Source organism: Pleuronectes platessa, chromosome 7 (genome assembly GCF_947347685.1).
Source record: "Pleuronectes platessa chromosome 7, fPlePla1.1, whole genome shotgun sequence".
In the NCBI taxonomy this organism is placed as follows: domain Eukaryota; kingdom Metazoa; phylum Chordata; class Actinopteri; order Pleuronectiformes; family Pleuronectidae; genus Pleuronectes; species Pleuronectes platessa.
Window position 1 is genome coordinate 17,614,953 of NC_070632.1, and position 72,089 is coordinate 17,687,041.

The window sequence follows — 72,089 nt, forward strand, 5'->3', positions numbered from 1 at the left end:
GTTGGTCATAGGACATCGACCAATTGATTTGTCAGGAATCGATCTGAATGGGCGGGGCTTGGAACTCAGCGGGGGTTCCAAGGCGCTCCCAGAACATTTTCCACCACCAGGGGGAGATTCTTGAGCCTGCAGGAGGATGTTTTCCCGCCGAAAGTTTAACAACCCTTTGTTCCTCTCGGCTCCAGTGTCTGGTGGTCAGTCTCTGGGCTCTGGCCCAACAATTATTATGTTCAGTGTCTCATATTGTGTTAAAAACTGCAGATCAGTCATTAGCAATGAAATACACTACACTACATGAACTTATATTAGGCTAATCATTTGGCTGCCTCCCATGCCCTGAAACGGGAACGATGTGAATGCCTACACCATCGTTGTCAGACAGTTGGACAAGACAATGTCAATGTGTATGTTGTTATCTGGAATTTATCACGATAAGTGGTGGCTTTACAACGTGCACGTCTTTCATGTTCATGCTCATGCTCAGGGGTCTCGGTTAGCAAGAATTGAGGATTATGAATTGTGACGGATGTAGAAATAGAAAACCTTATGTCAATCAGTTTTAATGTCAGTGTGTTAAATTAACACCACATCGGTTTACATACTGATGGAAATATTTTCTTTCTTCACAGATGAAAAATCCAACTAAAGTGATTGAATTCAATCCATCTGTGACCCGCAAGCAAACCGCAAATCTGCCAGCAGCCACCTCAAGCAAGCAGGTCAAAATAAATCCTGGAATTTCAATGGGTGGCCACATACGTGTGGCACAGGGAGAGATTAATAAGCTCCTGGTTATTTTCATTTGTGAGGGTCTTCATCCATTTTCTTTGGTTGAACAGCCTGCATTGAAAAAAGGTATATCAACCCTCAACCCCCAATGTAAGGTCCTTTCCAGACCCACGCTTATGAAGAGAATAGAGGGAGCTGTCAGCCACATGAAGATGAACTTGATATCTCACCTAAGTAAAGTCAGTTATGTTGCCACCACCACAGATTGTTGGTCTGCGCACCGCAAAGTTACATAGGGTTTACATGTCATTGGATTGATGAGGAGACATTGGAGAGGAGATCCGCTGCACTTGCATGCAAGAGGTTAAGAGAGTGACACACCTTTGATGTTATTGCAGTTGCCCTGGATGGAATACACTGCCATTATCGAATACGGGAAAAGGATGTAAGAACCACCACAGATATTGGCTCAAACTTCATCAAGGTATTATTGGTGAGCAGAGCCAGTCTGAGGATGCAGAATCAGATAAAGACCAAGATTCTTCAGCTGAATCCAGTGACGACTACCTAGACACATTCAGCATCCTAGAGCAGGATAATGGCTTTGAGTACCGGCTTCCCACACACCAAAGATATGCATGCCACTTGCCATGACAGATGCTGACATTGCAGAAGAGAAGAATGACAGCTACATGAGGCTGTCACGTGCAGCCTTTGGGAAATGTCAAGACATGTGGAATAAGTCAGGTCGCTCATTCAAGGCAGCAGAAATTGTGGAAGATAAATGCAGTCTCCAGCTCATCCGACCCAATCACGAGCGATGGAACTCAACATACATGGCCGTGGAGAGAATCATACGGATCATTCAAGAAAAAGGGGAGGACGCCATCAGGAATGTCTGTGAATAATTGAAACTGAAAATGTGAGTTTTAATTTGTATTCCAAAAGTATGAAATGTTATTAAAAAAATTAATATTTCATGACAAATATATATATATATATATATGGCTCCAGGTAGGATTACACCTACCTGGAATTTGCTCTGGTTATTGGCGCATACAATGAACATAAAAACATAAAAACACAATAAATATAACACACATAAGAAAAACAATATATAAAATAAAAATATATAAAAGATAAAAGATATAAAAAATGCACTTCTACTCAGCTACACATTTCAAACCTTCCTTGTCGGAAATGTATTAACAGTTTTATGTATTTGACTTGTGTTGTACAGGTTGTGTCCAGCGGAAGTGGCTTTTCTGACCGAGTACTACTCTGTGATGAAACCTTTGGTAAAGGCCTTAAACATTCTTCAGTCAGAGACGACACACACTTGGGATGGCTTCTCCCAGTGATCTTTGAGCTACAGGCAAAACTCAGCAGGCAGGAGACATCCTCCAAGATGTGCCTGCCACTCATCAGAGCGATTCGGCATGGTGTCCAAAAGCGCTTTGGAGAGATGATGGAAGACCCAGAGCTGATCACAGCAGCAATCCTTCTACCAAAGTTCAAAACTGGCTGGACTGAGAGGACTGATATCATAGAAGCAGGTATTATTTCATTGTTTAATATCGTAGTGCAACCAATTGTTTACTGCAGTTCTCGCCATTTGTTTTCAGCCAATACAATGTTATCAATTCTATAATTCTGTAAATACTGTAGGTCTGTCATCTCAATGAACAGGTCTAGTCTATGTCAGAAAACACCTTGACCGGATGGTAGAGGCTGGTGTGGAGCAAGTTGGACAACATTCATCCGCTGAAGATGATTCTTTGCCTTAATGAAGTCCAGAAGGTCAGAAGGTAGAGGGGAGTTAGAAGGGTACCTGGCCTGTGTCTCAGTCAATAAGGATCTGCTGAGATGCGAGCGACTCTTCAGCTGTGCTGGATTGCTGTTCACTGCAAAGCGAGCCCGGATCAGCTCTACTCACCTTGAAAATCAGCTGCGGCTCAAACTCAACAAGAAGTTTGTAGACTAGTGCTCTAAAGGTGGACCAAAGTTTAACCACAGCGGCATTTTAACTTTTTATTTTAGCTGTCATGTGGTTCATGTCTTGACATGTCCTCCAAAAAGTTCTAAAAGTTGTAATGACATGTCAAATGTTTAATGTTTGACATGTTTAATGTCATTGCACTTCTCATTGCGCTTCTCCTTTGATTAAAAATAACTGTTTTTGGATTTGATTAATGACCCCTTGACCCTTTTGCACTGTATAGGAGCGGCCCCCATCAAGTTATTGGAAGTAACTAAGTAACTTTTACTTAAAGTACATTTTAAATTAACTACTTTTTACTTTGACTTTAGATGCAATGTGTCCAACGCACCACGGTTTACAGTTGAACATTATGAACTTGAAAATGTGCCTAATGTCTCCTTGTAAAGTGTGACTTGTGTAGAATAAATGACGAGTGACAGATTGCAGCACATCTCCTGGTTTGTATTTAACAAGCCGTCTCCCTCTGTCCATCTCCTCTCTTCACAGTCTTCATACAACCCGGGACAAAATGCTGACTCCCCCTCTCTAGTGGACTCTCCCCAGACACAGCCAATAAATGCACAGCCAGAGAGTCGCCCGGTGAGTGTCCCTCCAGTGTTTAATTTACAGCTCACCCACCTCAGAGCAACCAGCTGTTGTGATTGTTATGATTACCGTTGTTGAGAGTTGGGACTTTGGGTTTCTGTGCTGGCTGTAGATATTTTATATGTACTAAGTTATAAATTTGATTTGTAATGTGAATCTCATATAGTTCGATCAGTGTAGTCTAAGTTAAGATGGGTAGTACTAGTAACACATTAAGACCTTTTGTGCAAAATCTCCCAAAGCGACAAGCATAGTAAGAAGTATCCAAATATGATATTTTCCAACATTCTTTGTTTAATTACACTTAATATGATTGGTTCCTTTCAATCAAGAGAGCAAGACTAACCGGACCTGAGTCAGAACATTCACTCATGCAGGATATCTTTTTTAAACATGTTGTGTTTATCACTTATGACAATTTGGAATTCTAAACATTGTCCAAGGGCTTAGTGATATATCAAGAATTATCACGATAAATGTCACATCAGCTTTTTTTTTAAGATTATAGGCAGATTTTTGCTCCTGAGTGATGATCCATGTCATTAAAGTCCTTTTCCTATGTTGTTAATTCAATTTAAAGGGAGATTTTAAATCTGCCTTTAAAGGAAGTCACTAGAGTCCTTTTCCTTTGTTGAACTGTCTTTATCACTCAGTAATGTCAGCGTCACTCTGGACCTCTCCTCACATCCAACCAGTTTGCTACAGGCCCTTGACTGACCCATATTCAGGTAATTTACCCAACTGCACATTCCCATCGCTTCTGTTCTTTCACCATCATCATCATATCAGTTTGCTGGTGGTACCTGCATGCAAAAAAAAAGATCACGAATTATTCCCTGGTTATTGGTAAAACTTAATAAAATTCCTCACTGTGAGGGATGGTGAAGTCGTCTGAAAAACTGAACTTGTTTGTACTTTAGATTAAAGCATGGCAGCATGCAGAAATGAATCGGCTTTCTCTGGGATCCTACGTAATGTCTTCTGTTTTTCTCTCCCATCTTACCTACAGTTATTCCAGAGGACTCAGATAAAGACTGGTAGGCTCTACATCGTGACAAACACGCCCTCCAGACAGCCTGTCTCACAGATTCCTACATCCGTCAACCCAACTAATATGCCAGCCAGAAAGCCCAGGGCACCCAAGCCTGCACCCCAGCAGGCTGCACAGTGTGACGTCCCACAGGTGAAACAAAACACACTGACCTGTTTACAGTTAATGTTTGCTCACATTCAGGGGTAGGGGAACCTTTTTTCCACGTTATCACGATATTGCATATTAGGATCAGTAGCATGTACTCAAATATGTTCTGCAGATGGCTCACATTAAACAGAGGCAACGTATTAACATGAATTTCCCACGGGATTAATAAAGTATCCATCTATCTATCTATCTCTCTAATAGTGGAATGTGTGGGAAATGTGCTTAAATTAAATGCATACAATTTAATTTGCATGTTATAAGATAAAATCATAGCACTGATTGTAAAAGTTCACCATTTCTGTTCAATGTTTGTATTTCCCTCCCTTTTTTTTTGTTGATAATAAGTTTCTCCTTCTCCTCTGAACTTGCAGTATCGCCACAGGCAACCCTATGTGAGGCCTCCTCAGCAGAATCATGACCATCGCACCTACGAACCTCGTCCTGGGCCAGAGGGGAGGCACCCTGACTGCCCAGAAAAGCCTGTGTACTCCGGTGCGAAGAGAATGGTGAGTATCTTAGAAGTTCCTGTTGGGCGCTCCAGGAACTACATCCCTGAGTTCAGTTCAGTTCAGTTCAGTCGTTGACTCGAGTCGAGTTGAATAGATTTGAATTGAGGTCAGTTGAGTCAAATGGTTCAGCTGAGCTCAATGGTTCATTTCAGTTGAGTTCAGATGTTAAGTTGAATAGATTTGGTTTAACTTTAAGATTGAATTGCTACAATATGTTATGAATACAATGCAAAAACTAAATTTTCTTACACAAAGCTATAGAATAACTAATTGCTTGCTTATGATGTCAGCTGATAAGAGCCTTTCATAGACATATCAGTATTGGTTTTATTTTACAGAATGAAAAATGTAAACAGATAATACAATCTCTCTATATTTTCTTGTATTTATGTTTTATTTCAATTTATAGTTCATGTCCACGGTTAGTGGATGTGATACATCATGTATAAGTTCTTAGCAGTGTGTAACACAGCTGACGGCTCACACACATTGTGTCATTGTACCTCCCAGATCCGTAACCGGTACCCTGATCAGCGTGGCAGGGATTTGACAGAGGAGACCATGGCAGAGGGTCGGAGGAGCAGGTATTCATCCCCTCCTGGAGGTCACCGCTCCTCTAACCTCAGCCCGGAACAGGTGAGGCTCTCTCTCTCTCTCTCTCTCTCTCTCTCTCTCTCTCTCTCTCTCTCACACGCTCACACTTGCCCAATCTCTCACCCGCAGTAGTTAGAGATAGTGTAGAGTTAGCGGCAGCTCATTTACCTGGATCTTTAGCTGAGGGATGGAGAGATTGTTGCCTGGTAGCAGTGTGAGCGCTCAGCTCTAATCCTTGATTCACAAAATCTGGATCCACACTAGATTTCACCTGTTTATGGAAATTACCACTCTAATCCTTTGAAAGTGAAACTGTCAAAATAAAACATAACCTCCTTTGTGGAGGAACTAATCAGCTGTCTGGTAAAAGGGGTGTGGATGCAAATTGGAATCTGAAAATGTTTGAGAACTCTGCAATTCATTTATCATCATGTTAACGTATTAACATGAATTTCCCACGGGATTAATAAAGTATCCATCTATCTATCTATCTCTCTTATAGTGGAACGTGTGGGAAATGTGCTTAAATTAAATGCATACAATTTAATTGGAATTAATAAGATCAAATCATAGCACTGATTGTAAAAGTTCACCATTTCTGTACAATGTTTGTATTTCCCTCCCTTTTTTTTTGTTGATAATAAGTTTCTCCTTCTCCTCTGAACTTGCAGTATCGCCACAGGCAACCCTATGTGAGGCCTCCTCAGCAGAATCATGACCATCACACCTATGAGGCTCGTCCTGGGCCAGAGGGGAGGCACCCTGACTGCCCAGAAAAGCCTGTGTACTCCGGTGCGAAGAGAATGGTGAGTATCTTAGAAGTTCCTGTTGGGCGCTCCAGGAACTACATCCCTGAGTTCAGTTCAGTTCAGTTCAGTCGTTGACTCGAGTCGAGTTGAATAGATTTGAATTGAGGTCAGTTGAGAAAAATGGTTCAGCTGAGCTCAATGGTTCATTTCAGTTGAGTTCAGATGTTAAGTTGAATAGATTTGGTTTAACTCTAAGATTGAATTGCTACAATATGTTATGAATACAACGCAAAAACTAAATTTTCTTACAAATAGCTATAGAATAATTTATTGATTTGCTCATGATGTCAGCTGATAAGAGCCTTTCATAGACATATCAGTATTGGTTTGATTTTACAGAATGAAAAATGTAAAAAAAGTTAATACAATTTCTCTATATTATCTTTTATTTATGTTTATTTCAATTTATAGTTCATGTCCACGGTTAGTGGATTTGATACATCATGTATAAGTTCTTAGCAGTGTGTAACACAGCTGACGGCTCACACACATTGTGTCATTGTCCTCCCAGATCCGTAACCGGTACCCTGATCAGCGTGGCAGGGATTTCACAGAGGAGACCATGGCAGAGGGTCGGAGGAGCAGGTACTCATCATCTCCTGGAGGTCACCGCTCCTCTAACCTCAGCCCAGAACAGGTGAGGCTCTCTCTCTCTCTCACACGCTCACACACTCAAGCTTGCCCAATCTCTCACCCGCAGTAGTTAGAGATAGTGTAGAGTTAGCGGCAGCTCATTTACCTGGATCTTTAGCTGAGGGATGGAGAGATTGTTGCCTGGTAGCAGTGTGAGCGCTCCGCTCTAATCCTTGATTCACAAAGTCTGGATCCACACTAGATTTCACCTGTTTATGGAAATTACCACTCTAATCCTTTGAAAGTGAAACTGTCAAAATAAAACATAACCTCCTTTGTTGAGGAACTAATCAGCTGTCTGGTAAAATGGGTGTGGATGCAAATTGGAAACTGAAAATGTTTGGGAACTCTGCAATTCATTTATCATCATGTTAACGTATTAACATGAATTTCCCACAGGATTAATAAAGTATCCATCTATCTATCTATCTCTCTAATAGTTGAATGTGTGGAAAATGTGCTTAAATTAAATGCATACAATTTAATTGGAATTAATAAGATAAAATCATAGCACTGATTGTAAAAGTTCACCATTTCTGTTCAATGTTTGTATTTCCCTCCCTTTTTTTTGGTTGATAATAAGTTTCTCCTTCTCCTCTGAACTTGCAGTATTGCCACAGGCAACCCTATGTGAGGCCTCCTCAGCAGAATCATGACCATCGCACCTACGAACCTCGTCCTGGGCCAGAGGGGAGGCACCCTGACTGCCCAGAAAAGCCTGTGTACTCCGGTGCGAAGAGAATGGTGAGTATCTTAGAAGTTCCTGTTGGGCGCTCCAGGAACTACATCCCTGAGTTCAGTTCAGTTCAGTTCAGTCGTTGACTCGAGTCGAGTTGAATAGATTTGAATTGAGGTCAGTTGAGTCAAATGGTTCAGCTGAGCTCAATGGTTCATTTCAGTTGAGTTCAGATGTTAAGTTGAATAGATTTGGTTTAACTTTAAGATTAAATTGCTACAATATGTTATGAATACAATGCAAAAACAAAATTTTCTTACACAAAGCTATAGAATAATTAATTGTTTGCTCATGATGTCAGCTGATAAGAGCCTTTCATTGACATATCAGTATTGGTTTGATTTTACAGAATGAAAATTGTAAAAAAGATAATACAATTTCTCTATATTATCTTTTATTTATGTTTATTTCAATTTATAGTTCATGTCCACGGTTAGTGGATTTGATACATCATGTATAAGTTCTTAGCAGTGTGTAACACAGCTGACGGCTCACACACATTGTGTCATTGTCCTCCCAGATCCGTAACCGGTACCCCGATCAGCGTGGCAGGGATTTCACAGAGGAGACCATGGCAGAGGGTCGGAGGAGCAGGTATTCGTCATCTCCTGGAGGTCACCGCTCCTCTAACCTCAGCCCAGAACAGGTGAGGCTCTCTCTCTCTCTCACACGCTCACACACTCAAGCTTGCCCAATCTCTCACCCGCAGTAATTAGAGATAGTGTAGAGTTAGCGGCAGCTCATTTACCTGGATCTTTAGCTGAGGGATGGAGAGATTGTTGCCTGGTAGCAGTGTGAGCGCTCCGCTCTAATCCTTGATTCACAAAATCTGGATCCACACTAGATTTCACCTGTTTATGGAAATTACCACTCTAATCCTTTGAAAGTGAAACTGTAACATTAAAACATAACCTCCTTTGTGGAGGAACTAATCAGCTGTCTGGTAAAATGGGTGTGGATGCAATTAAGAAACTGAAAATGTTTGGGAACTCTGCAATTCATTTATCATCATGTTAACGTATATAAACTTGTTAATAGTTGAATATGTGGGAAATGTGCTAAAATTAGATGCATACAATTTAATTAGCATGTTATAAGATAAAATCATAGCACTGATATAAAAGTTCACTATTTCTGTTCAATGTTTGTATTTCCCTCCCTTTTTTTGGGTTGATAATACGTTTCTCCTTCTCCTCTGAACTTGCAGTATCGCCACAGGCAACCCTATGTGAGGCCTCCTCAGCAGAATCATGACCATCACACCTACGAACCTCGTCCTGGGCCAGAGGGGAGGCACCCTGACTGCCCAGAAAAGCCTGTGTACTCCGGTGCGAAGAGAATGGTGAGTATCTTAGAAGTTCCTGTTGGGCGCTCCAGGAACTACATCCCTGAGTTCAGTTCAGTTCAGTCGTTGACTCGAGTCAATATTGAATAGAATTGAATTGAGGTCAGTTGAGTCAAATGGTTCAGCTGAGCTCAATGGTTCATTTCAGTTGAGTTCAGATGTTAAGTTGAATAGATTTGGTTTAACTTTAAGATTGAATTGCTACAATATTTTATGAATACAATGAAAAAAAAAAATGTCTTACAGATAGCTATAGAATAATTTATTGATTTGCTTACGATGTCAGCTGATAAGAGCCTTTCATAGACATATCAGTATTGGTTTGATTTTACAGAATGAAAAATGTAAAAAAGATAATACAATTGCTCTATATTTTCTTGTATTTAGGTTTTATTTCAATTTATAGTTCATGTCCATGGTTAGTGGATGTGATACATCATGTATAAGTTCTTAGCAGTGTGTAACACAGCTGACGGCTCACACGCATTGTGTCATTGTCCTCCCAGATCCGTAACCGGTACCCTGATCAGCGTGGCAGGGATTTCACAGAGGAGACCATGGCAGAGGGTCGGAGGAGCAGGTATTCATCCCCTCCTGGAGGTCACTGCTCCTCTAACCTCAGCCCAGAACAGGTGAGGCTCTCTCTCTCTCTCACACGCTCACACACTCAAGCTTGCCCAATCTCTCCTGTTTATGGAAATTACCACTCTAATCCTTTGAAAGTAAAACTGTCAAAATAAAACATAACCTCCTTTGTGGAGGAACTAATCAGCTGTCTGGTAAAATGGGTGTGGATGCCAATTGGAAACTGAAAATGTTTGGGAACACTGCAATTCATTTATCATCATGTTAACGTATTAACATGAATTTCCCGCGGGATTAATAAAGTATCCATCTATCTATCTATCTCTCTAATAGTGGAATGTGTGGGAAATGTGCTTAAATTAAATGCATACAATTTAATTGGAATTAATAAGATAAAATCATAGCACTGACTGTAAAAGTTCACCATCTGTACAATGTTTGTATTTCCCTCCCTTTTTTTTTGTTGATAATAAGTTTCTCCTTCTCCTCTGAACTTGCAGTATCGCCACAGGCAACCCTATGTGAGGCCTCCTCAGCAGAATCATGACCATCGCACCTACGAGGCTCGTCCTGGGCAAGAGGGGAGAAACCCTGACTGCCAAGAAAAGCCTGTGTACTCCGGTGCGAAGAGAATGGTGAGTATCTTAGAAGTTCCTGTTGGGCGCTCCAGGAACTGCGTGTAACACAGCTGACGGCTCACACACATTGTGTCATTGTCCTCCCAGATCCGTAACCGGTACCCCGATCAGCGTGGCAGGGATTTCACAGAGGAGACCATGGCAGAGGGTCGAGAGGGCAGGAATGCATCACCTCCTGGACGTCACCCCTCCTCTCCCCCCACCCCACGACAGGTGAGGCTTTCTCTCTCTCTCTCTCTCTCTCTCTCTCTCTCTCACACGCTCACACTTGCCCAATCTCTCACCCGCAGTAGTTAGAGGTAGTGCAGAGTTAGCTGCAGCTCATCAACCTGGATCTTTAGCTGAGGGATGGAGAGATTGTTGCTTGGTAGCAGTGTGAGCGCTCCGCTCTAATACTTTCTGGTCTCCACCATGTGTTTGACAGACAGGGCACAGCGCCTGTGTCATTTACACGTCTCACTTTCTCATAAGAAGATCACCATGACTCTACTGTTACATGTCTGTTGGCTGTCACTCAGGACATTATCTAATTAAAGACTTGCTGATAATAAGGTGTAGGTAGAGGCCATGACTTGTGAAAAAGCACTTCTCACATTATTTTCCTCATAGCTGTACAGTAAATTCAATGTACTGTTTTTCATTTTATACTTTCTTCCTTCCCGTCACTGTTTCTTATCACTCGCTGTCTCTTACAGTAGATTTCCTATGTACTGTGTGTATGCTTCTACAGAATCCACTCAGGTCCGCCATTCCCATTCACTTCTCTCCTTTAAACCTGCACTGTGGCTCTTTTTTCTCTTTTGTCTCAAGAACTCCAAACGGCCTGGTAAGCAGACTTCTAAAGCCGTCGACCCCACTACTCAGCCAATCGTGAGGAACAAAAAAGGGGCCTCCGACACCAAACCTAGGCCAGGTCTGACCCAACACTCTCACCATTCTTTTAAGTTATTTCCACAGATCCTAAGAGGAAGGAGTGCCACTCTTAACAATCTAACCGAGGCAGTTTTAACTCCAGAGCTTTTAACATGATATGAGAAACATTTCTCATGTTAATGGAGATATGACCAGTCAAAGTCAGAGAACCCCTAAATAATAAACGGTGAAAGACCATATCTCCCTTAATTATGATCTGTGATATGTCAAATTTGGCATATCACAGACCCAATTGTAAAATGTAACATTACACCCTCTAGAATAAGTTGAATTTTATTTTACTGCTGTGTCATTGCCTCCAATGCCATACCATGCAACTTTGGACCAGCCTAGTTTTTCCCAGAACTCGCTGCACACTGAACATTTTCACTTTTGGTTCACTAACAAAGTTTGATGTCACCAGGGCTCCTTGAACTTATGTGGAGCCTTTTTGTAGAACGTTGTGTTATCGGTCTTCCTGCGGCGGTTTCACATTCGCAACCTCCACAATGTTGCCTTGAAAAAAATGTCCCTGTCTGGCTTGTTGAACCTGTCACAAAATGTCACCGTTTTTAACAGATTTAAAAAAAAATTATCACATTACTTATATGTGTAGAACTATTAAGTGTAGTTTGTGGTACAAATATTACCTTTTGCTGATTGAATACTGAATACATGTATTCATTTGTACTTTTCCTTTTTCCAGATGATGCGCCAAAACTGCAGCCAGCTGCACAGAGGTCTTCCTCAGCTGGGCTTGTGCCACCTGATGTTCAGCCAAAGAAATCAGGGAATGCTTGCAAACCAGCTCTGAAGAGGGAAAGCCTCCCAGCGGAACCAGAGTCAGTTATAACACAGGTACGACCAAATATACACAAACTGAAATCCACAAAGCAGTGGGCATATATATAAATTACATATACAGACTTTTCTGATAATTAATGTTAGTCTATGTATTGAAAATTCCAGTACATATGATGTTTAAATCTGTAAATATAGATAGATCATTGTGAGTATTTAATTTCCGTATAACTAGTAGCTTTACAGCAAGACTAGTTTTTCCCGTGGAGCGAGAGAATGGTCTTTGTGCTTGAGGACCTCAGAGTTTAAATACCTTTTGTGAACTCTTCCCCTCAGGACCTGTTCGCGAAGGTTCGCAGTATCCTGAACTGGCAGACGCCTGAGAAGTTCCTCCAGCTGATGAAGCAGGTGAAGGACTCGCCCATCGACACAGAGGAGCGGCTCAAAGGAGTCGTGGACCTGCTCTTTGAGAAAGCCATGACTGAGACCAGCTTATTGGTGGCCTACGCAAAGATGTGCAGCTGCCTCGCCACGGTAAGCAGGTCGCTTACTTGAGCAGAGAAGTGTGTCGACTTTGGAACGAGAGTCTTGTGTTTGTAATGTAATTGTTTGTATTGGATTTGGAGTAGTACATAAATATAGCTTTTTCGTAAACTGTAAATTCATCAGATACAAAAAAACGATGGAGGAATTAAGTGTAATCTTTTAACCATCTATCGGAGGGGTGTGCACGAAGTGTGTCAATATGCAGTCAACAACTTGCTAAATGTTTATGCAGCAAATGGATCAATTGGTTCATATTCAGCTCCGCCTTGATGCAGAATAATGCTGTGAAAAGTAACACAATTCAGTACAGTGTGATGATGAGGTTTTATTGTTTTGATGCCTCTAGAGTCTACACCAGACGACACACACTATTTATTAAGGAGTTTGAAAATCAGTCACAAATAATGCTTTAAAATACAATTTATTAAACGTGCATATCCTTAATTATAGACTCTATTAACAAGAGTTCTAGAGAACCTATTACATTTTCGGTCAGCCATCATTTGATAACATAACCTTACATATATTAGTCATTAAATCTAAATAATCCAGATACGAAGATGTTAATTTGTTGATCTATAAAAACAAATTATTTATTTTATTTGAATGCTTAAGTTCTCTACTGAGTTATTTCCACTTACTGTTCATTTGCAGCTCACAGTGCCCTGCACTGACAAACCCCAAAGCACAGTGAACTTTCGCAAGCTGCTGATAAGCCGCTGTCATAAGGAGTTTGAGAAGCACAAGGTCGATGATGTGGTCAAGGACATTACCCGGCGTCGTTACATCGGAAACATAAAATTCATCGGCGAACTCTACATGGTCAAGATGCTAAATGATTTCATCGTGCATGACTGCTTGGACAAGCTGCTGGAGAACCCAGACGAATTGGCTTTAGAGTGTCTTTGCATCCTGCTCACCACCATCAGCAAGGACCTTGAATTTGATGAGAACAAGGTGAGCTGGTGGTAGTACATTTTACATAAATCTTAATTTTTTTTTTACATTAGTGCAGCGAAGATCAGTTCATGTCTCTGCTTTCATCCCCCAAGATGTTTTCTTCTGAACGTGTCAAATAAGTGATTTCAAGAGGTGATTCTGATTTACACGGAAAAAGTTTCCAAGACATAAAAGAGAGAGGTTCAGCTGTGATTCATCCCACAGCAGCTGGAGTCTTCAGATACTTGGAGAGACATGAATGATCCGGTGGCCTTTCTGCTCTCTCTCTCTCTCTCTCTCTCTCTCTCTCTCTCTCTCTCTCTCTCTCTCTCTCTATCTCTCTCTGCTGCACTGTGATGTGTGATCTGATCCTCATCTTATACCAGTCACCCTTGAATGGAGTCAAGCTGAACATGAACTTCATGTCTCAAATTAACCGTCTCTCTCCCTCTGTGTCTCACCACTCTCAGATGGATCGCTATTTCAACTATATGGAAGACATCATCACAGAGAGGAAGACGTCCTCTCGGATACGGTATATGTTGGAGGATACCATAGACCGGATATTGGTGAGTGGGTCTTTGCGATTATTCTTTCAATTGCACAACTGTAAAGAGTCCAACATTCAAATTCTTCAAAGTAAGATGGATTTTACCACAGAGATTTATTTCACCGATCTGTTTGATGACCAGGAACATGATACTGGATATTCTGGTCATATTCTGTTTAATGAATATCTACACTGCTGTTGTTAAGGAGTTCTAACGCTTCTTAGAAGGACTGATATAGATAGATACATAGATCATGGCAAAGAAATGTAAGAAAATTCCATAGAAACGTTGAACGGGGAAAAATGGAAGAAACCTGAGGAAGACGTGACGACTATTGATCTTTAATGAATTTATCAGTGTGTCATTCGAATATTCCTCTGTGATTGACTGTTTCCTCTGTTTATGCTAAAATGTATCTAGCACTGTGTGGTAAAACCCACACATGCTCCTAAATGCTGTGATCTGTCAAATATAAAGAGCAAAGAAATCTGTTTTACACTACAGAATCTGTCTGATTCAGATTTGAGGTCATTGTGGCTCTGTTAATTTTTTTTTCTTCAGCTAAACTTGGTGTCTCAAAAAGCCGAGCAGGGTCCACAACCCGTTCAGCAGATCCACAAGGGGTCAACGAATGCAGAGCAGGAGGAGCTGCGGAACGTGCAGCAGCAACTGCTCTCCGAGGGCACCAAGACACAACCAGGTCAGGCCTGCAGTCTAAATCCTCTTTAAGGCTTAGAATCTGATATGACCAGTCAAAGTCAGAGTACCCCTAAATTATAAACTTGGAAAGCCCGCATCTCCATTAATTAGGAGGCTGTTACGGTCACAAAATGTCACAGCTTGTAAACAGATTTATATTTTTTTATTACATTACTTATATATGAAGAACTGTTAAGTGTAGTTTGTGATACAAATATCACCTTTTGCTGATTGAATTCTGAAGACATGTTTTCATCGGTACTTTTCCTTCTTCCAGATGATTGGCCAAAACTGCAGCCAGTTGGTCAGAGGTCTTCCTCACCTGGGCTTGTGCAGTCTGAAGCACCTGTGGAGACACCGGAAGCTCAGCCCACTCCTCCTGCTAGTGGACCGGAGCTTCCCCTCCCCGCCTCGCTCAGACCCCCGTTCACTCTCCCGTCTCCACGGGCCAACTCAAGTGGACGTCCGTCACACAGGGAGTCAGCCTCCTCTAACTTGTCCTCAGCCGAGGAGCAGACACCCTCCGCCCCAAGAACTCTGGCTGCCTTGTCTGAAGCAGCCCCCAGGGCTTTGAACGGACTTGCAGAGCGGGGGACTGAGCTGGAGACAGCGGCCCATGAGCCCTCTCTCATGCCCCCTGCTGAACTCCAGCCCCAGGAAGTTCCCAATCCTCCACAGAAGCAAGTCTCTGAAGCCAGGAGAACTCTGGAAAGGTATGAGATGACAACGCTGTCTGATTTTAAGGATCCTCTTGTTGTTAGGTTTCTCTGAAACATGAGGAGAGTGTCTCTGTGATTATGATATTTATCTCTCCTGTCAGCAGGATATTTATAACTCTGATTAACTAGTTTCCATTGACTTAAAAATAAATTTGTTTTGTTAGTAGGGTTTTGTTTAGTGATAATAATAAGTAGAAGTTCCAAACTGGGTGAAAAGCTTGATATTCAGAGTTTTTCATTTACACTGACATCCTTCCTGACTCTTTGTTTATTCGTCCCCCACCAGTCGAAGCAGTTCTGGCAAAAAGGGAAGAAAGGGCCGGAAGCGCAAAGACCATTAGCTGATCTCCAAGAAGCCATCAAAGTCATAAGCGGTCAACAAGGACCGCGGGGCGTGCCCTCGGGTCGAGGAGACCCCGGCCGACATGCGACAGGCCTTATGTCTTCACGTGTGTCGTGTGCAGCTATAAAAAAATAATAAAACTGAATTTCTTTTTTTTAATTATTATTACTGCGCAAGAGTCTTCTTCTTCTTCACATCACTGAGCAAGAACAGGCTCGAGTACACAACGCGGGTGGCCGGGCGGGCACAACGTTGTGACAAAACCAAGGTCCTGAACCGGTTACTCTTTAAATTATTAAAAAACAAGTTGGATAATGTTGGTCAAGGGGAATGTATAATAATGGGGGGGGGGATTGGAACTGCTGCACAGACGTCACTTTCGACGGAACAGGACAGGAGCTCGTGGATGTGTGGAGGAGGAAACATCCTTCCACCAGGCAGTATACCTGGATCAAAATAACAGATGGCAGGGTCAGTGGGGCCCGGCCGGAATGATTTTACATATCCGCTCCTTTTATCACCCGTGTGGCAAACTGTCAAATCCACCCGGTTGGTTTCACAGACCATCATTTGGTTTTAGTAGAGCTACTTTTATCACCTGCTAGAAAGCCTGGATCCTTTTGGTATTTTAATGTTAAGCTTTTAAATGATTTAAATTTCTGTGGGAATTTTAAATTGTTCTGGGCCAACTGGTGTTCCAAGAAAGACTCGTTTCCCTCCCTGAGTCAGTGGTGGGAGGTTGGCAAGGGTCAAATTAAGGTGTTCTGCTGGCCAACAGCAGTACCTACTGCTGTGACGGGGAAGCTGTGGCCTCCCACAGCTGAGTTCAGGTGAGCGAGACACCCTGAGCTCCGACATAACTCTGGAGGAGCTGACGACTGCTGTATCACAGACGGCTGCAGGCAAGGCACTAGGTCTGGATGGATTACCAGCAGATTTTTAAAAACATTTCTGGAGCATTATGGGACAGGATCTGCTGGACGTCTTGAAGGAGTCGTTTGGGAAAGGGGTTCTTCCAGCCTCTTGCAGACGGGCGGTCATATCACTCCTGCCAAAGAAGGGAGATCTAACCCTGCTGAAGAACTGGAGACCCGTCTCTCTTTTATGTAGTGACTATAAGGTTTTATCTAAGGTTTTAGCAAATAGATTCAAGGTTTTTATGGAAGTGTTTATTGGTGCTGACCAATCATATTGTGTACCAGGTAGGTCAATGCAGGACAATTTGTTTTTAATGAGAGACATTTTTGATTTGTGTGCAACATATAACATTAATATTGGCATTATTTCCATTGACCAGGAAAAAGCCTTTGATCGTGTCGATCGTTCATCCCTGTTTGCCACTCTGTAGGCCTTTGGTGTCGGGGAGCGCTTTCTGTCCTGGGTGAAATTGTTATACAATGATACGTGTTGTGTGGTGAAGGTGGGGGAGGGCTGAGCAGACCGGTACCAGTCCAAAGAGGGATCAGGCAGGGATGTCCACTCTCAGGCCAGCTCTACAGCGTGGCCATCGAACTTCTCCTTTGTTGGCTCAGGACTCGGCTGAAAGGCCTGCGTCTGCCTGAGCTGCCTCAAAGTCCCCCGATAATAATATCAACTTATGCTGACGATGTAAACATCCTTGTACAGGATCAGGGGGACATACAAGAATTGGAGGGCAGACTGGCATTATATGCGAAGGCTACGACAGCAAGAGTGAACTGGGAAAAGAGTGGGGCCTGTGTGATTGGTCAGTGGGACCAGTGTTGCCGTAGTTACTTTGAAAAAGTAACTTAGTTACTTTTCAAGTTACTTGATTTTAAAAGTAACTAAGTTAGATTACAAGTTACTTGATTTTAAAAGTAACTAAGTTAGATTACAAGTTACTTTATTAGTTACATTCAGCAGCTGCCGACAACACCCACGCCGCCTCAACATAAAAATGACAACCGGTTTTGCCAACACTAACTTTATTAGACACCGCCGGAGGTCCCCCCCCCCCCGCGCGCGAACGGAGGGTTCCCCCAACGGGCGCTGTAGCTGAGGTGATCTGACGGGACCAACACGCGTCCAGAGTCGCTGCCGCCGACCGCTGTACCCGGTCCCCTCCAACCGGTCCCGCCTTCCGCAGCGCCGACGGACACCGCCCCGCGGCATACTAGAAGGAAAGCCCCCGCACCGCGGATGAGCACCTCCCCCCCTAAAAAAACGTCGAGGCGTGCCGCACACCGAGCCTCCGGCGGCGTGGTGAGGAGGGCGACGGGGCGACTGCTCCCCCAGCCGCAGGACGTGCCCAGCGGGTTAACCACAAATACCGAAATAGTAACGCAAGGTGACTTGGACAAGTAATTTTAATCTGATTACTGGTTTGGAAATAGTAACGCGTTAGATTACTCGTTACTGAAAAAAGTGGCCAGATTAGAGTAACGCGTTACTAAGTAGCGCGTTACCGGCATCACTGAGTGGGACACAGGGAGAATACTCCGTCTCCCTGGGAACCTGACATGGGGAAGAAAAGGGTTAAAAGTCCTCGGAGTGTTTCTAAGCAGTGAAGAGATAGAGAGGGAGAACTGGGAGGGAGAGCTGGGGAAGGTGTAGCTCAAGTTGGCTAAATGGAAATGGTTGCTACTAGGGATGCACCGATTTATCGGCCGAACATCGGTAGCGGCCGATATTAGCCTTGTTTACTGATATCGGCTTATCGGTAATAAACTTGACTTTCACCGATATCATTGGCCGATGTTCATATTTGTGGTAAAACCGCTGGGCACGTGCCGCGGCTGGGGGAGCAGTCGCTCCGTCGCCCTCCTCTCCGCGCCGCCGGAGGCTCAGTGTGCGGCACCGGGAGGTCCTCATCCGGTGGCACCTCACGGCGCCGGCGCGGAAGGCGGGCCGTTGGAGGGGACTGGGTACGCGGTAGGCGGCAGCCACTCTGGACGCGTGTCGGGCCCTTCTTGCGGATGACCTCAGCTACGGCGACCGCTGGGGGAACCCTCTGTTCGCGCGGGGGGAGGCACCCTGCGGTGCGCCTCGGCTGGCGCCTAGCAGCTGACTGAGAACTGGTGCGGACCAGGGGAATCCAACTGTTTAATTAAAACAAGCATCGCGAAGGGCCACGGTGGGTGTTGACGCGATGTGATTTCTGCCCGACACTCAAAACAGGTAAAACTGAGGAGGGCTTGTTAAGTTATCTTGACTCACGCAGTGTAACTTGGCGTAAAAAGTATGAGCGTAGCGTCTGTTTAAGTACTTTATTCTCATGTGCACCGGCTCTATTCATCCGTCTCATGCACAGGTAACAAGGGAATTGACAACATACGTTATACACACAGAAGCCGTAACACATCTAATAAACGGGCAATACTGCTACCGTAAATCAATGAGAAGAGCGTTCTCTATAATGATACTTTAACAGGGCTGTTTTAGACAGGGTAAAAAGGTACTGTTTTAAATTACCCTTGTGGTATTTTGACCAAAATATGTTACAGACATTTCATTAAGATCCCAAGGAACCATTTCAACTTGTGGTAAAATGGGCCTAATATGTCTCTGTTAAATAAAGTTTAGTTAAATCAAAGATTGTTTCATAAATCTGATTCAATTTGTGCTCATTAAAAGATAAGAGTGATGAATAGTGCTTTTTAAATAATGATTTAATTATTTTTCTGGCACAAAAGGGTGAATGAATAACAACAAAAAGAAAATAAACAAATATCGGTATCGGCTATCGGCCAGATTGTTATTTTAAATATCGGTATCGGCCAAGAATTTCCATATCGGTGCATCCCTAGTTGCTACCCCAGCTGTCCTACAGGGGAAGAACTCTGATCGTCAATTACCTGGTTGCAGCGTCCCTGTGGCACAGACTCCAGGTGCTGACTCCTCCACCGGGACTCCTGCAACAACTACAGAGGCTGCTGGTGGACTTCTTCTGGTTGGGCCATCACTGGGTGCGGGCGTCCGTGCTGTACCTCCCTGTGGCAGAGGGGGGCCATGGACTGACAGACATCATCTCCAGGACTGCTGCTTTCAGACTGCAGGCAGCCCAGAGGCTGCTGTACGGATCCACACGGTGCTGGTCGGCTGTGGCCCGCCTGCTGCTCTGGAGAGCCGGGGGCCTCGGGTACGACAAGCAGCTGTTCCTGTTAAACTCTCCTCTACACAGACTGACTGGGCTCAGTAATTTTTATACCTCTGTGATAGATGCCTGGAGGACTCTCACCATCACAAGGCCTCCTGACCCCACGCCTGGGATGTGGCTCTTTGAGGAGCCACTGTTTAACAATGGTTTCCTGGTCCTAACATCCACATCCTCATCAACGACAATACAAAACAAGTTCAGGGAGGCAGGAATAGGGAAGCTGGGCCACCTGACACGGACATCACTGGAGAGGCTGGCGGAGATGACAGGTATAAGATCTACCAGGATGGTGCGGAGCCTCGTGGATGAGGTGTGGCAGTCACTGCCCCAGCCTCTTCGGACCTTCGCCCAGAGCCAAAGCCAGGCTGACCAGTGGACAAGAACAGAAAAATACCAGTTTCCTGTCCTGAATGTGAGTCCTGCAGTGGGGGAGTGGAGAGAAGAGAGCGGCCGACTGCTAACCATCAGGACTCCAGCACTGGGCACCTTCAACACCTCTGCAGGGAAGCAGCTGTACTGCAGCTGTGTGAAGGTCCTGAACTGTCGCTCTCTTGAAGGAGTCAGGGAGTCGAAATGGACGGAGGTTTTTGGCTCAGATTATTCCCCTAGTGGCAGCTGGCGGGTCCTGTATAAACCTCCTGTGGAGAAACGGATGGCAGACATCCAGTGGAGAATTATACACGGAGCTCTAGCTACAAACATATACAGAGCTCACCTGGACCCAAGCACTGAGGGGGGGTGTCCTTTCTGCTCGCTGCCAGAGACCCTGGAGCACTTAGTAGTGTCGTGTCCCAGGTTAGCTGACACTTTTAAACAGCTACAGGAATGGGTGGGGGGTTTAGGAGAGGCCTTCTCGCTACCACTCTTTGTGTTTGGACCCAAGTACTTGGCAAGAAAAAAGAACACTATGGTTTTAATGAATTTTATTTTTGCTAATGCCAAGATAGCAATATGGATTAGTCGAAAAAACAAAATGGCGGGGGGAGGCTGGACAGATCCACTGCTCTGCCTGAGGGGTTTGGTGGCAGCTCGGCTCAAAATTGAACATGCATATTTTACAATTACGGACAATCTGGAGGGTTTCAGGGCTGTGTGGGGGGTGGGACAGGTCCTGTGCTCACTGGGGGACAACCAGTCTCTGGTTTTAAAATTTTAACAGAGGGGTCACGTGATGACGGACTAGGAGACGGTCGGGTTTGCGGGAGCTCCGCCAACACCCTTCATATATTTCGCATTCTCTCTTAAACTACATTATCTTTTTATAAAACCAGTGCAGTAGTATGACTCTCGAAAAATTCTGGACAAGACAACGCCAAACAATGCCAAAGGGAAAGAACAAGTCGCGACAGCCAACTGACAACACGGCTACGGAGCTAGCCCAACATGGCGGTGAGCATGATGAAGACGATGAGGAGGCCGAACTTGAACCTGGACTCGCTAAAGCGCTGGATTTGATGACTAATAAGCTAATGACGGCTATTAATGACAAACTCGAGCCTTTGGCTAAAACAGTTCTCTCTCATTCTACCGAGCTGAAGAGGGCTAATGACCGATTGGATGAAGCAGAGGCTCGGGTGCTACAGCTGGAGACCGCTAACGAGCCGCACGCTGAGCGTATAGTAGCTTTGGAAAGAAAAGTTGAATCCCTCCACGACCATATCGACGAACTGGAAAACAGAGGGCGGCGGAAAAATATCCGCATCTTCAACCTGCCAGAGAATATCGAGGGGGGACATGCTTTGGACTTCTTTGAACATTGGCTACCGGATTGATCGGCATGGATACTAAAAGGAGCCGAGTGAAGCTGGAGCGGGCTCACCGCTCTCTAATGCCCAAGCCCGGGTCCGACCAGCGGCCGCGCCCCGTCATCATCCGCTTCCACGCGTTCCCGGACAAGCAGAGAGTGATGGCAGCAGTACGGAGAAAAGCAGCGGGCGGGGATATCACCCTGGAGGAAAGGAAAATATCCTTCTACCATGACCTGTCTGCCGCAGTGCTTCGTAAACGGAAAGAGTTTAACGAAGCTAAACAACGTCTCAGACAAATCGGCGCTGATTACTCCATGCTCTTCCCTGCAAAGTTACAAGTATCTCTGAATGGCACCAAGAAAACCTTCCTCTCCCCGACAGAGGCTCTGACCTTTGAAGCCAGTGCAGCACGTCAGGAATGACGGATTCTCCGACCATATGAGAGCTAAGTTTGGACACTCGGTCATATATACTGGTGATTATACTCTGTTATGATACATCTTACATGCATGGGAATGATTACTCGTCATCATAATATGTATTAAGGTGCCCCCCTTGCTTAATAATACACCAGTATTCATTCAGTGGAAGTCCAGCTGATTTAAGAGTAGATGACGATTTACATTTAGAGGCTTATATTAGTTGAAAACTTTTGTTTATCTTGTAATAATTGGGTGTTGCTGCGAGCCCCGGTTAACTGGGTGATGTCACTTGCTTTATTTCTTTTCTATTTGTGTGCTATGAGAACCACATTTGGCCCTAGTGAAGGCGCCTTACGGAACAGCAATCCCCCCGCAACCTGGGGAAGGACCCCCATTAACCATTTTCTTTTCTTTCAATATTTCCCTTTTTTTACATGCATAGTTTCTTACTGTTATAGTTTCATGTGTTCTGTTTCTGTTACTTGTAGTTCATGCTCAGAACTGGTCTTCCACATTCAGTGTACCATGTCGACGTATTTGGATAAACTGCCAAAAATATATTTACCAATAGAATGATACCACCTTATAAGTTAAAACTCTGTTCATGGAATATAAGGGGTTTAAAAGGTAATGTGAAGCGAAGAAAGGTCTATTCTTTGTTGAAAAGGGAGGGGGTGGATGTGGCTCTTTTGCAGGAGTCCCACTTAGAGGACAATGAGCATCTTAAACTTAAATACAGTTGGGTTGGCCAGGTGTACTTTTCCTCTTTTACCACCAATAGCAGAGGGGTTGTTATATTGATACACAAGAATCTACCATTCCAATTAAAAAAGTGTATAAAAGATAAATACGGAAGATTTGTGATTATAAATGGTGTCATACATGGCAAAGAAATTACTATTACGAATCTTTATTGCCCACCTAACTATTTCCCTGACTTATTAACGAAAGCATTCTCAGAATTTGCAGAAGTAATTCGCCATTGGCCTTGGTGGGAGGTGACTTTAATTGTTTACTTAATCCTCGACTTGATAGACATCCCCCACGAAATTCTCCTCTGTCAAACCAGGCTAAGGCCCTCTTATTGACTTGTGGGGAAATCAACTTGGTTGATACATGGCGAGTATTGCATCCGTCTGATAGAGAATTCACCTTTTACTCCCCTCCTCACAAATGCCACACACGGATTGATTATTTTTTAGTACCCCAGTCTGTGATACAATTTGTGTCTTCCTGCTCAATAGGCAATATAGTGGTTAGTGATCATGCAATTGTGCTCCTTGAATTGTCTCTTGACATAGAATCTGCAAGAAGTAAACGCTGGAGATTCGACACGCGTCTCCTGAAAGATGACAAATTTGTCTCTCATCTGAAAAGTGAATTTAGGATATTCCTGTCTATTAATTCACAATCTACTAGCAACCCATCCTTACTGTGGGAAACTACAAAAGCATACGTCAGGTGTTTAATTATAGCCTACTCGGCCTCGAAAAAGAAGAAACAATTAGAACAGCAACTAAAACTTGAAAAAGAACTGGCAGATATTAAAGGTGCACTTTGCTTAACATCAGACCCATTACTGTTGCAGAGGAAATGCGCAATACAGGCTGCTCTAGAGACTTTGCTAACCCAACAGGCTAGGACTGCTCTCCTCTTCTCAAAGCAAAGGCTATATGAGTATGGGGATAAGCCCAGTAAGTATCTATCTCATTTAACCAAAATTAAAAGGGACCCTCAAGTTATTCCTTCAATTTTAGATGGGAATGGCACCCGCCATTTTGATAACAAATACATTAATAACACTTTCAGGCAATTTTACACTAGGTTGTATGAATCGGATCAGCCACAGGGAGTCTCGGATAGGATGGAATCCTTTTTAGGAAGATTAACCCTTCCAACCATCTCTGATTCTCAAAAACGTGAATTAAACGCTCCCATCTCCAGGGAGGAGGCCCTGTTAGCACTTAAAGGCCTGCAGTCAGGCAAGGCACCAGGGCCTGATGGCCTGAGCAGTGAATTTTATCGAGAATTTCAGGATGTGCTTTTAGATCTCTTTTTGGAAATGTTGGATCATTCTTTCATCACTGGTAGCCTCCCTCAGTCACTAAGAGAAGCCGATATCACCTTAATTAAAAAAAAAGGAAAGTCCCCTGAGGACTGTTCAGGATATAGGCCTATTGCTCTTCTGAATCAGGACATCAAAATACTATCTAAAATATTGGCAGTACGTCTCGAAAAAGTTCTACCTTTCCTTATTAGAGAGGATCAGACCGGCTTTATCAAAGGTAGAAGTTCTAGTTACAATGTTAGGAGGCTCCTACATATTATCAATATTTGTCAGACACAGGAAATTGATAGCATGGTCATTTCACTGGATGCAGAAAAAGCTTTCGACCGTGTCGAATGGTCATACCTGTTTAATATCTTGCATAAATTTAATTTGGGAGACAATTTTATTAGATGGGTTAAATTATTATATAAAAATCCCATGGCCGCAGTCATCACCAATGGCTATAGGTCTGACAACTTCCCACTTCGCTCAACACGTCAGGGCTGCCCTCTTAGTCCCGCTCTTTTTGCCCTTGCAATAGAACCTCTCGCTGAGGCCATAAGGCAAGATTCGGACATAATTGGCATAAATGTGGGTGGGATCCAACATAAAATTTCTCTTTATGCGGACGACGTTTTGCTTTATGTGCTGGAGCCTGAGACTTCTGTTTCACGTCTAGTTGATGTAATTACTTTGTTTGGATGTTTTTCGGGTTATAAAATCAATTTCTTAAAATCTTTAGCTATGCCAATGGGAAGTCTTAGAGATAGAACTGACACACTACCCTCATTTCCATTTAAATGGTCCATAACAGGTTTTGTTTACCTGGGTATTCATATTACACCTTTATTTCATGGAATGTATAAGGCCAATTTTAACCCCCTCCTAGACTCCATAAGGAGGGACCTGGACAGATGGGCTCCACTCCCCTTGTCATTGCTTGGTAGAGTTTCTATTATTAAAATGAATATTTTGCCAAGATTGTTATACCCCCTACAGATGATCCCATTACTCTTGTCAGGCAAAGTACTGAAGCTGCTTAATGGCTGGCTGAGTGACTTCATTTGGAACAAGAGAAAGCCCAGGCTAAAAGTAGCGAAACTACAACTTCCCAGTTCGAAGGGTGGTCTAGATCTTCCCAACATCAGATGGTATCAGCTGGCATCCCATTTGAGATTTATAGCAGAATGGGTCAAGGAGGAACCTACCTCTGATCTGCTGAGTTTAGAAAAGTCACAGACCTCAGGCTCCCTGTTAGGCCTTTTGGCCTTCAAGGACTTAAAGTCAGCCAGGAGCCATTGTAAAAATAACCCTATAATCTGCAATACTTTAAAAGCATGGTTTATTACACAAAAGCTTGAAGGGAGGTCTGGTCTAACATATTCGTTGGTTCCAATTCAGGGCAATCCTAACTTCTTACCAGGAATGGTGGGCGGTGGGTTTGGCACTTGGACATCTCGAGGGATAAAAAGGATGCGTGATTTATTTCAGGGTGCATCCATGTTGTCATTTGCACAACTTCAAGAAAAATATAATCTTCCCAGGCATGACTTTTACAAATACCTGCAGATCCGGGACTTCATAAACAGGGAAACTACTCTTAATATTGATGCCAATACATCTGCTGTTGAACAATTACTCCTCCTTGGCCCAACTAAGAAATCCATTACTCGTTTTTACAATGTCTTAAGCCAGACTGATGTGATAAATGTACAGGATGTTATGCAGAAGTGGCAAGGTGAACTTGGTATAGATATTGATGGGGATAAGTGGACTAAGATATGGACTCAAACAAAGAAAATATCTGTGTGTAACCGTGCCAGATTGCTGCAATTTAAGATTGTGCACCGTTTACAAATCTCTCCTAACAAAAGACATAAAATGAACTCTCAACTCTCACCTGCATGTTTAAAATGTAAAATCTCAGTGGGCACCTATACTCATTGTATCTGGTCATGTCCTAAAATACAAGCATATTGGATGGGTGTTTTGAAAGATTTGGAAAAAATATTTGGTGTGGTGTTGCACATGGACCCTCTTTCCTTAATCCTGGGTTACACCAGTCAGGATACTATTGTGGATGCCAACGCTGCCAGACTGTATAATATCCTCACATATGCAGCCAGGAAGAATATCTTTTTGTCTTGGATAAGCGACAAACCCCCCACTAAATCGAACTGGCACAAGATAATTATGGAATGTTTTCCCCTTGAGTACCTGACCTGTCTGCTTCACTCTTCAGAGGGACAGTTTATGAACATTTGGACTCCATATCTTCACTTTTCCAGCTCTACAGTGGCTTCAGTGCTCTCGAATGTTGTCCTTGGCTAGCCTTAGGCTCTTTGTCTTTATCTTGTTGTCATTGCACTGATTGGGTGAATGTAAGTATGTATAGACTGTCTAGACCAATGTTGTACTGAGTGTTGTTTTATTGTTGTTATGTCAATATATAAAAAGTTCAATAAACATATTTGTAAAAAAAAAAATTTTAACAGAACATCTGGTCATTTTATCGTTGGTGTATGATGCATGTGTGCCTGGAATGTTTTTAACATTTTCTGTGACTCATAATTTTGAATAATTAAGGATTTTTTTTTGACAAGGTGACTTAAATAAAGTTATTCAAAAGTCAAAGTCTTCTTCTTCTTCTTCTTCTTCTTCTTCTTCTTCTTCTTCTTCTTCTTCTTCTTCTTCTTCACGTCACTGAGCAAGAACAGGCTCTGACGTCGTGACAAAACCAAGGTCCTGAACGGGTTACTCTTTTTAAATTATTAAAAAACAAGTTGGATAGTGTTGGTCAAGGGGAATGTATAATAATGGGGGGGGATTGGAACTGCTGCACAGACGTCACTTTCGACCGAACAGGACAGGAGCTCGTGGATGTGTGGAGGAGGAAACATCCTTCCACCAGGCAGTATACCTGGATCAAAATAACAGATGGCAGGGTTAGTGGGGCCCGGCCGGACAGATTTTACATATCCGCTCCTTTTATCACCCGTGTGGCAAACTGTCAAATCCACCCGGTTGGTTTCACAGACCATCATTTGGTTTTAGTAGAGCTACTTTTATCACCTGCTAGAAAGCCTGGATCCTTTTGGCATTTTAATGTTAAGCTTTTAAATGATTTAAATTTCTGTGGGAATTTTAAACTGTTCTGGGCCAACTGGTGTTCCAAGAAAGACTCGTTTTCCTCCCTGAGTCAGTGGTGGGAGGTTGGCAAGGGTCAAATTAAGGTGTTCTGCCAGCAGTACACTGCATACTTTACAGAAAACATTAAAAGAGCGATGGAGCAGCCATCAAGGAGCTGGAGAGCGTACCCACCAACACGGAGAAATGAAAAGCTAAAAGACAACAACTGAACTCCTTTCTCCAGGAGAAGGCCAAAGGACCTCTGGTTCGAGCTCGTTTCAAGAAATTAAAAGACATGGACGCACTTACCACGTTCTTTTTTAGCCTGGAAAGATCCGTGGCCCAGGGGAAGCAGATGGTGTGTCTCCGGCTGCCGGATGGGAATATAACATCAGAACCAGCCGAGATGAGGAGACACGCGGTGGAGTTTTATACCGACCTGTTTGGGGCAGAGGAGTGTGACGGGGAAGCTGTGGCCTCCCACAGATGAGTTCAGGTGAGCGAGACACCCTGAGCTCCGACATAACTCTGGAGGAGCTGACGACTGCTGTATCACAGACAGCTGCAGGCAAGGCACCAGGTCTGGATGGATTACCAGCAGATTTTTTAAAACATTTCTGGAGCATTATAGGACACGATCTGCTGGACGTCTTGAAGGAGTCATTTGGGAAAGGGGTTCTTCCAGCCTCTTGCAGACGGGCGGTCTTATCACTCCTGCCAAAGAAGGGAGATCTAACCCTGCTGAAGAACTGGAGACCCGTCTCTCTTTTTTGTAGTGACTATAAGGTTTTATCTAAGGTTTTAGCAAATAGATTCAAGGTTTTTATGGAAGTGTTTATTGGTGCTGACCAATCATATTGTGTACCAGGTAGGTCAATGCAGGACAATTTGTTTTTAATGAGAGACATTTCTGATTTGTATGCAACATATAACATTAATATTGGCATTATTTCCATTGACCAGGAAAAAGCCTTTGATCGTGTCGATCATTCATCCCTGTTTGCCACACTACAGGCTTTTGGTGTCGGGGAGCACTTTCTGTCCTGGGTGAAATTATTATATAATGATACGTGTTGTGTGGTGAAGGTGGGGGAGGGCTGAGCAGACCGGTACCAGTCCAAAGAGGGATCAGGCAGGGATGTCCAATCTCAGGCCAGCTCTACAGCGTGGCCATTGAACCTCTCCTGTGTTGGCTCAGGACTCGGCTGAAAGGCCTGCGTCTGCCTGAGCTGCCTCAAAGTCCCCCGATAATAATATCAACTTATGCTGACGATGTTAACATCCTAGTAAAGGATCAGGGGGACATACAAGAATTGGAGGGCAGACTGGCATTATATGTGAAGGCTACGACAGCAAGAGTGAACTGGGAAAAGAGTGGGGCCTGTGTGATTGGTCAGTGGGACACAGGGAGAATACCCCATCTCCCTGGGAACCTGACATGGGGAAGAAAAGGGTTAAAAGTCCTCGGAGTGTTTCTAAGCAGTGAAGAGATAGAGAGGCAGAACTAGGAGGGAGTGCTACGGAAAGTGCAGGTCAAGTTGGCTAAATGGAAATGGTTGCTACCCCAGCTGTCCTACAGGGGATGAGCTCTGATAGTCAATAACCTCGTTGCAGCATCCCTGTGGCACAGACTCCAGGTGCTTACTCCTCACTTTTGGTCGGGTCATCACTGAGTGCGGGCGTCCGTTCTGTACCTCACGGTGGCAGAGGGGGCCATGGACTAACAGACATCATCTCCAGGACGGCTGCTGTACGGCTCCATACTGTGCTGGTCGGCTGTGGCACGCCTGCTGCTCTGGAGAGCCGGGGGCCTCGGATATGACAAGCAGCTGTTCCTGTTGAACTCTCCTCAGCACAAACTGACTGGACTCAGTCATTTTTATACCTCTGTGATAGAGTCACTGTTCAAGAAAATTTTAACACAACATCTGGTAATTTTAGGGGTGTTGTATGATGTGTTTGTGTATGGAATGGTTTAACCTTTTTCTGCTCCACATAATTGAATAGTTAAGGATTAAGGATCAAGGATTGTTAAGGATTTATTTAGACAATGTGTCGTAAATAAAGTTATTTAAAAGTCAAATCTGTTATTTAAAAACAGATTTGAGTAAACAACGGAGGGAGACAGGTCGGTCCGACGTCGCAGCTATAAAAAAAATAAAAATAAATGAATTTCTTTTTTTAATTATTCTTACTGCGCAAAAGTCTACTTCTTCTTCTTCTTCTTCTTCTTCTTCTTCTTCTTCTTCTTCTTCTTCTTCTTCTTTGCATAACTGAGCAAGAACAGGCTCAAGTAGACAACGTGGGCGGCCGGGCGGGCCCGACATCGCGACTCTCAGGCACAGGGAGACCCCGATCGGAGAGACGGCACTCAACGCGGTCACACCGGCGCGCAACTTGGAGCGTGTGACGTGCAGAGATTTCGAAGAAAAAAAAAGCAGTCAAACACGTGCCATCGTATAGTCATTTTTTTTTTTTTTATTATTATTATTACCGAGCAAGAACAGGTTTCAGAACATAATGCGGGGAGCCGGGGGGTCGCCACGAAGACATGTCGGGGTCAAAGAGAGTTACTAACAATGCATCAGGGTACAAGTCGGGACACCGTCCCCACCGCCATCGCGTAGCCGTGCCTTTCTCCCCGACGAGGTCAAGCGATGTCACATCAAGAGCGTTTCACCGGAAAACATGTTCTCCAACAGCTCTGGTCGACGTCCTCTGAACGGGAAGTGGACCAAGACGAAGAAGAAGACTCGGACGACTGCGTCGACGACGACGCCGACTACAACCCGGTGCATGACGCTGCTGCTGCAGATTCCTCATCGTGCACATCCTCGGAAGGAGAAGAAGAAGACGCGGCCTCGACGTTCGGCCTGTTCGTCACGCCGACGGTAGAGAACATCGTCCTTGAGATGACGAATCTGGAGGGTCGTCGGATGGACACGACCGACCTGCTCGCCTACGTGGGGTTGCTGATCTTGGCAGGCGTGTACAGGTCCCGGGGCGAGGCCGCCGCCAGCCTGTGGGACGCCGAGAGCGGCCGCCCGATATTCCGCGCCAAGATGCCCCTCAAGGTCTTTCACACGTACTCCAGACTGCTGCGCTTCGACGACCGCGAGACAAGACGCGCCACTGAAATTGACGGCTGATTGGCGGCTGAGAGACGTTGAACGCGACCGAGACGACGCTCGGCTCGAGCGTCCGGCCACTCCTCCAGCCCTAACCCTGCAGCAACATCAACGACAGCAACAACAACAACAACAACAACAACAACAACCCAAGGGTCCGGCCTCCTGTCTAGCCCCGGTCGTCGCAGCCGCCGGAGCCTCCGTGGCATTGTTTAATGCGTTGACATTTAGCGATCTTTTTCGTTTTTCAGGAACTACCTTTTCAGAATAAAAGTATAACATTTCTCCTTCCGTCTAAACCATTTCAAAATATTCAGAAGATGAATATTTTGGCTGCCTGACCAATGGTCAAATTTTTATTTCAAGGTCCTTCAAATTTAAATTTCTCATTGTAAGATCTGCCTTGTTCTGACCAGTTTTACAGTTGTTTTCCATTTTTTACACGTTTACAATTAAATAACAGATTTAAAGATATGACATGTTGTCTTTATTGGTTGGCTTAATGGTATTAACTTTGCAGATAATCCCTGGTAGATAACTTGTCATCCGCAGAATTGTAAGATAGAGTGTGAACAGTATTACAAAGGGTAAGTACAATAAGTACACCAACCTTTCAAAATAAACAAATGTTGCTTATAATTATTACTAGTAGTGACATCTGTACAGGTATGAGTATTACCAGTAGCTATATCTGCATTCTTTATCAAAATGGCACAGCCTAGACCAGTGACGAAACTTTGATTTCAGAGGTGGGGGGGACACAAATATTTTTTATAAAACTCTTCAGTTCACTGTGTTTTCTAGTAGTTCTTCTAGTTTTCTGTTGCTACTTTTAAGTTTACTGTTCCCTTTTTTGGTTTGTCTGGTTATAAAGCATGTAGCAAAACATTATCACCCAATTCTGTGTTTCACCTTGTTAGTCAACTTCACTCCATCTCAGTAGCACCAATTTTACACTTATTTTTGGAATATATGGTAAACAGACCTCATTTACATAGCACTACCCAGTGGTGGGCAGGTCAAACTGGCAGGAATATCACAGGTGGGGAGAAATTGAATAAAATGTCCATAATTCAGTGTAAGTAGTCAAGTGATCAAATTTATTTAAAATTAATGTAACACAGAACCACTGTCATTTTAGGCAGTTATAGTAGTTTCTCGTCTTGTTAAGCCTTACAGGATGATCGTGGCAATTAAGGTGTGAAAGGGTGTATATTTATAATTACACGGTTTGTCTGATAACACTGTATTTGTTATCTCTTTGTTTCTTTCACACAGTGGCGAGGTTAACAGATCCACCAGCCTCAGTTAGTATATTTGCGGCTTCTCAGCTACATGAAGCTTCCAAACACATGTTGTCTTCGGTCATTGGCAATGATGAATTCCTGGCAGAGTTTCTTCCTGTCCAAGGCATCAATCCTTTCTTGGTGTATGTGACAAACTGCCACATTGTTCAGGCGTTTCTGCTTCATGCAGTTGCGAAGCCAGGTCTTCAACCTCCTCAGTGCACTGAAACTCCTCTCGGCTTCAGCAGACGATGTTGGAACAACCAACAACAGCCTCACAAGGACCTCCACCTGATCAAAAAGACCTCTGACTTCAGGCAGCATGCTTCTCAAAATGTCTGCAGCTTCTGTGCTTGACATGTAGGTGTTCTTTGACTTAAACATGGCTAACTCCACATCCAATATCCTCCTATTGATCTCTGGATACTGGTCCACAATGGCATCACTTTTTCCAGTTACAAGTACATTCTCCAACTTCTGAAGAACTTCAAGGCTTGTTTGATGAAACCGCTCTCTGAATTGCACATCTGCTGTGTCAAGCATCTGGAAGAACTCCCTTCTGAAGTAATCAACAGAAGCTGCTGGGGCATGTGCTGCAGCTTCACCAGCTAGGCGTTTCGGTGGCCTGCGGATACGAGGCATTTCAATTGGGCTGATATTTAGTGAGGTGACCAGCTCTGTTGCACTGTCAAAGATCTGTTGGAATGTTCCCTCTGTTCTTTTCTCTTGCAGAGCTGTCTTGACATAATGTGCTGCAGCCTGCATGCCCGCAACTGTGATGGTTCGCTTTTGTAATGATTTGTTGAGGCATTCCATTTCCTCAAGAACTTCCATAGCGAGATGGAGTCCCAGCACTGTGTTCCCTTTCTGGAATCTGTCAAGGAGACCATTTGCCTTTGTAGCTGTTTCCGAGCCACCGGTTGAAGCCATCTCCTCCAAACTGAGCAACACTGCCTCATACTGTTTGAGGACTGAATGGACTGCTGCCACTCGCACAGTCCACCGTGTAGGACACAGTGGCTTCAGAGTGGTAAATGATCCATGTTCAGATGTGGCAATTTTGCAGAAGATGGTCTTGAACTTTCCTGAAAGTCCAAACAGATGCCCCAATTCATGGACCCACTGCAGTGCATCACGGACGACAGATGAGGCTGCACAAGTTGCCTGTGTTATCAAATTAACAAGTGAGGACCACAGTGTATGAACAGTGCCAGTGGTTGTGCTTGTCTAAGATAGGCCTGTGCACCAGCATATTTTCCGGACATATTTGCTGCTCCATCATATGTCTGTCCCCGGAGCCCATCGAGAGACAAATTGAGACGAAGCAGCACATCCATGGCTACATTTGCTAGGTTTTGTCCAGTTGTGAGCGACACTTCATATAAACCAACAAATACTTCATGAGGAATTAGGTCGTGGTCAACGTAGCGAAGACAGATTGATTCCTGTTCGGTCCCAGTTATGTCCTGTGTTCCATCAATGATGATGGAGTATTGCAACTGTGGTTGTGATCTGATTTCAGTGGCTATATCTCTGACAATGTAGTTTGCCATTATGCTCGACATCTCATTTTGGATTTTGGGGCTTGTGTAATCATGAGAACGTGAATTAAGCCACTCGAACAGCACGGAGTCATCATCTGATCTCAACTTGAGTAACTGAGAAAGATTTCCTTCCTCAGATTCATTGCCTCTGAGAGCCAGGCCTTGTCTGCCTAGGAATTGCACACAGCTCATGATCTTCATCAAGCATGCCCTTGCCTTTTGCTGTGATGCTGCCAATGCACTAGAAAGCTGAGCATTAATTGGATTTGCTTTTTGAAAATGTGTAGTAACTGCAAGCTTATGAGACTTGCTTTTTATATGATCTGTAAATTTCTCCACAGCCTTTTTCCAATTTCTGAACCCAGCAGAGACAAATGCTGAATCAGTGTTTTTCGCCAGTGAAGACTTGTCAAGTTGAAATGCTTTTACACAGTAAAAGCACAGGACTCCATTCACACTATGACTGTAATGAATCCAAGGAAATTTTTTAAACCATTTCTCTTGGAAATGTAGGGTTCTGTTTGCAAGTTTTTGAACCGCTATTTCTTTTGGATTGGGCTGATATGGTTGAGTTATCTGATCTGGCCCTGCTCTTCCACCTTGTTCTCCTTTATTGCCTGAGCATCCACTGACCCCTGGCTGCTGCTGATCCAGCTAAGATAGACATAACAAAAGGTGGAATATCTATGAGCAACTTATAATTTAATTAATTACAATAATGACGTTGAACTTTGTTGTTGATGTTTGAACTTTGAAAGCTCTGATACAGATTATCATCACCCTAACATTTGTCACAATGTTTAATCTCATAACTAACATATGTTTATTCTTTCAACCTCACCTGTGAGCCTCCAGCCTCTTCTCCTCTACCTCCTCCAGCCTCTCCTGCTCTCCCTCCTCCAGCCTCTTCTCCTCTATCTCCTCCAGCCTCTCCTGCTCTCCCTCCTCCAGCCTCTTCTCCTCTATCTCCTCCAGCCTCTCCTGCTCTCCCTCCTCCAGCCTCTCCTCCTAGATCTCCTTCTGCATCTCTACTATCCGTCACCTGACAAAAATATATTGATGCATGACATGAGCAGTGGGACAGTTTGGGGTGCAACAATCATCAATTTTAATGATACGGTTATAGAGGAAAAAACAGTATTGATGTATAAAATCACATTTGTAATCCGAGGTTTTATTGTATTTTTCCCTAAATCTTTCATTGTTAGTGTTTTACAACATAACATGTTGCTGCCTTTCAACATAAAAAATAATACATGAAAATAAGTGTATCTCTTTGGCATTAAATATAAGCTTTTTAAAATCCGTTGCATTGTTGAGGCTATACTGTTATAATAATAATGATAATAATAATAATAACAACAACTAGAACATTTCTAAAGAAATTTTGTCAGGGCCTGGTGGAGCCCACCAATCAGAGCAGAGCAGTCACCCGCAGCGGCTCCTGTGACATTTGACACCGCTGAGAGACAAACCACTGAAACCGAAGCATTTTTGGCCAAACTGTAATTAGTTCCTATCATTGAACCGGCTTCACTGTGAGCATCCTGAGCTCTTCCTGAACGTCTGCATATATATTTTATGTGGCTAAAGTTAGGAAATGGGGTTTTTAGAGCGATTGATAGAAACTGGTACCTCTGCTTTCCTCCAGAAATTTTCGCGCCTTTTTTTAACAACAATACATTTTATTTATCAGCACTTTCAATAAAACTCAAATACACTTTACAAGATTACTGAGAGCTTTGTAATTGATGAGGAGGATCTTGAAGTGGACGTGCTGCTTTATTGGGAGCCAGTGAAGGTGTCGCAGGATGGTGTAACGCATTTCTTTGAGTAACTTACACTTTGACTTTGAAAGAAGTCTCTTATGTTCACTTTTCTTTTTTTAGACATCCTGGCTGCGCCTAATTACCAAACACACACACACCGATTCAAACGTTAATGTAAATGAAACCTCTGATATTACAATCCTTCCAGCTGACGTGGCCCAGGCAAAACAAACGCCCAACTTACAGCGGAAGATTAACACGGCCTCCTCCCCAACTGGCAGACCGGTGTGCGTCCTGGTGCTGTTTATAACCTGATGGAGTGACAGCGGGGACGGCCAATCACACAAGGAATGCAGAGCCAATGGAGGAGCTTGTGGGCAGGTCTAAACGAAAGCAAACTGGCTTCAGCTCGAGCGGCCGTTTCCGCTTGGTCCTAGTGCCTGACGAGTCTCTGTTTACCATAGCGTAACATGGTTTCCGGACGGTGAAAACTGCAGGGGACCAGAACGGCCTTTTGAAAAAGCGCAGGGGACATGTCCCCTGTGTCCCCCCCCCAAATTACGTCCGTGGCCTAGACAACAAATTGAGTACTTTTACTTTTATTACTTAATGTAAATTAAAAAATAAGTACTTTTTACTTTTACTTAAGTAGGATTGTTGATGTAGTACTTTTACTTTTACTTAAGTATATTTTTTCCTGCGTACTTGTACTTTTACTTAAGTACTAAACTTCAGTACTTCCTCCACCACTGGTTATAACCGTATAAGAGAGTTGTGATATGTGATCGTACACACATGCCATCAGGGCTCTAACCAGCCACCGTCAGACGGACAACACCGCTGGCTGAACACACTTGTTACATTCATCGTAGAATCGTAGTTGTGTTTGGATATTGTTATATAGAGAATGAAACAGGAAGTTTGAGCCCGGAAATGTGAGATTCCGGAAATTATGTCGTACGGAAATGCTGTCGTTATCGGACCAATCATAGCCAACGACTATCCGTAGGCTCTCCGCCATGCCGACTCGAGTTAGAAAAATCGGAGCTGCACGAAAAGCTCTCAGTGGAGCCGGAGAAGGCGTTCCACGGCAAAGAAGGCGGTCCTATCTGTCGTGTCCGTGAAAACGGAGAAGCATACTTCGGCCTTTAGGCTAGCTATACACTCGTCGATCCCCTCGTGTCCATCCTTCTGTTAGCAGCCGTGAGCCCATAGACTAATAATAATTCCATTCCTGTCTTCCATTCGTTTCAGGTCATAGCATTATTATGTTCAGTGTCTCATATTGTGTTAAAAACTGCAGATCAGTCATTAGCAATGAAATACACTACACTAAATGAACTTATATTAGGCTAATCATTTGGCTGCCTCCCATGCCCTGAAACGGGAACGATGTGAATGCCTACACCATCGTTGTCAGACAGTTGGACAAGACAATGTCAATGTGTATGTTGTTATCTGGAATTTATCACGATGTTTAGTCAGATATTGATCACGGTAAGTGGTGGCTTTACAACGTGTACGTCTTTCATGTTCATGCTCATGCTCAGGGGTCTCGGTTAGCAAGAATTGAGGATTATGAATTGTGATGGATGTAGAAATAGAAAACCTTATGTCAATCAGTTTTAATGTCAGTGTGTTAAATTAACACCACATCGGTTTACATACTGATGGAAATATTTTCTTTCTTCACAGATGAAAAATCCAACTAAAGTGATGGAATTCAATCAATCTGTGACCCGCGAGCAGTGTTGCCATAGTTACTTTGAAAAAGTAACTTAGTTACTTTACAAGTTACTTGATTTTAAAAGTAACTAAGTTAGATTACAAGTTACTTGATTTTAAAAGTAACTAAGTTAGATTACAAGTTACTTTATTAGTTACATTCAGCAGCTGCCGACAACACCCCCGCCGCCTAAACATAAAAATGACAACCGGTTTGGCCAACACTAACTTTATTAGACACCGCCGGAGGTTCCCCCCCCCCCCCCCCCGCGCGAACGGAGGGTTCCCCCAACGGGCGCTGTAGCTGAGGTGATCCGCGAGACGGGACCGACACACGTCCAGAGTCGCTGCCACCGACCGCCGTACCCGGTCCCCTCCAACCGGTCCCCGCCTTCCGCAGCGCCGACGGACACCGCCCCGCGGCCCACTAGAAGGAAAGCCCCCGCATCGCGGACGAGTCCCTCCCCCCCTAAAAAAACGCCGAGGAGTGCCGCACACCGAGCCTCCGGCGGCGTGGAGAGGAGGGTGACGGGGCGACTGCTCCCCCAGCCGCAGGACGTGCCCAGTGGTTTAACCACAAATACCGAAATAGTAACGCAAGGTGACTTGGACAAGTAACTTTAATCTGATTACTGGTTTGGAAATAGTAACGCGTTAGATTTCTCGTTACTGAAAAAAGTGGTCAGATTAGAGTAACGCGTTACTAAGTAGCGCGTTACCGGCATCACTGCCCGCGAGCAAACCGCAAATCTGCCAGCAGCCACCTCAAGCAAGCAGGTCAAAATAAATCCTGGAATTTCAATGGGTGGCCACATACGTGTGGCACAGGGAGAGATTGATAAGTTCCTGGTTATTTTCATTTGTGAGGGTCTTCATCCATTTTCTTTGGTTGAAGAGCCTGCATTTAAAAAAAGGTATATCAACCCTCAACCCCCAATGTAAGGTCCTTTCCAGACCCACGCTTATGAAGAGAATAGAGGGAGCTGTCAGCCACATGAAGATGAACTTGATATCTCACCTAAGTAAAGTCAGTTATGTTGCCACCACCACAGATTGTTGGTCTGCGCACCGGCAAAGTTACATAGGGTTTACATTAGGGATGCACCGATATGGAAATTCTTGGCCGATACCGATACCGATATTTAAAATAACAATCTGGCCGATAGCCGATACCGATATTTGTTTATTTTCTTTTTGTTGTTATTCATTCACCCTTTTGTGCCAGAAAAATAATTAAATCATTATTTAAAAAGCACTATTCATCACTCTTATCTTTTAATGAGCACAAATTGAATCAGATTTATGAAACAATCTCTGATTTAACTAAACTTTATTTAACAGAGACATATTAGGCCCATTTTACCGCAAGTTGAAATGGTTCCTTGGGATCTTAATGAAATGTCTGTAACATATTTTGGTCAAAATACCACAAGGATAATTTAAAACAGCACTTTTTTACCCTGTCTAAAACAGCCCTGTTAAAGTATCATTATAGAGAACGCTCTTCTCATTGATTTACGGTAGCAGTATTGCCCGTTTATTAGATGTGTGACGGCTTCTGTGTGTATAACGTATGTTGTCAATTCCCTTGTTACGTGTGCATGAGACGGATGAATAGAGCCGATGCACATGAGAATAAAGTACTTAAACAGACGCTACGCTCATACTTTTTACGCCAAGTTACACTGCGTGAGTCAAGATAACTTAACAAGCCCTCCTCAGTTTGACCTGTTTTGAGTGTCGGGCAGAAATCACATCGCGTCAACACCCACCGTGGCCCTTCGCGATGCTTGTTTTAATTAAACAGTCGGATTCCCCTGGTCCACACCAGTTCTCAGTCAGCTGCTAGGCGCCAGCCGGAGGGTTCCCCCAGCGGTCGCCGTAGTTGAGGTGATCCTCGAGAAGGGCCCGACACGCGTCCAGAGTGGCCGCCGCTGACCGCGTACCCAGTCCCCTCCCCGCCTTCCGCGCCGGCGCCGTGAGGTGCCACCGGATGAGGACCTCCCGGTGCCGCACACTGAGCCTCCGGCGGCGCGGAGAGGAGGGCGACGGAGCGACTGCTCCCCCAGCCGCGGCACGTGCCCAGCGGTTTTACCACAAATATGAACATCGGCCAATGATATCGGTGAAAGTCAAGTTTATTACCGATAAGCCGATATCAGTAAACGAGGCGAATATCGGCCGCTACCGATGTTCGGCCGATATATCGGTGCATCCCTAGTTTACATGTCATTGGATTGATGAGGAGACATTGGAGAGGAGATCCGCTGCACTTGCATGCAAGAGGTTAAGAGAGTGACACACCTTTGATGTTATTGCAGTTGCCCTGGATGGAATACACTGCCATTATCGAATATGGGAAAAGGATGTAAGAACCACCACAGATATTGGCTAAAACTTCATCAAAGTATTATTGGTGAGCAGAGCCAGTCTGAGGATGCAGAATCAGATAAAGACCAAGATTCTTCAGCTGAATCCAGTGACGACTACCTAGACACATTCAGCATCCTAGAGCAGGATAATGGCTTTGAGTACCGGCTTCCCACACACCAAAGGTGTGCATGCCACTTGCCACGACATATGCTGACATTGCAGAAGAGAAGGATGACAGCTACATGAGGCTGTCACGTGCAGCCTTTGGGAAATGTCAAGCCATGTGGAATAAGTCAGGTCGCTCATTCAAGGCAGCAGAAATTGTGGAAGATAAATGCAGTCTCCAGCTCATCCGACCCAATCACGAGCGACGGAACTCAACATACATGGCCGTGGAGAGAATCATACGGATCATTCAAGAAAAAGGGGAGGACGCCATTAGGAATGTCTGTGAATAATTGAAACTGAAAATGTGAGTTTTAATTTGTATTCCAAAAGTATGAAATGTTATTAAAAAAAAAAAATTTCATGACAAATATATATATATATATATATTGTCGTGCCTGATGTACAAGTTTATTTTGTTGTGTGTGTATGTGTATATATATATATATATCCATATATATTAGAGCTGTGAAAAATAACGCGTTAACGCGTTATGATTAAATTACAGGATTAATTCGTTTTTTTTTTTTAACGCATTTAACGCATGCGCAGAAGGACCTTCCAATTCCGCCGCCTCTGCAATAGTTGCCGCTCTAACGCCGGGTTCACACCGGACGCGGAAGCGACGCGGAAGCGACGCGGAAGCGACGCGGAAGCGAGGCGTAAGCGCAGCGCCAATCCTCTGGCTCCCATCCACTCCCATGTTAAACCGCAGCGCTGAACACACCGGAGGCTGAAGCGTAGCATTGTGCCGCGGCTGCCTAGCGCCGTGAAGCGATCGTTTCGGCGTCGAGTCTATTTTTTCCGCTTGACGCGAGCGTATCGCGACAGGAAACACACTGAAAAATGATTTTAAACGATATAGATGACATATTTTATATGATATAAATGATCAAATATGCATCCCATACTTTGTATTCACGTTCTGTTGTCTTGGAGTTTTAATTTTACCACTTTTACCAACCACATTATTTAATGTCCCCCTCTGCCCATCCACTACAGCCACACAAGCAGTCATAAAGATAAAAAGAGAGAGGGGGGGCTACGTATTCTCCACATAGGCTTGAGTGGAGAATACGTAATTTACCCTCGACACCCGACATTTACCGGAGCAAACAGCGGAGAAGTTCTTCAACATGGATGACATTAAATTAATCATTGAAGTGGAGAAGTAACTTGAGTTGTTGATTCTCAGCATATGTTGTATAAAGACAACACCAAAAAAGACACATGTTGGGATGCTGTTGCTTAATGTTGGAGCAACAAGTAAGTATATGCTTGAAAAAAATGATTAAATGCCGTTTTTAGTGCAGGCTGATAACAGCAGAAGTATGTGATATTATTAGTAATGCGCGGCGCTTCGGCGTCGCTACCGCGTCCGGTGTGACCAGCCAAGCGCCGGCGCGCCAGGGATTAGCGCTTACGCCTCGCTTCGGCGTCGCTTCCGCGTCCGGTGTGAACCCGGCGTAATGCAGTCAGACGGCAGCTGCCATTCAAACAAACAAACAACATGGATAATTCTGATGAACCTGAGGACCTTCTGGACGGGAAGATCGTGTTCCAAAAAAACAAAGATCGAACATTCAGTAAAACCAAGGTGATATGCACACTCTGCGAGAAGACGTTATCGTTTTACCGTAGCAATACCCGCCTAACCACCGCAACGCGAAGCATGTGTTGGTCGGCGAGGGGCGTTCAAGTGGAATGCGCCAAACCAGACTCACTCGCCAGACACATTGTGCAAAAGAAGCGGTCAGCTTTACTGTCAGAGAATTTGAACAAGTTAGTTTGCCTCACCAACTGGCTAAAGAACGAGTAGCTAAGAGGGCCTTTAGAGGCATTAGATTGTATCATGGTGTGGTTAATGGTTGTGTGACAAAAAATATAAAAAATGTCAACCATCCTATGGCTAAGAAGCTCAAATAATTTCTGTTTGATTTAAAAAAAAAAGTTTTATTCAACCACACAATGGCTAAGGAACCCGAATTCTGTTTAGGATGAAGATTATATTAATGTTCCATATGGAAAAGCAATGATAACTGCTGAAGAACTGCTGAGTTGCAGCACAAAAGAAAAGTTAAATAGTCATAAATCTTGTTTTCACAAAAATATTCAGAAAAAATCGGTAATGTGATTAATCATGATTAATCCATAGAAACCTGTGATTAATTTGATTAAAAATTTTAATCATTTCACAGCCCTAATATATATGCAATCATTAGAATCAAAATCAGAAGGTATTTATTGCCAAGTAGGATTACACCTACCTGGAATTTGCTCTGGTTATTGGCGCATACAATGAACATAAAAACATAAAAACACAATAACTATAACACACATAAGAAAAACAATAAATAAATTAAAAATATATAAAAGATAAAAGATATAAAAAATGCACTTCTACTCAGCTACACTTTTCAAACCTTCCTTGTCGGAAATGTATTAACAGTTTTATGTATTTGACTTGTGTTGGACAGGTTTTGTCCAGCGAAAGTGGCTTTTCTGACCGAGTACTACTCTGTGATGAAACCTTTGGTAAAGGCCTTAAACATTCTTCAGTCAGCAACCAACACACACTTGGGGTGGCTTCTCCCAGTGATCTTTGAGGTACAGGCAAAACTCAGCAGGCAGGAGACATCCTCCTGCGAGCGACTCTTCAGCTGTGCTGGATTGCTGTTCACTGCAAAGCGAGCCCGGATCAGCTCTACTCACCTTGAAAATCAGCTGCGGCTCAAACTCAACAAGAAGTTTGTAGACTAGTGCTCTAAAGGTGGACCAAAGTTTAACCACAGCGGCATTTTAACTTTTTATTTTAGCTGTCATGTGGTTCATGTCTTGACATGTCCTCCCAAAAGTTCTAAAGTTCTAAAAAGTTGTAATGACATGTCAAATGTTTAATGTTTGACATGTTTAATGTCATTGCACTTCTCATTGCGCTTCTCCTTTGATTAAAAATAACTGTTTTTGGATTTGATTAATGACCCCTTGACCCTTTTGCACTGTATAGGAGCGGCCCCCATCAAGTTATTGGAAGTAACTAAGTAACTTTTACTTAAAGTACATTTTAAATGAACTACTTTTTACTTTGACTTTAGATGCAATGTGTCCAACGCACCACGGTTTACAGTTGAACATTATGAACTTGAAAATGTGCCTAATGTCTCCTTGTAAAGTGTGACTTTAGAATGTAGAATAAATAACGAGTGACAGATTGTAGCACAGCTCCTGGTTTGTGTTTAACAAGCCGTCTCCCTCTGTCCATCTCCTCTCTTCACAGTCTTCATACAACCCGGGACAAAATGCTGACTCCCCCTCTCTAGTGGACTCTCCCCAGACAAAGCCAATAAATGCACAGCCACAGAATCGCCCGGTGAGTGTCCCTCCGGTGTTTCATTTACAGCTCACCCACCTCAGAGCAACCAGCTGTTGTGATTGTTATGATTACCGTTGTTGAGAGTTGGGACTTTGGGTTTCTGTGCTGGCTGTAGATATTTTATATGTACTAAGTTATAAATTTGATTTGTAATGTAAATCTCATATAGCTCGATCAGTGTAGTCTAAGTTAAGATGGGTAGTACTAGTAACACATTAAGACCTTTTGTGCAAAATATCCCAAAGCGACAAGCATAGTAAGAAGTATCCAAATATGATATTTTCCAACATTCTTTGTTTAATTACACTTAATATGATTGGTTCCTTTCAATCAAGAGAGCAAGACTAACCGGACCTGAGTCAGAACATTCACTCATGCAGGATATCTTTTTTAAACATGTTGTGTTTATCACTTATGACAATTTGGAATTCTAAACATTGTCCAAGGGCTTAGTGATATATCAAGAATTATCACGATAAATGTCACATCAGCTTTTTTTTTAAGATTATAGGCAGATTTTTGCTTCTGAGTGATGATCTATGTCATTAAAGTCCTTTTCCTATGTTGTTAATTAAATTTAAAGGGAGATTTTAAATCTGCCTTTAAAGGAAGTCACTAGAGTCCTTTTCCTTTGTTGAACTGTCTTTATCACTCAGTAATGTCAGCGTCACTCTGGACCTCTCCTCACATCCAACCAGTTTGCTACAGGCCCTTGACTGACCCATATTCAGGTAATTTACCCAACTGTACATTCCCATCGCTTCTGTTCTTTCACCATCATCATCATATCAGTTTGCTGGTGGTACCTGCATGCAAAAAAAAAGATCACGAATTATTCCCTGGTTATTGGTAAAACTTAATAAAATTCCTCACTGTGAAAGATGGTGAAGTCGTCTGAAAAACTGAACTTGTTTGTACTTTAGATTAAAGCATGGCAGCATGCAGAAATGAATCGGCTTTCTCTGGGATCCTACTTAATGTCTTCTGTGTTTCTCTCCCATCTTACCTACAGTTATTCCAGAGGATCAGATAAAGACTGGTAGGCTCTACATCGTGACTAACACGCCCTCCAGACAGCCTGTCTCACAGATTCCTACATCCGTCAACCCAACTAATATGCCAGCCAGAAAGCCCAGGGCACCCAAGCCTGCACACCAGCAGGCTGCACAGTGCGACGTCCCACAGGTGAAACAAAACACACTGACCTGTTTACAGTTAATGTTTGCTCTCATTCAGGGGTAGGGGAACCTTTTTTCCACGTTATCACGATATTGCATATTAGGATCAGTAGCATGTACTCAAATATGTTCTGCAGATGGCTCACATTAAACAGAGGCAACGTATTAACATGAATTTCCCACGGGATTAATAAAGTATCCATCTATCTATCTATCTCTCTAATAGTGGAACGTGTGGGAAATGTGCTTAAATTAAATGCATACAATTTAATTTGCATGTTATAAGATAAAATCATAGCACTGATTGTAAAAGTTCACCATTTCTATACAATGTTTGTATTTCCCTCCCTTTTTTTTTGTTGATAATAAGTTTCTCCTTCTCCTCTGAACTTGCAGTATCGCCACAGGCAACCCTATGTGAGGCCTCCTCAGCAGAATCATGACCATCGCACCTACGAACCTCGTCCTGGGCCAGAGGGGAGGCACCCTGACTGCCCAGAAAAGCCTGTGTACTCCGGTGCGAAGAGAATGGTGAGTATCTTAGAAGTTCCTGTTGGGCGCTCCAGGAACTGCGTGTAACACAGCTGACGGCTCACACACATTGTGTCATTGTCCTCCCAGATCCGTAACCGGTACCCTGATCAGCGTGGCAGGGATTTCACAGAGGAGACCATGGCAGAGGGTCGAGAGGGCAGGTATTCATCATCTCCTGGAGGTCACCGCTCCTCTAACCTCAGCCCAGAACAGGTGAGGCTCTCTCTCTCTCACACGCTAAAACTTGCCCAATCTCTCACCCGCAGTAGTTAGAGATAGTGTAGAGTTAGCGGCAGCTCATCAACCTGGATCTTTAGCTGAGGGATGGAGAGATTGTTGCCTGGTAGCAGTGTGAGCGCTCCGCTCTAATCCTTGATTCACAAAATCTGGATCCACACTAGATTTCACCTGTTTATGGAAATTACCACTCTAATCCTTTGAAAGTGAAACTGTAACAATAAAACATAACCTCCCTTGTGGAGGAACTAATCAGCTGTCTGGTAAAAGGGGTGTGGATGCAAATTGGAATCTGAAAATGTTTGGGAACTCTGCAATTCATTTATCATCATGTTAACATATTAACATGAATTTCCCACGGGATTAATAAAGTATCCATCTCTCTATCTATCTCTCTTATAGTGGAACGTGTGGGAAATGTCCTTAAATTAAATGCATACAATTTAATTGGAATTAATAAGATAAAATCATAGCACTGATTGTAAAAGTTCACCATTTCTGTACAATGTTTGTATTTCCCTCCCTTTTTTTTTGTTGATAATAAGTTTCTCCTTCTCCTCTGAACTTGCAGTATCGCCACAGGCAACCCTATGTGAGGCCTCCTCAGCAGAATCATGACCATCACACCTACGAACCTCGTCCTGGGCCAGAGGGGAGGCACCCTGACTGCCCAGAAAAGCCTGTGTACTCCGGTGCGAAGAGAATGGTGAGTATCTTAGAAGTTCCTGTTGGGCGCTCCAGGAACTACATCCCTGAGTTCAGTTCAGTTCAGTTCAGTCATTGACTCGAGTCGAGTTGAATAGATTTGAATTGAGGTCAGTTGAGAAAAATTGTTCAGCTGAGCTCAATGGTTCATTTCAGTTGAGTTCAGATGTTAAGTTGAATAGATTTGGTTTAACTCTAAGATTGAATTGCTACAATATGTTATGAACACAACGCAAAAACTAAATTTTCTTACAAATAGCTATAGAATAATTTATTGATTTGCTTATGATGTCAGCTGATAAGAGCCTTTCATAGACATATCAGTATTGGTTTGATTTTACAGAATGAAAAATGTAAAAAAGATAATACAATTTCTCTATATTATCTTTTATTTATGTTTATTTCAATTTATAGTTCATGTCCACGGTTAGTGGATGTGATACATCATGTATAAGTTCTTAGCAGTGTGTAACACAGCTGACGGCTCACACACATTGTGTCATTGTCCTCCCAGATCCGTAACCGGTACCCCGATCAGCGTGGCAGGGATTTCACAGAGGAGACCATGGCAGAGGGTCGGAGGATCAGGTATTCATCCCCTCCTGGAGGTCACCGCTCCTCTAACCTCAGCCCAGAACAGGTGAGGCTCTCTCTCTCTCTCACACGCTCACACACTCAAGCTTGCCCAATCTGTCACCCACAGTAGAGATAGTGTAGAGTTAGCGGCAGCTCATTTACCTGGATCTTTAGCTGAGGGATGGAGAGATTGTTGCCTGGTAGCAGTGTGAGCGCTCCGCTCTAATCCTTGATTCACAAAATCTGGATCCACACTAGATTTCACCTGTTTATGGAAATTACCACTCTAATCCTTTGAAAGTGAAACTGTAAAAGTAAAACATAACCTCCTTTGTTGAGGAACTAATCAGCTGTCTGGTAAAATGGGTGTGGATGCAAATTGGAAACTGAAAATGTTTGGGAACTCTGCAATTCATTTATCATCATGTTAACGTATTAACATGAATTTCCCACAGGATTAATAAAGTATCCATCTATCTATCCATCTCTCTAATAGTTGAATGTGTGGGAAATGTGCTTAAATTAAATGCATACAATTTAATTGGAATTAATAAGATAAAATCATAGCACTGATTGTAAAAGTTCACCATTTCTGTTCAATGTTTGTATTTCCCTCCCTTTTTTTTTGTTGATAATACGTTTCTCCTTCTCCTCTGAACTTGCAGTATCGCCACAGGCAACCCTATGTGAGGCCTCCTCAGCAGAATCATGACCATCGCACCTACGAACCTCGTCCTGGGCCAGAGGGGAGGCACCCTGACTGCCCAGAAAAGCCTGTGTACTCCGGTGCGAAGAGAATGGTGAGTATCTTAGAAGTTCCTGTTGGGCGCTCCAGGAACTACATCCCTGAGTTCAGTTCAGTTCAGTTCAGTCGTTGACTCGAGTCGAGTTGAATAGATTTGAATTGAGGTCAGTTGAGTCAAATGGTTCAGCTGAGCTCAATGGTTCATTTCAGTTGAGTTCAGATGTTAAGTTGAATAGATTTGGTTTAACTTTAAGATTGAATTGCTACAATATGTTATGAATACAACACAAAAACTAAATTTTCTTACACAAAGCTATAGAATAACTAATTGCTTGCTTATGATGTCAGCTGATAAGAGCCTTTCATAGACATATCAGTATTGGTTTGATTTTACAGAATGAAAAATGTAAACAGATAATACAATTTCTCTATATTATCTTTTATTTATGTTTATTTCAATTTATAGTTCATGTCCACGGTTAGTGGATTTGATACATCATGTATAAGTTCTTAGCAGTGTGTAACACAGCTGACGGCTCACACACATTGTGTCATTGTCCTCCCAGATCCGTAACCGGTACCCTGATCAGCGTGGCAGGGATTTCACAGAGGAGACCATGGCAGAGGGTCGGAGGAGCAGGTATTCATCATCTCCTGGAGGTCACCGCTCCTCTAACCTCAGCCCAGAACAGGTGAGGGTCTCTCTCTCTCTCACACGCTCACACACTCAAGCTTGCCCAATCTCTCACCCGCAGTAGTTAGAGATAGTGTAGAGTTAGCGGCAGCTCATTTACCTGGATCTTTAGCTGAGGGATGGAGAGATTGTTGCCTGGTAGCAGTGTGAGCGCTCAGCTCTAATCCTTGATTAAAAAAATCTGGATCCACACTAGATTTCACCTGTTTATGGAAATTACCACTCTAATCCTTTGAAAGTGAAACTGTAACAATAAAACATAACCTCCTTTGTGGAGGAACTAATCAGCTGTCTGGTAAAATGGGTGTGGATGCAATTAAGAAACTGAAAATGTTTGGGAACTCTGCAATTCATTTATCATCATGTTAACGTATATAAACTTGTTAATAGTTGAATATGTGGGAAATATGCTAAAATTAGATGCATACAATTTAATTAGCATGTTATAAGATAAAATCATAGCACTGATATAAAAGTTCAATATTTCTGTTCAATGTTTGTATTTCCCTCCCTTTTTTTGTGTTGATAATAAGTTTCTCCTTCTCCTCTGAACTTGCAGTATCGCCACAGGCAACCCTATGTGAGGCCTCCTCAGCAGAATCATGACCATCGCACCTACGAACCTCGTCCTGGGCCAGAGGGGAGGCACCCTGACTGCCCAGAAAAGCCTGTGTTCTCCGGTGCGAAGAGAATGGTGAGTATCTTAGAAGTTCCTGTTGGGCGCTCCAGGAACTACATCCCTGAGTTCAGTTCAGTTCAGTTCAGTCGTTGACTCGAGTCAATGTTGAATAGAATTGAATTGAGGTCAGTTGAGTCAAATGTTTCAGCTGAGCTCAATGGTTCATTTCAGTTGAGTTCAGATGTTAAGTTGAATAGATTTGGTTTAACTTTAAGATTGAATTGCTACAATATTTTATGAATACAATGCAAAAACAAAATTTTCTTACAGATAGCTATAGAATAATTTATTGATTTGCTTACGATGTCAGCTGATAAGAGCCTTTCATAGACATATCAGTATTGGTTTGATTTTACAGAATGAAAAATGTAAAAAAGATAATACAATTGCTCTATATTTTCTTGTATTTATGTTTTATTTCAATTTATAGTTCATGTCCACGGTTAGTGGATGTGATACATCATGTATAAGTTCTTAGCAGTGTGTAACACAGCTGACGGCTCACACACATTGTGTCATTGTCCTCCCAGATCCGTAACCGGTACCCTGATCAGCGTGGCAGGGATTTCACAGAGGAGACCATGGCAGAGGGTCGGAGGAGCAGGTATTCGTCATCTCCTGGAGGTCACCGCTCCTCTAACCTCAGCCCAGAACAGGTGAGGCTCTCTCTCTCTCTCACACGCTCACACACTCAAGCTTTCCCAATCTCTCACCCGCAGTAATTAGAGATAGTGTAGAGTTAGCGGCAGCTCATCAACCTGGATCTTTAGCTGAGGGATGGAGAGATTGTTGCCTGGTAGCAGTGTGAGCGCTCCGCTCTAATCCTTGATTCACAAAATCTGGATCCACACTAGATTTCACCTGTTTATGGAAATTACCACTCTAATCCTTTGAAAGTGAAACTGTTACATTAAAACATAACCTCCTTTGTGGAGGAACTAATCAGCTGTCTGGTAAAATGGGTGTGGATGCATTTAAGAAACTGAAAATGTTTGGGAACTCTGCAATTCATTTATCATCATGTTAACGTAAATAAACTTGTTAATAGTTGAATATGTGGGAAATGTGCTAAGATTAGATGCATACAATTTAATTAGCATGTTATAAGATAAGATCATAGCACTGATATAAAAGTTCACTATTTCTGTTCAATGTTTGTATTTCCCTCCCTTTTTTTTTGTTGATAATACGTTTCTCCTTCTCCTCTGAACTTGCAGTATCGCCACAGGCAACCCTATGTGAGGCCTCCTCAGCAGAATCATGACCATCACACCTACGAACCTCGTCCTGGGCCAGAGGGGAGGCACCCTGACTGCCCAGAAAAGCCTGTGTACTCCTGTGCGAAGAGAATGGTGAGTATCTTAGAAGTTCCTGTTGGGCGCTCCAGGAACTACATCCCTGAGTTCAGTTCAGTTCAGTTCAGTCGTTGACTCGAGTCAATGTTGAATAGAATTGAATTGAGGTCAGTTGAGTCAAATGGTTCAGCTGAGCTCAATGGTTCATTTCAGTTGAGTTCAGATGTTAAGTTGAATAGATTTGGTTTAACTTTAAGATTGAATTGCTACAATATTTTATGAATACAATGCAAAAACAAAATTTTCTTACAGATAGCTATAGAATAATTTATTGATTTGCTTACGATGTCAGCTGATAAGAGCCTTTCATAGACATATCAGTATTGGTTTGATTTTACAGAATGAAAAATGTAAAAAAGATAATACAATTGCTCTATATTTTCTTGTATTTATGTTTTTTATTTCAATTTATAGTTCATGTCCACGGTTAGTGGATGTGATACATCATGTATAAGTTCTTAGCAGTGTGTAACACAGCTGACGGCTCACACACATTGTGTCATTGTCCTCCCAGATCCGTAACCGGTACCCCGATCAGCGTGGCAGGGATTTCACAGAGGAGACCATGGCAGAGGGTCGGAGGAGCAGGTATTCATCGTCTCCTGGAGGTCACCGCTCCTCTAACCTCAGCCCAGAACAGGTGAGGCTCTCTCTCTCTCTCACACGCTCACACACTCAAGCTTTCCCAATCTCTCACCCGCAGTAGTTAGAGATAGTGTAGAGTTAGCGGCAGCTCATCAACCTGGATCTTGGGATGGTGAGGGATGGAGAGATTGTTGCCTGGTAGCAGTGTGAGCGCTCCGCTCTAATCCTTGATTCACAAAATCTGGATCCACACTAGATTTCACCTGTTTATGGAAATTACCACTCTAATCCTTTGAAAATGAAACTGTCAAAATAAAACATAACCTCCTTTGTGGAGGAACTAATCAGCTGTCTGGTAAAATGGGTGTGGATGCAAATTGGAAACTGAAAATGTTTGGGAACTCTGCAATTCATTTATCATCATGTTAACGTATTAACATGAATTTCCCGCGGGATTAATAAAGTATCCATCTATCTATCTATCTCTCTAATAGTGGAATGTGTGGGAAATGTGCTTAAATTAAATGCATACAATTTAATTGGAATTAATAAGATAAAATCCTAGCACTGACTGTAAAAGTTCACCATCTGTTCAATGTTTGTATTTCCCTCCCTTTTTTTTTTGTTGATAATAAGTTTCTCCTTCTCCTCTGAACTTGCAGTATCGCCACAGGCAACCCTATGTGAGGCCTCCTCAGCAGAATCATGACCATCGCACCTACGAACCTCGTCCTGGGCCAGAGGGGAGGCACCCTGACTGCCCAGAAAAGCCTGTGTACTCCGGTGCGAAGAGAATGGTGAGTATCTTAGAAGTTCCTGTTGGGCGCTCCAGGAACTGCGTGTAACACAGCTGACGGCTCACACACATTGTGTCATTGTCCTCCCAGATCCGTAACCGGTACCCCGATCAGCGTGGCAGGGATTTCACAGAGGAGACCATGGCAGAGGGTCGAGAGGGCAGGAATGCATCACCTCCTGGACGTCACCCCTCCTCTCCCCCCACCCCACGACAGGTGAGGCTCTCTCTCTCTCTCTCTCTCTCTCTCTCTCTCTCTCTCTCTCTCTCTCTCTCTCTCTCTCTCTCTCTCTCTCTCTCTCTCTCTCTCTCTCTCTCTCTCTCTCTCTCTCTCTCTCTCTCTCTCTCTCTCTCTCTCTCTCTCTCTCTCTCTCTCTCTCTCTCTCTCTCTCTCTCTCTCTCTCTCTCTCTCTCTCACACGCTCACACTTGCCCAATCTCTCACCCGCAGTAGTTAGAGGTAGTGCAGAGTTAGCTGCAGCTCATCAACCTGGATCTTTAGCTGAGGGATGGAGAGATTGTTGCTTGGTAGCAGTGTGAGCGCTCCGCTCTAATACTTTCTGCTCTCCACCATGTGTGTGACAGACAGGGCACAGCGCCTGTGTCATTAACACGTCTCACTTTCTCATAAGAAGATCACCATGACTCTACTGTTACATGTCTGTTGGCTGTCACTCAGGACATTATCTAATTAAAGACTTACTGATAATAAGGTGTAGGTAGAGGCCATGACTTGTGAAAAAGCACTTCTCACATTATTTTCCTCATAGCTGTACAGTAAATTCAATGTACTGTTTTTCATTTTATACTTTCTTCCTTCCCGTCAATGTTTCTTATCACTCGCTGTCTCTTACAGTAGATTTCCAATGTACTGTGTGTATGCTTCTATAGAATCCACTCAGGTCCGCCATTCCCATTCACTTCTCTCCTTTAAACCTGCACTGTGGCTCTTTTGTCTCTTTTGTCTCAAGAACTCCAAACGGCCTGGTAAGCAGACTCCTAAAGCCGTCGACCCCACTACTCAGCCAATCGTGAGGAACAAAAAAGGGGCCTCCGACACCAAACCTAGGCCAGGTCTGACCCAACACTCTCACCATTCTTTTAAGCTATTTCCACAGATCCTAAGAGGAAGGAGTGCCACTCTTAACAATCTAACCAAGGCAGTTTTAACTCCAGAGCTTTTAACATGATATGAGAAACATTTCTCATGTTAATGGAGATATGACCAGTTAAAGTCAGAGAACCCCTAAATAATAAACGTGGAAAGACAATATCTCCCTTAATTATGATCTGTGATATGTCAAATTTGGCATATCACAGACCCAATTGTAAAATGTAACATTACACCCTCTAGAATAAGTTGAATTTTATTTTACTGCTGTGTCATTGCCTCCAATGCCATACCATGCAACTTTGGACCAGCCTAGTTTTTCCCAGAACTCACTGCACACTGAACATTTTCACTTTTGGTTCACTAACAAAGTTTGATGTCACCAGGGCTCCTTGAACTTATGTGGAACCTTTTTGTAGAACGTTGTGTTATCGGTCTTCCTGCGGCGGTTTCACATTCGCAACCTCCACAATGTTGCCTTGAAAAAAAGTCCCTGTCTGGCTTGTTGAACCTGTCACAAAATGTCACCGTTTTTAACAGATTTAAAAAAAAATTATCACATTACTTATATGTGTAGAACTATTAAGTGTAGTTTGTGGTACAAATATTACCTTTTGCTGATTGTATACTGAAGACATGTATTCATTTGTACTTTTCCTTTTTCCAGATGATGCGCCAAAACTGCAGCCAGCTGCACAGAGGTCTTCCTCAGCTGGGCTTGTGCCACCTGATGTTCAGCCAAAGAAATCAGGGAATGCTTGCAAACCAGTTCTGAAGAGGGAAAGCCTCCCAGCGGAACCAGAGTCAGTTATAACACAGGTACGACCAAATATACACAAACTGAAATCCACAAAGCAGTGGGCATATATATAAATTACATATACAGCCTTTTCTGATAATTAATGTTAGTCTATGTATTGGAAATTCCAGTACAAATGATGTTTAAATCTGTAAATATAGATAAATCAGTATTTAATTTCCGTATAACTAGTAGCTTTACAGCAAGACTAGTTTTTCACGTGGAGCGAGAGAATGGTCTTTGTGCTTGAGGACCTCAGAGTTTAAATACCTTTTGTGAACTATTCCCCTCAGGACCTGTTCAAGAAGGTTCGCAGTATCCTAAACTGGCAGACGCCTGAGAAGTTCCTCCAGCTGGTGAAGCAGGTGAAGGTCTGGCCCATCGACACGGAGGAGCGGCTCAAAGGAGTCGTGGACCTGCTCTTTGAGAAAGCCATGACCGAGACCAGCTTATTGGTGGCCTACGCAAAGATGTGCAGCTGCCTCGCCACGGTAAGCAGGTCGCTTAGTTGAGCAGAGAAGTGTGTCGACTTTGGAACGAGAGAGTCTTGTGTTTGTAATGTAATTGTTTGAATTGGATTTGGAGGTAGTACATAAATATAGCTTTTTCGTAAACTGTAAATTCATCAGATACAAAAAAACGATGGAGGAATTAAGTGTAATCTTTTAACCATCTATCGGAGGGGTGTGCACGAAGTGTGTCAATATGCAGTCAACAACTTGCTAAATGTTTATGCAGCAAATGGATCAGTTGGTTCATATTCAGCTCCGCCTTGATGCAGAATAATGCTGTGAAAAGTAACACAATTCAGTACAGTGTGATGATGAGGTTTAATTGTTTTGATGCCTCTAGAGTCTACACCAGACGACACACACTATTTATTAAGGAGTTTGAAAATCAGTCACAAATAATGCTTTAAAATACAATTTATTAAACGTGCATATCCTTAATTATAGACTCTATTAACAAGAGTTCTAGAGAACCTATTACATTTTCTGTCAGCCATCATTTGATAACATAACCTGACATATATTAGTCATTAAATCAAAAATAATCCAGATACGAAGATGTTAATTTGTTGATCTATAAAAACAAATTATTTATTTTATTTGAATGCTTAAGTTCTCTACTGACTTCTTTCCACTTACTGTTCATTTGCAGCTCACAGTGCCCTGCACTGACAAACCCCAAAGCACAGTGAACTTTCGCAAGCTGCTGATAAGCCGCTGTCATAAGGAGTTTGAGAAGCACAAGGTCGATGATGTGGTCAAGGACATTACCCGGCGTCGTTACATCGGAAACATAAAATTCATCGGCGAACTCTACATGGTCAAGATGCTAAATGATTTCATCTTGCATGACTGCTTGGACAAGCTGCTGGAGAACCCAGACGAATTGGCTTCAGAGTGTCTTTGCATCCTGCTCACCACCATCAGCAAGGACCTTGAATTTGATGAGAACAAGGTGAGCTGGTGGTAGTACATTTTACATAAATCTTATTTTTTTTTTATTATGGTCTTAAAAAAGTCTGAAGTGCTACAGATTGAAATCTTAAAATATAATCTACAGGATAATATGCGGCTGGTTTCCCTTTCCAAAATTAGATATTAAGAGAAATGCGTTGTTTGCAGGGATGAAGATGTGATGTGAACTTTTTTGTGAGCAGTGTTTTTGACATTAGTGCAGCGAAGATCAGTTCATGTCTCTGCTTTCATCCTGACTCTTTGTTTATTCGTCCCCCCCCCAGTCGAAGCAGTTCTGGCAAAAAGGGAAGAAAGGGCAAGAAGCGCAAAGACCATTAGCTGATCTCCAAGAAGCCATCAAAGTCATAAGCGGTCAACAAGGACCGCGGCGCGTGCCCTCGGGTCGAGGAGACCCCGGCCGACATGCGACAGGCCCGTCTTCACGTGTGTCGTGTGCAGCTATAAAAAAATAATAAAACTGAATTTCTTTTTTTTAATTATTATTACTGCGCAAGAGTCTTCTTCTTCTTCTTCTTCTTCTTCTTCTTCTTCTTCTTCACGTCACTGAGCAAGAACAGGCTTGAGTACACGACGCGGGTGGCCAGGCAGGCACGACGTCGTGTTGGTTTTGGTTTTAGTAGAGCTACTTTTATCACCTGCTAGAAAGCCTGGATTATTCTGGCATTTTAGTGTAAAGCTTTTAAATGATTTAAATTTCTGTGGGAATTTTAAACTGTTCTGGGCCAACTGGTGTTCCAAGAAAGACTTGTTTCCCTCCCTGAGTCAGTGGTGGGAGGTTGGAAAAGGTCAAATTAAGGTGTTCTGCCAGCAGTACACTGCATACTCTACAGGAAACATTAAAAGAGTGATGGAGCAGCTAGAGGCAGACATCAAGGAGCTGGAGAGCGTACCTACCAACACGGAGAAATGAAAAGCTAAAAGACAACAACTGAACTCCTTTCTCCAGGAGAAGGCAAAAGGACCTCTGGTTCGAGCTCGTTTCCAGAAATTAAAAGACACAGACGCACTTACCACTTTCTTTTTTAACCTGGAAAGATCCGTGGCCCAGGGGAAGCAGATGGTGTGTCTCTGGCTGCCGGATGGGAATATAACATCAGAACCAGCCGAGATGAGGAGACACGCGCTGGAGTTTTATACCGACCTGTTTGGGGCAGAGGAGTGTGACGGGGAAGCTGTGCCCTCCCACAGCTGAGTTCAGGTGAGCGAGACACCCTGAGCTCCGACATAACTCTGGAGGAGCTGACGACTGCTGTATCACAGACGGCTGCAGGCAAGGCACCAGGTCTGGATGGATTACCAGCAGATTTTTAAAAACATTTCTGAAGCATTATGGGACAGGATCTGCTGGACGTCTTGAAGGAGTCGTTTGGGAAAGGGGTTCTTCCAGCCTCTTGCAGACGGGCGGTCATATCACTCCTGCCAAAAAAGGGAGATCTAACCCTGCTGAAGAACTGGAGACCCATCTCTCTTTTATGTAGTGACTATAAGGTTTTATCTAAGGTTTTAGCAAATAGATTCAAGGTTTTTATGGAAGTGTTTATTGGTGCTGACCAATCATATTGTGTACCAGGTAGGTCAATGCAGGACAATTTGTTTTTAATGAGAGACATTTTGTCAAGTCTCGTCCGGTCCGATAAGTTGTTTCGCCTGGGTGTTCATGATTTATGTTCTGTGTTGTGTGTCACTACTCATCTCTCCTCTCGTTTCAGACTCCTCACTCCCTCCCTCGTGTGTGTGTTCCACCCTGGTGATTGTCAGCTCCTCCCCGATTGGTTGCACCTGTTCCTAATCACCCGGTGTATTTAGTCTCTGTGTTCCTGTGTCGCGTTGCCAGTTCGTCTTTGTATCTTCATGTTCTTAGCGTCCCAGCATTTCTCTCTGATAGCTCTCTTGTTGCCGACCACTGCCTGTTTAACGTTTCTCGTCTCTGCCTTTTCCCTGCCGGATACTCTGCACCTTCGCCGACTGCCTGCCCGTGTACCGACCTTGGACCTTAACGATTACCAACTCTGCTTCTGCCTGCTCCCTTTTGGATTTACGTTCTCGTGTTTGGACTGCCTTTACGTGTACCATATACAAGAAGTAAAGTTTGTTAACTGCTCCTACCTGTGCCTCCGTGTTCTGCTATTGGATCCTCACACCATACTGCATCCCTCACAGTACGAACTGGCCAAGATGGATCCAGCCGACGCGGAAACTGTGCTCGCGGCTCTGCGGGCTCAGGGCAAGAGGATTGTGCAGACGGAGGAGAGTCTGCACGCAGTCGGCGGCCAGATGAGCGGAATGTCGGCCCAGATTGGTCAACTGTCCGAGCAGTTTGGGCAGCTGATGGCTCAGCTTTCTTCCCCTCCGGTCCAACAACTTCAGACTTCAGCTCCGATTACAGATCCAGCCCCGGGTGCAGCTTCAGCGCTACTACCCGCTCCAGTGACATACGTGAGGCCACTTCATCTCTCCCATCCTGAGAAGTTTTCGGGGGAGTCCGGGGACTGTCGGTCCTTTTTAGTACAGTGTGGACTCCATTACGAATTACAGGCACAGTCATCCCGACGGAGCGCTCCCGGGTAGCTTACATGATTTCTTATCTCACCGGCCAAGCAGAGAAGTGGGCGACTGCCGAGTGGGCGAGAGATTCGCCCATCTGCTCCTCGATCCAGCTGTTCACGGAGACTCTCCGCAAGGTGTTTGATCACACTGCTCGTGGCAGAGAGGCAGCGAGAGACCATCTGACAGCCCTCGAGCTCCCTAACGATGTGGATTCTCTCATTGCTCTCGTTATTAAGATAGATAAACGCATCCAGTTACGAGAGGCAGAGAGATCCGGGCGGCACGTCATTCCTCCGCCCCCGAGGGGTCTCCTTCCCTGGCGATCCTCTGCTCGATTCAATCCGGTGGCCGCCTCACCAGCACCCCCTGCGGACTCGGAGGAACCCATGCAGCTGGGACGAACCAGGCTGACGGCAGAGGAGCGACAACGTCGTTTGCGTGAGGGCAGATGCATCTACTGCGGGCAGATGGGTCACTTCATATCTGGATGCCCATTAAAGAGCCAGGCTTTTGTGAGAAACCCCTTGGTAAGCCATACTACATTCTCTTCACTTCGACCTGTGATTCAAGCACAACTGATCACACCTTCTCAGACTGTCACTCATCCTGTGTTAGTAGACTCTGGGGCTGATGAGAGTTTTATGGATGGGAGATTAGCTATGAGACTAGGACTTGAATTAATTCCTCTCCCCAAACCTTTAGAAGCCCACGCTCTGGATGGACGCCTACTGTGTAGGGTGACTCACCGCACCTGTCCTATTCAATTTACGATTTCTAAGGATCACACAGAGGCTCTGAGTTTTCATCTCCTCAACTCTCCATCACACCCCCTCATTTTGGGGTTCCCATGGCTTTCGAAGCATAATCCTCACATTAATCTTTCCAAGGTTCCTCCGTGTTACCTCGATTTCAAGGAGGTTTTTAATAAGACCCGGGCCTCCGCCCTTCCTCCTCACCGACCTTATGACTGTGCTATTGATTTATTACCAGGCACTTCGCCCCCTAGGGGGCGCCTCTATTCCCTGTCTGCACCAGAGGTAGAGACTATGAGGAAATATATCGACTCTTCTCTGTCTACGGGACTTATTTGTCCATCCTCTTCTCCTGCCGGTGCAGGATTTTTTTTTGTTGATAAGAAGGATAAAACACTTCGTCCCTGCATTGACTACAGAGGTCTTAATGACATTACCATCAAGAATCGTTATCCCCTCCCTCTGATGTTCGCCGCTTTTGAATTGTTGAGAAACGCCAAGATCTTCACCAAGCTAGATCTAAGAAATGCTTACCATCTGGTTAGGATAAGGGAGGGGGACGAATGGAAGACGGCCTTCAACACCCCTAGTGGGCACTATGAATATCTTGTTATGCCTTTTGGTTTAACCAATGCCCCAGCGGTTTTCCAGGCTTTAGTCAATGATGTCCTCCAGGACATGCTGGATTGTTATGTTTTTGTCTACCTGGACGACATCCTCATCTTCTCACCGGATGAGACGACGCACGTTCAGCATGTTCGGGAGGTTCTTCAACGCCTCCTCGCTAACTAGCTTTTTGTGAAGGCGGAAAAATGCGAGTTTCATGTTCCCTCTGTCTCTTTCTTAGGATTCATAGTTTCTAAGGATAATATTGAAATGGATCCTTCTAAGGTCAGTGCAGTGAAAGAATGGACTACTCCATCCACTCGTAAGCAGCTACAACGCTTCCTGGGTTTTGCTAATTTTTATAGACGTTTCATAAGGAATTACAGTTCTGTTGCAGCCCCCCTGCATTCTCTGACCTCTTCCAACATCAAGTTTCAGTAGTCCCCCGCTGCGGAACGAGCCTTCCAGAAGCTGAAGGAGAGATTTACTTCCGCCCCTGTCCTCACTCTTCCTGATCCCAAGCTACAGTTTGTGGTGGAGGTAGATGCTTCCGATGTCGGAGTTGGAGGGATCCTCTCCCAGCGTTCATCCGAGGACAACAAGCTCCACCCCTGCGCCTTCCTCTCCCGAAAACTTTCTCCTGCTGAGAGAAATTATGATGTGGGGAATAGGGAGTTGTTGGCCATCAAGGTGGCTCTGGAGGAGTGGCGTCACTGGTTGGAGGGAGCGGAGATCCCTTTCCTGGTGTGGACCGACGACAAGAATTTAGAATATATTTGGTCTGCTAAACGACTAAATTCTAGACAGACCAGGTGGACTCTGTTTTTTACTAGGTTTAGATTCACGCTGTCTTATCGCCCTGGCTCAAAGAATGTTAAGCCTGACGCACTGTCCCGTCTGTTTGACTCTAGCTCTGATCCCAGATCTCCCTCCAACATCCTACCTCCATCTTGCATGATAGGGGCAGTCACGTGGGGGATCGAGGAAAAAGTCAGACAAGCAAATGTTAACATCCATGTGCCGGAGGGTTGCCCCCCCAACCGGTTGTTTGTGCCTGTTCCGCTTCGTTCCCAGGTCATCCACTGGGCTCACACCTCCCTGGTTTCCTGCCACCCTGGGGGACGACGAACCCTCTTCGTCGCTAGGCAACGGTTCTGGTGGTCATCCATGGAGAAGGAAGTCGGGGAATATGTGGCGGCCTGCTCGGTGTGTGCCCGGAACAAGGTTTCTCACCGTCCTCCTTCTGGTCTCCTTCAGCCGCTCCCGGTGCCTCTCCGTCCTTGGTCTGACATCTCTTTAGATTTTGTTACTGGGTTACCATCCTCCAAGGGTAATACCACAGTATTAACAGTTGTAGATAGATTTTCTAAGATGGTGCATTTTATTCCCTTGCCTAAACTGCCTTCTGCTAAAGGGACTGCGGAGGCAGATCGACGACGGACTCCCGCCCCCGCTTACCAGCCTGGACATAAGGTTTGGCTGTCCACACGTGACCTTCCCCTGCGGGTGGAATCCCGTAAGTTGGCTCCCCGGTTTGTGGGACCATTTCCAGTATCAAGAGTCATTAACCCGGTTGCGGTTCGCCTCAAGCTTCCTAGATCTATGAGAGTTCACCCCACTTTCCACGTGTCCCGGATCAAACCGGTTAAGGAGAGTCCTTTGGTCCCCCCCGCTAAGCCCCCTCCCCCTCCCAGGATTATCGATGGAGGTCCGGTCTTCACAGTGAAACGCCTGCTGTCAGTTCGGCGCCGGGGTCGTGGACGGCAGTATCTGGTTGACTGGAAGGGTTACGGTCCTGAGGAGAGGTCATGGGTGGCCACAAGTAATATCATGGATCCTTCCCTCATCCAGGATTTCCATCGTCTCCACCCTGACCAACCTGGGACGTCAGGTGCCGTCCCTAGAGGGGGGGGTACTGTCAAGTCTCGTCCGGTCCGATAAGTTGTTTCACCTGGGTGGTCATGATTTATGTTCTGTGTTGTGTGTCCCTACTCATCTCTCCTCTCGTTTCAGACTCCTCACTCCCTCCCTCGTGTGTGTGTTCCACCCTGGTGATTGTCAGCTCCTCCCCGATTGGTTGCACCTGTTCCTAATCACCCGGTGTATTTAGTCTCTGTGTTCCTGTGTCGCGTTGCCAGTTCGTCTTTGTATCTTCATGTTCTTAGCGTCCCAGCATTTCTCTCTGATAGCTCTCTTGTTGCCGACCACTGCCTGTTTAACGTTTCTCGTCTCTGCCTTTTCCCTGCCGGATACTCTGCACCTTCGCCGACTGCCTGCCCGTGTACCGACCTTGGACCTTAACGATTACCAACTCTGCTTCTGCCTGCTCCCTTTTGGATTTACGTTCTCGTGTTTGGACTGCCTTTACGTGTACCATATACAAGAAGTAAAGTTTGTTAACTGCTCCTACCTGTGCCTCCGTGTTCTGCTATTGGATCCTCACACCATACTGCATCCCTCACACATTTTTGATTTGTGTGCAACATATAACATTAATATTGTTATTATTTCCATTGACCAGGAAAAAGCCTTTGATCGTGTCGATCGTTCATCCCTGTTTGCCACTCTGTAGGCTTTTGGTGTCGGGGAGCGCTTTCTGTCCTGGGTGAAATTATTATACAATGATACGTGTTGTGTGGTGAAGGTGGGGGAGGGCTGAGCAGACCGGTACCAGTCCAAAGAGGGATCAGGCAGGGATGTCCACTCTCAGGCCAGATCTACAGCGTGGCCATCGAACTTCTCCTGTGTTGGCTCAGGACTCGGCTGAAAGGCCTGCGTCTGCCTGAGCTGCCTCAAAGTCCCCCGATAATAATATCAGCTTATGCTGACGATGTAAACATCCTTGTACAGGATCAGGGGGACATACAAGAATTGGAGGGCGGACTGGCATTATATGCGAAGGCTACGACAGCAAGAGTGAACTGGGAAAAGAGTGGGGCCTGTGTGATCGGTCAGTGGGACACAGGGAGAATACCCCGTCTCCCTGGGAACCTGACATGGGGAAGAAAAGGGTTAAAAGTCCTCGGAGTGTTTCTAGGCAGTGAAGAGATAAAGAGGCAGAACTCGGAGGGAGAGCTGGGGAAGGTGCAGGTCAAGTTGGCTAAATGGAAATGGTTGCTACCCCAGCTGTCCTACAGGGGAAGAACTCTGATAGTCAATAACCTCGTTGCAGCATCCCTGTGGCACAGACTCCAGGTGCTTACTCCTCACTTTTGGTCGGGTCATCACTGAGTGCGGGCGTCCGTTCTGTACCTCACGGTGGCAGAAGGGGCCATGGACTAACAGACATCATCTCCAGGACGGCTGCTGTACGGCTCCATACTGTGCTGGTCGGCTGTGGCACGCCTGCTGCTCTGGAGAGCCGGGGGCCTCGGATATGACAAGCAGCTGTTCCTGTTGAACTCTCCTCAGCACAAACTGACTGGACTCAGTCATTTTTATACCTCCGTGATAGAGTCACTGTTTTTACACAAAATTTTAACACAACATCTGGTAATTTTAGGGGTGTTGTATGATGTGTGTGTGTATGGAATGGTTTAACCTTTTTCTGCTCCACATAATTGAATAGTTAAGGATTTGTTTAGACAATGTGTTGTAAATAAAGTTATTTAAAAGTCTTCTTCTTCTTCTTCTTCTTCGTTGGTGGAGGTGTAGTTGTGAAGAGAGGAGGTGAAGGAAAGCGCGTTCCAACTTTTTCAGGTTTATATATGTTTATTGTATGATCATTGTTTTGTAGTGTTTGTGTACGTGTAGTGTAGTTTTCTGTGTATTGTGCGTGTCTCGTGGCGGGGATGGCGTCCTCAGGGACGCCGCCGATGTCCCTGAGACTTGGCGTCAGGCTGGTGCCTCAGCTCAGCTCCACAGTGGAGCAGGTGCTGCTGGCCGTGGGGGAGCAGGTGGGTCACGGGAACATCACCTATGCTTCCAGGATGAACAAGGCGCTGGTGATCTTCTTTAAGGATCCAGACTCGGTCACTAAGCTCATTGAAAGCGGGGTTACAGTAGAGGAGGAGTTCATTCAGGTGTCCCCGTTAGCGGTAGCTTCCACCCGGATCACCGTGTCAGGTGTCCCTCTGTTCATCCCCAATGAGGCGCTGGAGCGAGAGCTGCGGCGCTTCGGGAAGTTCGCGAGTGGGTTCCGTGCGGTGGGTCTGGGCTGCAAAGACCTGAAGCTGAAGCACGTCCAGTCTCTGCGGAGGCAAGCTTTCATGTTTCTAGATAATGAGTCTCACACACTAGACGTGTCTTTCCGGGTTCGATATGAAGAACAGTTCTATATGGTGTACGCGAGCTCGGGAAGCATGAAGTGTTTTCAGTGTGGAGAAGTGGGACACAAGAAAGTGACGTGCCCGCACGGGAGACGGGTGGCGGGGTCCGCTGGAGCGGAGGGAGGGGAGGGCAGCGCTGGGGGCACTAAGCCTGCGTGGGGACGGTCGGCCGGTGCTGCTGCGTCCTCTGAGGCTGCTGGTTCTGATGCAGCGGTTCCGGCCGCGAGAGTGCCGGTGGCTGCGGCGCCGGCTGCGGTGGTGCCGGTGGCGGCAGTGGTTCTGGTGGATTCCGGGCCGAGTGCGGTCGGTCCGGTGGGTCCCGGGCCGGGGCCGGCTGCGCCGGCTCCAGCTGCTGAAGGTCCAGCTGTAGTGAGGGGCGCAGAGGTTCCCTCTGCTGCGCCTGTTTCTGAGTCCTTGGCGAGGCAAGAGAAGTTAAGTGAGGAACAGGTCGTAATAGGAAAGGTGTTGGTTGCCAACCCGGAGCAGGGGATGCAGTGTGGTTCAGGCTGAACTGATACAGGCTGAATTAGGCAGCAGTCAGGTTAGTGAGATGGACGTGGAGGAGGACTATGAATCGGACAATGTGTCTCTAGCTGACAGCGTCTCAATTAGCACAGATTTATATTCATTAAAAGAGGTCAACGAATTTCTGGATGAATCCTTTGGCAAAGCAGTGGAGGTAGCAGAGTACTTCCCAGACATTAAGAAGTTCATCCAGACAGTCAGTACCCTCCAGAAAGAGGTAGGGACGGATGTCCTGGATGAGATACATGTTGTGTGGTGAAGGTGGGGGGAGGGCTGAGCAGACAGGTACCAGTCCAAAGAGGGATCAGGCAGGGCTGTCCAATATCAGGCCAGCTCTACAGCGTGGCCATTGAACCTCTCCTGTGTCGCCTCAGAACTCGGCTGAAAGGCCTGCGTCTGCCAGACCTGCCTCAAAGTCCCCCTATAATAATATCAGCTTATGCTGATGATGTAAACATTCTTGTCCGGGATCAGGGGGACATACAGGAATTAGAGGGCAGTCTGGCATTGTACGCAAAGGCTACGACCGCCAAGGTGAACTGGGAAAAGAGCGAGGCATGTGTGATTGGTCAGTGGGACGCAGGGAGAGTACCCCGTCTCCCTGGGAACCTGACATGGGGAGTAAAAGGGTTAAAAGTCCTCGGTTTGTTTTTAGGCAGTGAAGAGATAGAGAGGCAGAACTGGGAGGGGGTGCTGGGGAAGGTGCAGCTCAAGTTGTCGAAATGGAAATGGTTGCTACCCCAGCTGTCCTACAGGGGAAGAACTCTGATCGTCAATAACCTGGTTGCAGCGTCCCTGTGGCACAGACTCCAGGTGCTGACTCCTCCACCGGGACTCCTGCAACAACTACAGAGGCTGCTGGTGGACTTCTTCTGGTCGGGCCATCACTGGGTGCGGGCGTCCGTGCTGTACCTCCCTGTGGCAGAGGGGGGCCATGGACTGATAGACATCATCTCCAGGACGGCTGCTTTCAGACTGCAGGCCGCCCAGAGGCTGCTGTACGGATCCACACTGTGCTGGTCGGCTGTGGCCCGCCTGCTGCTCTGGAGAGCCGGGGGCCTCGGGTACGACAAACAATTGTTCCTGTTAAACTCTCCTCTACACAGACTGACTGGGCTCAGTCAGTTTTATACCTCTGTGATAGATGCCTGGAGGACTCTCACCATCACGAGGCCTCCTGACCCCACGCCTGGGATGTGGCTCTTTGAAGAGCCACTGTTCAACAATGGTTTCCTGGTCCTAACATCCACATCCTCATCAACAACAATACAGAACAAGTTCAGGGAGGCAGGGATAGGGAAGCTGGGCCACCTGACACGGACATCACTGGAGAGGCTGGCGGAGGTGACAGGGATAAGATCTACCAGGATGCTGCGGAGCCTCGTGGACGAGGTGTGGCAGTCACTGCCCCAGCCTCTTCGGATCTTCGCCCAGAGCCAAAGCCAGGCTGACCAGTGGACAAAAACAGAAGAATACCAGTTTCCTGTCCTGAATGTGAGTCCTGCAGTGGGGGAGTGGAGAGAAGAGAGCGGCCGACTGCTAACCCTCAGGACTCCAGCACTGGGCCCTTTCAACACCTCTGCAGGGAAACAGCTCTACAGCAGCTGTGTGAAGGTCCTGAACTGTCGCTCTCTTGAAGGAGTCAGGGAGTCGAAATGGACGGAGGTTTTTGGCTCAGATTATTCCCCTAGTGGCAGCTGGCGGGTCCTGTATAAACCTCCTGTGGAGAAACGGATGGCAGACATCCAGTGGAGAATTATACACGGAGCTCTAGCTACAAACAGATACAGAGCTCACCTGGACCCAAGCACTGAGGGGGGGTGTCCTTTCTGCTCGCTGCCAGAGACCCTGGAGCACTTAGTAGTGTCGTGTCCCAGGTTAGCAGACACTTTTAAACAGCTACAGGAGTGGGTGGGGGGTTTAGGAGAGGCCTTCTTGCTACCACTCTTTGTTTTTGGACCCAAGTACTTGGCAAGAAAAAAGAACTCTATGGTTTTAATGAATTTTATTTTTGCTAATGCCAAGATAAACAAAATGGCGGGGGGAGGCTGGACAGATCCACTGCTCTGCCTGAGGGGTTTGGTGGCAGCTAGGCTCAGAATTGAACATGCGTATTTTACACTGACGGACAATCTGGAGGGTTTCAGGGCTGTGTGGGGGGTGGGACAGGTCCTGTGCTCACTGGGGGACAACCGGTCTCTGGTTTTAAAATTTTAACAGAACGTCTGGTAATTTTATCGTTGGTGTATGATGTATGTGTGCCTGGAATGTTTTTAACATTTTCTGTTAGACATAATTTTGAATAATTAAGGATTTATTTTGACAATGGGACTTAAATAAAGTTATTCAAAAGTCTTCTTCTTCTTCTTCTTCTTCTTCTTCTTCTTCTTCTTCTTCTTCTTCTTCTTAGCATAACTTAGCAAGAACAGGCTCAAGTAGACAACGTGGGCGGCCGGGCGGGCCCGACATCGCGACTCTCAGGGTCAGGGAGACCCCGATCGGAGAGACGGCACTCAACGCGGTCACACCAGGTCGGGGTCAAAGAGAGTTACTAACAATGCATCAGGGTACAAGTCGGGACACCGTCCCCACCCCCATCGCCTAGCCATGCCTTTCTCCCCGACGAGGTTGTTGCGGGTGGAAATCAAAGGCAGGAGTCGTCGTTCTCAAGTTAAAATTAGGCAGGTTTATTCAGAGGTCACAGGTCAGGAAACTGCGGTGTCCAGCAATTGAACATGCATGGGCTTCTAATTCTATGCAGAAGGCTACACAGAAGAAAAAGCGCTTAAACAGAGTGCGCACATAGTTTATATATTGGGCGTGACAGGGGTTCTTCTTGGATTGGTCAAAACTAGATGGAGGCCGCTGCATCTAGACGGGGCAGTGCCTCATCCTCTTGGAATGTCGCGTGATGAGGATACTGTACGTGCAATCCGTTGTCGTGGTTACCAGAGGTGATAATGTTCCTGTGTCAGTGCAGCTGCGTTAGTGTGCTGTGTGGGAGAGATTTTAGGCCAAGGTCTGCTCATTATCTGTGTGTGAATTGAAACAGGGAGCTGGGATGTGTGGTACAAAGTGTTGACTGTTCTACAGAGTGTAATAAAGAGGTCAAAGGAATGTATGTGGTGTATGTCAATACATCTATGTGTAATGTATGTGGTGTATATCAATAAGGTCAAGCGATGTCACATCAAGAGCGTTTCACCGGAAAACATGTTCTCCAACAGCTCTGGTCGACGTCCTCTGAACGGGAAGAGGACCAAGACGAAGAAGAAGACTCGGACGACTGCGTCGACGACGATGCCGACTACGACCCGGTGCGTGACGCTGCTGCTGCAGATTCCTCATCGTGCACATCCTCGGAAGGAGAAGAAGAAGACGCGGCCTCGACGTTCGGCCTGTTCGTCACGCCGCCGGTAGAGAACATTACTAGTAGTGACATCTGTACAGGCATGAGTATTACCAGTAGCTATATCTGCATTCTTTATCAAAATGGCACAGCCTAGACATTAAGAGACAACCAATTGAGTACTTTTACTTTTATTACTTAATGTAAATTAAAAAATAAGTACTTTTTACTTTTACTTAAGTAGGATTGTTGATGTAGTACTTTTACTTTTAGTTAAGTATATTTTTTCCTGAGTACTTGTACTTTTACTTCAGTACTAAACTTCAGTACTTCCTCCACCACTGGTTATAACCGTATGTGACCGTACACACATGCCATCAGGGCTCTAACTAGCCACCGTCAGACGGACAACTCCGCTGGCTTAACACACTTGTCACATTAATCGTAGAATCGTAGTTGTGTTTGGATATTGTGATATAGAGAATGAAACAGGAAGTTTGAGCCCGGAAATGTGAGATTCCGGAAATGTGAGATTCTGGAAATGATGTCGTTCGGAAATGCTGTCGTTATCGGACCAATCATAGCCAACGACTATCCGTAGGCTCTCCGCCATGCCGTCTTGAGTTAGAAAAATCTGAGCTGCACGAAAAGCTCTCAGTGGAGCCCAGAGAAGGCGTTCCACGGCAAAGAAGGAGGTCCTATCTGTCGTGTCCGTGAAAACAGAGAAGCATACATCGGCTTTTAGGCTAGCTATACTCTCGTGCACACCCCTCGTGTCCATCCTTCTGTTAGCAGCTGTGACCCAATAGACTAATAATAATTCCATTCCTGTCTTCCATTCGTTTCAGGTCATAGCATTATTATGTTCAGTTTCTCATATTGTGTTAAAAACTGCAGATCAGTCATTAGCAATGAAATACACTACACTACATGAACTGATATTAGGCTAATCATTTGGCTGCCTCCCATGCCCTGAAACGGGAACGATGTGAATGCCTACACCATCGTTGTCAGACAGTTGGACAAATCAATGTCAATGTGTACGTTGTTATCTGGAATTTATCACGATGTTTAGTCAGATATTGATCACGGTAAGTGGTGGCTTTACAACGTGCACGTCTTTCATGTTCATGCTCATGCTCAGGGGTCTCGGTTAGCAAGAATTGAGGATTATGAATTGTGATGGATGTAGAAATAGAAAACCTTATTTCAATCAGTTTTAATGTCAGTGTGTTAAATTAACACCACATCGGTTCACATACTGGTGGAAACATTTTCTTTCTTCACAGATGAAAAATCCAACTAAAGTGATGGAATTCAATCCATCTGTGACCCGCGAGCAAACCGCAAATCTGCCAGCAGCCACCTCAAGCAAGTAGGTCAAAATAAATCCTGGAATTTCAATGGGTGGCCACATACGTGTGGCACAGGGAGAGATTGATAAGCTCCTGGTTAATTTCATTTGTGAGGGTCTTCATCCATTTTCTTTGGTTGAACAGCCTGCATTGAAAAAAAGGTATATCAACCCTCAACCACCAATGTAAGGTCCTTTCCAGACCCACGCTTATGAAGAGAATAGAGGGAGCTGTCAGCCACATGAAGATGAACTTGAAATCTCACCTAAGTAAAGTCAGTTATGTTGCCACCACCACAGATTGTTGGTCCGCGCACCGGCAAAGCTACATAGGGGTTACATGTCATTGGATTGATGAGGAGACATTGGAGAGGAGATCCGCTGCACTTGCATGCAAGAGGTTAAGAGAGTGACACACCTTTGATGTTATTGCAGTTGCCCTGGATGGAATACACTGCCATTATCGAATACGGGAAAAGGATGTAAGAACCACCACAGATATTGGCTCAAACTTCACCAAAGTATTATTGGTGAGCAGAGCCAGTCTGAGGATGCAGAATCAGATAAAGACCAAGATTCTTCAGCTGAATCCAGTGACGACTACCTAGACACATTCAGCATCCTAGAGTAGGATAATGGCTTTGAGTACCGGCTTCCCACACACCAAAGGTGTGCATGCCACTTGCCACGACAGATGCTGACATTGCAGAAGAGAAGAATGACAGCTACATGAGGCTGTCACGTGCAGCCTTTGGGAAATGTCAAGACATGTGGAATAAGTCAGGTCGCTCATTCAAGGCAGCAGAAATTGTGGAAGATAAATGCAGTCTCCAGCTCATCCGACCCAATCACACGCGACGGAACTCAACATACATGGCCGTGGAGAGAATCATACGGATCATTCAAGAAAAAGGGGAGGACGCCATTAGGAATGTCTGTGAATAATTGAAACTGAAAATGTGAGTTTTAATTTGTATTCCAAAAGTATGAAATGTTATTAAAAAAAATTATATTTCATGACAAATATATATATATATATATTGTCGTGCCTGATGCTACAAGTTTATTTTGTTGTGTGTGTATGTGTATATATATATATATATCCATATATATGCAATCATTAGAATCAAAATCAGAAGGTATTTATTGCCAAGTAGGATTACACCTACCTGGAATTTGCAGAAAAACAATATATAAAATAAAAATATATAAAAGATATAAAAAATGCACTTCTACTCAGCTACACATTTCAAACCTTCCCTGTCGGAAATGTATTAACAGTTTTATGTATTTGCCTTTAGTTGTACAGGTTGTGTCCAGCGAAAGTGGCTTTTCTGACCGAGTACTACTCTGTGATGAAACCTTTGGTAAAGGCCTTAAACATTCTTCAGTCAGCAACCAACACACACTTGGGGTGGCTCATCCCAGTGATCTTTGAGTTACAGGCAAAACTCAGCAGGCAGGAGACATCCTCCAAGATGTGCATGCCACTCATCAGAGCGATTCGGCATGGTGTCCAAAAGCGCTTTGGAGAGATGATGGAAGACCCAGAGCTGATCACAGCAGCAATCCTTCTACCAAAGTTCAAAACTGGCTGGACTGAGAGGACTGATATCATAGAAGCAGGTATGATTTCATTGTTTAATATAATACTGCAACCAATTGTTTACTGCAGTTCTCGCCATTTGTTTTTAGCCAATACAATGTTATAAATGCTATAATTCTGTAAATACTGTAGGTCTGTCATCTCAATGAACAGGTCTAGTCTATGTCAGACAACACCTTGACCGGATGGTAGAGGCTGGGGTGGAGCAGGTTGGACAAAATTCATCCGCTGAAGATGATTCTTTGCCTTAATTAAGTCCAGAAGGTCAGAAGGTAGAGGGGAGTTAGAAGGGTACCTAGCCTGTGTCTCAGTCAATAAGGATCTGCTGATCTGCGAGCGACACTTCAGCTGTGCTGGATTGCTGTTCACTGCAAAGCGAGCCCGGATCAGCTCTACTCACCTTGAAAATCAGCTGCGGCTCAAACTCAACAAGAAGTTTGTAGACTAGTGCTCTAAAGGTGGACCAAAGTTTAACCACAGCGGCATTTTAACTTTTTATTTTAGCTGTCATGTGGTTCATGTCTTGACATGTCCTCCCAAAAGTTGTAATGACATGTCAAATGTTTAATGTTTGACATGTTTAATGTCATTGCACTTCTCATTGCGCTTCTCCTTTAATTAAAAATAACTGTTTTTGGATTTGATTTATGACCCCTTGACCCTTTTGCACTGTATAGGAGAGGCCCCCATCAAGTTGTTGGAAGTAACTAAGTAACTTTTACTTAAAGTACATTTTAAATGAACTACTTTTTACTTTGACTTTAGATGCAATGTGTCCAACGCACCACGGTTTACAGTTGAACATTATGAACTTGAAAATGTGCCTAATGTCTCCTTGTAAAGTGTGACTTGTGTAGAATAAATGACGAGTGACAGATTGCAGCACAGCTCCTGGTTTGTGTTTAACAAGCCGTCTCCCTCTGTCCATCTCCTCTCTTCACAGTCTTCATACAACCCGGGACAAAATGCTGACTCCCCCTCTCTAGTGGACTCTCCCCAGACAAAGCCAATAAATGCACAGCCACAGAGTCGCCCGGTGAGTGTCCCTCCAGTGTTTAATTTACAGCTCACCCACCTCAGAGCAACCAGCTGTTGTGATTGTTATGATTACCGTTGTTGAGAGTTGGGACTTTGGGTTTCTGTGCTGGCTGTAGATATTTTATATGTATTAAGTTATAAATTTGATTTGTAATGTAAATCTCATATAGCTCGATCAGTGTAGTCTAAGTTAAGATGGGTAGTACTAGTAACACATTAAGACCTTTTGTGCAAAATATCCCAAAGCGACAAGCATAGTAAGAAGTATCCAAATATGATATTTTATTTTATTTCATTTGCCTTTATTTAACCAGGTCGGTCCCGTTGAGATACAATGACCTCTTTTCCAAGGGAAGCCTGGCCAAGACAGCAGCATACAAAAAATGTCAACAGTCACAAGACACACAAAAATCACATAACACAGATCAAATAAGATAAGTTCCCTGTTCCCTTAAGATAAGGCAACAGGACTAAAGCTCCGGATTCCCACCAAAACAAGAACAAGTGCGGTATGAAGCCGCTCCAATTTCTCTCACACGAGCCTTCAAAGTTTCAAGGTTTATGAGCTCCTTTAACTTAAGAGTTTTTTGCAGTGCATTCCAAGCAGCAGGTGCAGCGAACTTAAAACAGTGCTTACCAAATTCAGTGTTTACTTTGGGCATAACTAATAAATAAAGCTCATTTGAACGTAAGCAGTAATTGCTCTGGGATTTAAAGATGTACTTACATAAGTAGTGGGGGAGCAGACCCAAGATAGCTTTATAAATAAAAATATGCCAATGTATAAGGCGGCGTGCTGCCAGAGATGGCCACTCAACTCGAGCATATAAGATGCAGCGGTGAGTGAGGGCTTTACAACCAGTGACAAACCTTAAGGCACCATGATATACAGTGTCTAGAGAGCGCAGACAGTTAGCTGGGGCATTCATATACAAGAGATCACTGTAATCAAGTACAGGGAGGAAAGTGGTAGCAATCAACTTTTTTCTGGTAAAAAAAGAAAAACAAGATTTGTGACGGAAGAAGAATCCCAGTTTCACTCTTAATATTTTTACCAGATTTTCTACATGTGGTTTAAAAGAAAGTCGATCATCAATTAAAATGCCGAGATACTTGTAACAGTTCACAAGTTCAATTTCATACCCTTGCAATGACAAAATGCTGGGTGGAGACACAGGCACTTTTCTGCCATTGGAAAATATCAACAGTTTGGTTTTGGCGGCATTCAAGACAAGTCTTAGTTCAATGAGCTGATTTTCCACAAGGTTAAAAGCAATTTGTAAGTTGCCAAGGGCTTCGGCAAGAGTGGTGCCACAACAGTATATAACTGTGTCATCAGCATAAAAATGAAATTTGGCATTTGGGACGTTACTGCCCAATGTATTTACATAAATAACAAACAGAATCGGGCCAAGAACTGAGCCCTGTGGCACACCAGTAGAGACATTTAGCAGTGTGGATGAGCTGCCTTCAAAACAAACACATTGTTTTCTATTAGACAGATAATTATTAAACCAGCCAACAGCCTGCTCAGATAAACCTATATCAAGCAGGCGTTGCTTCAGAATGGAATGATCCACTGTGTCAAAGGCCTTAGAAAGGTCAACAAAGAGAGCTGTGCACACTTTCTTTTGATCCAGCCAGTCTATTATATCATTAGTGAGTTTGAGTGAGGCTGTAGTTGTGCTGTGTTGTTTCCTAAAGCCGGATTGGTATGGGGAGAGAATGTTGTTAGTATGGAGAAAATCTTTCAACTGATTGTTTACTAGACCTTCAAGGACCTTTGACAGGATGGACAACTTGGAGATGGGTCGATAATTATTCAAGCAAGTAGGGTCCCCCCCTTTCAAAAGGGGAAGGAC